The sequence below is a fragment of the Camelus ferus genome, chromosome 16 (genome assembly GCF_009834535.1).
Source record: "Camelus ferus isolate YT-003-E chromosome 16, BCGSAC_Cfer_1.0, whole genome shotgun sequence".
In the NCBI taxonomy this organism is placed as follows: Eukaryota; Metazoa; Chordata; class Mammalia; order Artiodactyla; family Camelidae; genus Camelus; species Camelus ferus.
In genome coordinates, this window is record NC_045711.1 from 41,866,737 (window position 1) to 41,938,825 (window position 72,089).

A 72,089-nucleotide genomic window follows, 5' to 3' on the forward strand; every position below is an offset into this window, starting at 1 on the left:
GGTTGTCAGGGTTAGAAGGGGTGGTGGGGAGGGGGTGATTATAAAGGAAAAGAAGAAGGGAGTGTTTGGGTTTGTTCTGTATCCTGATTGTGCAGTTACACAAATCTATATATGTGTTAAAATTCTTAGATCTACACAAAAGGGAAAGAAGAATCCATTTCACTGTATGACGACTTAAAAAATAAAAATGTTTAAATGTAATATGGTAGATATACTGCATCTTACCTAAAACCCCCAGTGGGGTTTACAGTGGCACCCCATAATCAAACAGGAATATTTTGTCAACAAAATATATGAACAATCACACTAAATGGGATAAGTTAAGGCTATAAATAGGCAGTGTGCTCAGGGGTCTTGTGGACCTGTCTCTTGGTTCAGCAGTGTTTGGACGGAACAGACCCAGGGATGCCCCTTGCTCCAGCCTCCAACCGCCGTTCAGCTTTTTTCCAGTCACAACCTTCAGAACCAGCCACTCTGCTACCCCTGGCCTCCAGGGCCAGCCAACACCATTTTTTGAGCTTAGCTCCTTATTAGTGATCAACCGTGAGCCCCGAGATTCATCAGTATTATTCCACCAAGGTGGAGATTGCCCTCACCCACCTGGTCACCGTACACCTGCAAGCCTCTAACACCTACCTCTCTCTGGGCTTCTATGTCCACTGCGGGGACTATGTGGCTCTGGAGGGTGTGGGTCACTTTTTCCACAAATTGGCCGAGGAGAAGCACGAAGACACCCAGCATCTCTTGAAAATGCAAAATCAGCCCTCTTCCTGGACGTGCAGAAGCTATCTCCAGATGAGTGGAGTGAAATCCAGGACGCTATGGAGGCTGCCTTGCTCCTGGAAAAGAACCAGAACCAGGTCCCTTTGGATCTGCGAGTCCTGGACTCTGCCCTTGTAGACCACCCCCACTGCTGCGACTTCCTGGAAAGCCACTCCTGGATGAGGAGGTGAAAGTCATCAAGAAGATGGGCGACCACCTGACTAACCTCCACAGGCTGGCTGGTCCCCAGGCTGGGCCAGGCCAGTATCTCTTCTAAAGGCTCACCCTCCAACATGACTAGGAGTTTCTGAGACCCAGCGGCCTTTGAGAAGCCCCTCTGGCATCAGGGCTTCTGCCTGAAGCCTCTCTGCAGCCACTGGGCAGCTTTTTAACCACCCTGGAGCCCGCTCCCAAGCCTTGGACCAAATGGAAACAATAAAGCTTGTTGCAGCAAAAAAAAAAAACAAAAACAAAACAAACAAACAAACAAAAGACTATAAATAACCTCAAATTAGTTCACATCAGGTTTTTTTTTTTAATATTGTGGTGAAATACACCTAACATAATATTTGTCATTGTAATCATTTTTAAGCCTACATTCAGTGGTGTGGAATATATTCACATTTTTGTACAACCATCACCATCATCCACCCACAGAACTATTTTTTTCATCTTGTAAAACTGAAATTCTGTACCCATTAAATAATAACTCCCCATTCTGCCCTCCTCCCAGCCCCTGGCAAACGCCATTATAATTTCTGTCTTTATGATTTTGACTGCCCTAATATACCTCATATAAGTGGAATCATGTAGTATCTTTTTGACTGGCTTAGTTCATGTAGCATAATGTCTTCAAGTTTCATCTATGTTGCAGTGTACTGCAGGATTTCCTTCTTTCTAAAGGCTGAATAATATTCCATTTTATGGCTATACCACATTTTGCTTAACCACTCATCTGTCCATGGATATTTGGCTTGCTTACATGTTTTAGCTATTGTGAATAATTCTCCTATGAACTTGAGGTACAAATATCTCTTCAAGACCCTGCTTTCAGTTCCAAATCAGGCTTTGTCATGAAGTGAGTTTAAACCAAATTTGTTGAAGGTGAGGTGGGAACTTTTGGTTTTCAGAGTTATTTTGATTTTGGAATTGTGGATAAGGATGGTAGACTTGTACAAATTTATATTCCCACTAGAAATGTATGAGTTCTCATTTCCCCTTATCTTCACTAACATGGTGTTATCATGCTTTTTAATTTTTGCCAATCTGATGGGCATGAAATGGGGTCTCATTATTTTTATCTGAATTCCCATGATTACTAGTGAGGTCGAGCATTTTTCATTTGTTTATAGCTATTCTGGTTTCCTCTTCTGTGAATTTCATGTTTCTCTTAAATTCTTCTTCTTTTACTAATTTATAGGAATTCTTTATGTATTCTGGCTGCAAACAAGTTGCAAAGAATTGGAATATCTTGCCTTTTCATTGTTATAGCACCTTTTGTCATAAAGAAGTTTAAAATCCTATGATCATTGAATGTATCAATATTCTCCATTATGATGTGAACACTTTTAGTCTTATTTAAGAAACTCTTCACCACTTCAAGTTCATGAATATATTCTTTTGTAGATTTTTTTTAAGTTTTAAAGTTTGGCTTCTTATATTTCATTTTAAAAAATATATGGAATCTATCTCTGCATATGGTGTGAGGAAGGGATCTAAAATTTTATATTCTGCATACATTAGCCAGTCCTCTGCTATAATGATCATTTGGTCTCTTCTTCTCCCACTGATTTATAGTAATGCCAACCCTGTCATCGTCCTCATCAATATGTGATCCATCTCTGGGTCCTCTATTCAGTCCCGAGGTCTCCTTGTCTATCTTTGCTAATAGTAAATCTTTAAATCTGGTAGGACAAACCCCTCCCTCCTTATTCTTCTTCAATAGGGTCTTAATTGTTCTTGGCCCTTTACTTTGTAATATACATTAAAGGGAAACTCCTCTGTTTTCATAGGAAGAAAAAAAAACAGTTCTAAGAAACGATTCTAAGAAACTTGATTGCCTGGTTTCTTAGCCTACAGCAAGTTAAAAGCTTCAACTTAGAAGAGGAGATGCAGAGAGGAAAGTATGTTGATAACTAAGTCTGACAAAGACAGAAAAGTCCAAATAACTCTCAGAAATGTATATGGGAATATAAGAGAGTAGCAGAGCGGAGCCACTCACTCCCAGAATCTTGGAGGCGTGACTATGCATTTTAGAAACAGAAGGCAGCTGGGCTTCACCTAGTCATTTAGGAACCACCTTCACCCTGTGGCTTCCAGGATGCCCTAGCTGTGGCCGGGCTGCAGTCCCTTCCAGTTGGAGAGAGCATGACCCTATGGTCCCGTCCTGCTGCACAGGACTGGGAGACACAGACCTTTGCTGGGGCACCAGGTCACAGAGGGCCTGTAGGCCACTGTAGAACTTGGCTTATACTCTGAGACAGGGAGCCTTTAGAGGGTCTTGATACCAGCAGTGACTTGGCCTGATTTGTAAAAGATCCCTTCGTCTGCCGTGATGAGAATGCTTGGGGGAAGGGTAGTAAGGGAGGAGAGCAAAAGCAGGAAACTCTGTTTGGATGACCTGCTTTCCTGGCTCCCTCCTGCCCTCAGGCAGAGCTGACCTCTTCCTCCTTTGTTCCCTGTGCTTCCATGACATCTCATAGTTTAAGCGCTTGTTGTTTGCTTGTCTGTCTTCATCCAGGTTGATGTATCCACAACACCTGGCTCAGAACAAGAGCTTGGCAACAGATGGGGCAAGCATGTTAAATTCAACTGACATAACAGGTAGAACCTGGTATGTTGGTTTAGGGTTCTTCGACTACAAGCAACAGAAACCAACTCTGTCTTAAGGAAAAGAAAACTTGTGAGATCCTCAGAACCCACAGGAAGGCTGGAGAACTAGACTTGGAAGAAGCATGGGAAACAGAAGTTCCTTACCCATTAGGTTATGCTGCTGGGATGCACATGCCAACTATCCCTCCCAACATTGTTTCTGAGTCCCAGGAAAGGGTCTCACTGGAAGGACTTGGGTCATGTCTCCAGGCTTTGGTTACACTTGGGCAGAGAGAGGAAGAATTGCAGCTGAGAAAACCTCCAGACACCCTGTTGGTTTCCATGAGGGGAGGGCAAGGTTCCCTGATTCATTGTCTCAGCAAAGCTATGCTCGTGGGGGGCAGGTCATGGGAAAGGAAACCAGCGAGCTGTTAGGGGAAATGAATGCGGAGTGGCAAAAAGCCAGCAAGCATCCACTACAATTTCCCAGGGCTAGAAAAGCACAGAGGCAAGAATCGTGACCTGTGACCTATGACCTACGACCTGTGGGCTGTGAAGGAGATGCATCTTCCTCACCTTTGCATCCCTGGTGCTTAGCTCAGCACCTCGTACTTAGTAGGTACTGACCTAATGTTTATCTGGTGAGTGAACAGATGATATGACCAGTTACAGAAGCCCAAAGGCTATTAGTGTTTCTTAAAACACCAATTTTATGAATAAAAGGGGATGAGATAGCAGCAGCCTCGATAAAGAGATCTGCCAAAAAGGAAAAAAAAAAATCTGTCTCAAGGGACAAATTGTAGCCCTGTTCCTTCTGGCCCTTCCCATGGGCCCCGTCAATCTAGCTCTGAGCAGGATTAACATTCATTTAAAGCAATTGGCCCCATGCAGTCCTGGCTGATTGTGTTGGATGCTGTGGAGAAACTGGGCAGCAGGGGGTGGACCAGCCTCCAAATCCTCTCAGAAGCTCATGGATCTGGCCTTGATATGGTGTCCAGGCATGGGGTCCAGCAGCCTCAAAGGAAGAGCCAAGCGGGAAGTTTTGATTCTGGGGGCCACTAAGTTGATGTCTTCCAAGGAAATCCACCAAGAAGTGACCCCATCCAGGTCTGGGGGGTTGGCTGCAGAGCCAGCCTGGGGGCCCACACAGACCAGAGGGCTCCTGGACCTGGGACATTGCAGAAGTGCCCCAGGTGCCCCTCAGGAGTGAGGGGGAGGAGGAGGCTGCATATGGAGCCCTCAGCCCAGGTGACTTCAACCAGAGCAGAAACACTTTCAGATTCCCGGGGAAGTTCTGTTTGAATAGAGTCTGTTTGTGTAGCAACGACAACAAAGTTTGGGACTGAGTTCACCGAACCCTTGCACCCCTTTTCATGAAGTGGTTTGTGTATGCACGTGGGAAGGACACATTAGGTACGTGACCTCATTAAGCCCTAGTTTCCTCCTCCATAAAATGATAACAGAAGACATGGTGAGATTGCATGGGATACATCCGTTCCGGGCTGGATGTGAGTTTGACAACCTCACTGATGTTCTGTCTTCTCCCTGTATATTCCTGTTTCCTTTCCCACATTCAGGCAGTTTTGCAGGTTGTAGTATAGCAGAGAGGAAGAAGCAGGGCAGCAGAAATAACAAAAACATCTTCTTTAAGAACCTAAATCTTAGGTGAACCGAGCTGGTTTGTAGAGGCGATAAAAGGGGGAAAGAGGATTCACGCAAATGTTCTGGACACCTTGGCCAGAAGCAGTGTGGAGAGGGGTCCCCCGCAACCCAGTGCAGAACCAGGAGCCCCTGGCCTGGAGAAGAATGACAGAGCGGGAGCCTGAAGGGAGTGGTCTGGGGATGCCTTTGGGCTCTGACTGTGACTGTGACTGTGAAGAAGTCACAGGAAATCGTCGGACCTGAAGGATGGGGACCTGCGGATGCACAAGGACAGCCTAAGTGACACAGGGATTGTTTCACCAAAACGCCACCCTACCGCGCATTACTGCAAGACCTTAGATCTAGGTCATAACTCCTGGAAGAAGTTCCCCATCAGCCTGATGGATAAGGGACTCAGAAATGAGGCCGGGTTACAGAAAACAAAGAAAGTTCTGTCTCGCCCTCCTGAGGCGCCTGGGCGTGGAGAGAAGACTCAACCCTCCGCTGCCCAGGGCCCAGAAGACAGGCCGCGCATGCTCCCTCCATCCCTCCTGCTGCCCTCCGCCGCGCATGCTCCGCAGTCCCCGGGCCGCTCTCTTCCGAGCCACTGCGCTTAGTGCTGCCCCCTCCCCAGGCCCCATCTGTTCTGCGGTTACTGCCCAGCTTCGGCTTCCTCTGGAGGGTGGAGCCACGTTTTCTGACCTGTATAAAACATTGTGGGCTGTTTACTTCTTCCTCTGGGTTACTAAGATTCTTACAGGAGCTGAGGAGAGGGCAGTGAGAAAGGGGGCTGGCTGATCCTTCGAGGCTCCCCGTGCCCCTCAACCCAGCCCTACACAGGGAGACACGGCCAGATCCCAAGACTTGGCAAGGCCGCCAGGGACATTTGCAAAGTGACAAAAAGGGAGGAGAGGCCTCAAAGGAAAACAACTTTCACACATCAAAATGCCTGGAAACGTTTTCTAGGCTCATTTTTCTTATCTGGGGTGATTTTCAAGGCCAACAGCGCCTGGGGCCTAAGGCTCCAGGAGGTGATGACTCAAGTGGCCCAGGAGATAATGCAGATGCTTCCTCTCTGCAGCCAGCGTGTGTGTCCATCCCAGGACAGGACGCTCCCTAGATCTTTAGAGCCAGTAGGGCATTTAGCCATCCCCTAAATCCAACCACCTATTTTCGGTAATGTGGAAACAAAGGCCTTAGGGACACGACTCTCCTGAGGTCACACCATTCCACAGATAAAGGATAAAGTGGCTTGGGGCCCTGAACTGGTCTCACCTGCACCCGGGCACCGTCTCCTTCTGCTTGTTGTGGGTCTCACTATGCCACAGCCACCGGATGAAGATGGGGCCATTGGCATGCCCGGCGCTGGTCCTCACCTGGGGCCAACCCCGTGCTTTGTAGTTTACATAAATGATGTCGTCCTATGTACCCCTCACAGTCATCTTCCAAAAGAGGCATTTTCATCCACATTTCAAATGAGGAAACTGAAGCAGGTGTGTTTTATTTCCCGCAGCCTGTGCTCATTCTATTTATATACTCATGATTGACACTTGGAGCACATGCTACATGCCAGGCACTTTCTAGACACCACATATGTCATCTTGTCCTCATCGTGGCAAGTACTATGACTATCCCTATGTTACAAATGAGGTCCCTAAGGCCCAGGGTGTAAGTGAGTTGCTCAGGGTAAGAAACAACCAACCAACCAAAGGGAGGACTCAGAAATCCAACATGCAGGGAGGAAGGAGAAGGGAGGAAAGCCACTGAAGTCTGCATTCATAAGCAAGTGACCACTGTGGGCAAATGGGGTTACCTACTGCACAGAACACATGTCAGGATTCAGCAGAGGGGTGAGGAGATGCTCCTCGTTGGTTAAGGATCACACCTCGGGTACTGGACACCCCTAGGTACTTCTGAGCTGCCCCTGTGTGGGCTTCATATCCAAGGAATGTCCTGAAGCAGAGATACAAGAAGCTATTACCTGCAGGTGACTCCTGGTGGGCCAGGAACAGCATCTGCTACCGTGAATTAGGTCCAATACATCAGTGCTCAACAAATGCTCATTCTCTTCTCTACTGTCTATGGGGACTCTTGTTTTGTTTGTTTGTTTGTTTTTTGGTTAACAAGACGTTCCTGGAAATCAATAAAATCAATTTCATTAAGTGTATGTCAAAATCTGATTTGCTTTTATAACACCATGAAATGTTCATATTAAAAAATTCACCGGTTACAAAACTTGTTTTGTCAGATCATTACTACCCAATCATGACTTCCTAAGAATCAGTCTCTATGACTGTTCATAGCAGCACTATTCACAACAGCCAAAAGGTGGAAACAACCCAAAGGTCCATCAATGGAGGAATCGATAACCAAGTTGTGGTCCATTCCTTTTTATTCAGTAATAAAAAGGAATGAAGTACTGATATATGCTACACACAGATGAACCTCAAAAACATTATGCTAAGAGAAGGAAACCAAACAGAAAGGTCACATCATGTACGATTCCATTTACATAAAATATCCAGAATAGTTAAATCCACTGAGACAGAAAGCTGATTCATGGTTGCCAGGCTGTGGGTAGAGAGGAATGGACAATGACCGCTTAATGGATACAGGGTCTCCTTCGGGGACGATGAAAATGTTTTGAAACTAAATAAAGGTGATGGTTGCATAACACTGTGAATATGCTAAATGCCAATGAATTGTTCACTTAAATGACTAATTTAATGTTATGTGAATTTCACTTCAATTAAAAAAAAAAAAAAAGAGGTGGCCGCCTTACCTGCCGGGAGCTTAGTCCTCCCACCACTGCCGCTCTCCCTCTCCCCTGTTCCTGTCGGTCTCCTCTCCATAGTTAAAGGCTACTTCCTCCTGCCTTAGCCACCTCGACATGGAAACTCTCTGCATACTCGCTCTTTCTCCCTCTGCCTGAACTATGCCTGACTCCCTTACTGGGGTCGGGTAGCCGACATGACGCGACAGAAAGAAGCTTTTGGCGACCCCATCCCGGACAACCGGGTCGCACTTCCGCCTCCCGGGCTCCGGAAGGTAGCGCGCATGCGCTCCCTGAGACTCCGGCGTTGTTGACTTCCCCTCCCACTGTGCCCTGCGAGCCGAAGCGAATCATGGATCACGCTTACACTGAGTTACGAGGCAGTAATAGTTCTGGATCAGTGGATGGTCTTGATGTTCGAAGATGAATTCCTATAAAACTCATCTCCAAACAAGGAAACAAAGCCAAAGCTTCACCTCGAACTCCAAGGACTATAAACAGAATGCCAGCAAAGGGTCCACCTGGTGATGAAGAAGGATTTGATTATAATGAAGAAGAACGGTATGATTGTAAAGGGGGTGAAGTATTTGGAAATCAGCGACTTCCCGGACACTTTTTTGGGGGGACTTTCAAATAAACATTTTAGGTGAGAGGATGATACACCAGTTCATTTCTGTGACAAATGTGGATTGTCTATTAAAATCTATGGGCAAATAATTCCATGCAAACTTGTGTGTTTGCTATGACTGTGCTATTTTACATGGAAAAAAAGGGAGATAAGATGTGTCCAGGCTGTAGTGATCCCATACAACGAACTGAGCAGTGAGAGAACACGATTCTCTCTTCTTGTGTAGCATTGTGCAAGGGTGCAAGAGAAAGTATTTGTCTCAGAGAGACTTACAGGCTCATATCAACCACTGCCATATGAGAGCTGGAAAACCTGTTCCCTGTGCTTCACTAGAGAATGTTCATCATCCTATTGCCCCACCACCAGCTGAAATCCAGGATCGGTTTATACTGCCACCAGACAAGCCACATTCCACCAAAACAGCACATCATGATGCCACCACCTCCTTTGTAAAACATGCCACTCGAGCACTATAATCAGCCACACGAGGATATATGTGCTTCTCTAGCAGAATTGGCCATGGCTCCACCTCCACCTCCTTCAGTCAGTCAGGAAACCTTTGGTATTTCAACAAGAAAACACAGAAATTTAATAACTGTCCCTATTCAGGATGACTAAGATTCACCACCTCCTACCCCAGCACCTGCTCACCATCATCCTGATTATCAGGGTCAACCAGTGGTATCTCACCCTCACCGTATTATGCCTTCATGGCAAAGTTATGCACCCCCCGCCCCCGCACCTCCTCTACCATCAATAAACCATCCCATACCACATCCTCCCCAGGCTGCAGGTATTCCTCACTTGGTTTGTAACCAAGCTCCACCTCCACCAATGACCCCTGCTCTACCACTAAAAACCCCTCTCCCTGGACATATTATTGCCCAGATGCCACCTTATATGAATCATCCTTCTCCTGGACCTCCCCCATCTCAACATGGTGGTCCACCCATAACTGTACCCACTCCTCACCAGTATAATCCAACTCTCTACCCCAGTTCACTGAAGATTAAGGAACTATGAGACCTCCATTTACACAACCAGTGGGAATGAGCTCTGGTATATGGCCTGCACCAAGAGGGCCACCTCTTCCTCCATGAATGCAGGGTCTGCATTATCAAAGCCCACTTTCTGGACCACATCATCCAGATCAGACAAGATACAGACTGTATTACCAATGACAGTTGTATTTTGAACTGAAGATATGATGAGGAAACAAAACTTGTATATAGTCAATCTTTTAATTAAGCTTTGATTGTTTGGGGAAGGAAAAGTACCTGTTCCTGAGGTGGCTGTAAAACACTTAGGGTCTTGTCTCCTAAAATGATTTTAAATCTTGACTTTAGGATTGATTTCAAGTACTGTGCTATAGTGCAGATAAGTAGTTCAGTTGAGCTCAGCTGTATTTTAACACCTTTGTTCCCCTAGTGTGGTAAATTGACCCAGAGGATCGTTTACAAAACATTTGAAAAAAAAAGTTTTTCATGGTTCCACTTTCAAAATTACTGCTTCTGTTAAACCTAATGTTTAGTTTTTCTTGTGATACATTTTGTAACCTGTGTAAAAGGATTAAATTTCAATATGGCTATAAAAATGCTATTTTTACGTGAATTTAAGTGCAGCAACACACTGTTTTTTAAACCATATGTTTTACCACCAGTCTCCCACAGTTACAATAAAATCCTAAAAGTAAAAAACAAATCATGGTGAAAAAAAAAATCATGGTCACATTATCCATCAGGAGTAGAGAGAAGTGATAAAGGCAAGTCTCAGATGCAATGCACAGGAAATAGGTCAGCTACCACCCTGACCCAGGTAGTCCTGCCAAAAGGGGTTCCCCAGCACCAAAGAACTGCAAATTAATTGAGAACAATGAAGTGTGAAGGAAAAGCCGGGCTGGGCTAACAAGATAACTCACAAATCTAAGTATCGGAATACTGATCTGAGTTCTGCTGGACTAACTTGTAAATCTAAGTTAATTAGTGTTGGTTTGCTGTTCATGTTTTTTTGCTAGCCAGCTGGATTTTCAAAGAGATATATCTGGCTTTGGAATGTTGGTTTGCTGCCTCCCTGCCTCCACTTTTGTGATAATGATGCTGCTAAAGCTGTTCCATGCGTATTGGCCGAATACCCCAAGCTTGTACTTAACCCTATAAAACCTCATGCACACATCTTGGAGGTGCTCAGAACTTCAGAGCAGAAGCCTCTCTGAGCCCGCCGGCGTAATACACCTGAGTACTCTAACCCTCCGAGTGGTGCTTGTTTCTTGGCTGGCCTGTCGTTTCTGTAACAGAAGTATTTTTTGTCTTTCAAATTGGAACCTGTTTTTACAAATAATACTCAACCCTGGTATGAGTATACTGAAAAGGCATTCTCATATTCTTCTGGTGGAATATAAATTAGTCTAGCCATTCTGGAGGAAGGTTTGGCATTTTGTACTACAAGAATTTAAAATGTTCATGTCCTTCTAAATGAAATATTTCCCATCCAGTTTTCATGTGCAGATGTTTCACTCAAGACTGCATTTTTAGCTGGACCTTAAAGAATGTGAATTGAAAATATGTCCTAAATCCATGATTGGTGGCCTAATACATTATTTTTAAAAAGAAGAAGAAGTTTATGCTCTTTGACACAGTGTATAAGGTCGGGGTCCTGGTCAGAAATAGGCCCAAGCATTTAGTCCCTAATCCAGGTGGTATTTCAAACCAGTAAGGAAATACTCTACTAAAGGAGAAAGGCTGAATGATAGTATTTGGGAAATTCGCTAACTACTTGGAAAAAAGAAAAAATTAGCTTAGATCTTTACATCACACCTTATATCAAAAATAATTCCAGGATTTAAAATCTAACGGAGGAGGAGGAGAAGGAAAAAGAGGATGGTGGGGTGGGGAAGAAAAGAAAAAAAATAGAGATCTAGAAGAAAATTGGGGAAATCTTTGATTCTAGGATGGAAACAGTTCTATACGCAGAAAGCAAAGGGGGAACGACTAAAGCAAAACATCAAAAGGTCAGACCACACGAAAAACGTAAAATGTATGTATCCAAAATCACCAAAACCAAAATCGAGGTAAATTCGAAGCTTAGAAAAATATTTGCAGCACATATGACGGACTGGATGTGTTCCAGAGCTTCTAAACATCAATACGGGGAAAATAAGGGAAAAGAGAAAAACGGACAAGCGATATGAATAGGCCCCTCACAAAAGGGGAAGAGCAGATGTTCGCCTCTATTTTTAAAACGCAGCAGACACGTGGTCTCGGGGATGCGGAAAGCAGGAACCCGAGCCAGGCTTCCACCAGAAAAGGCGTGCCCCTCTTCGCAGCCGTGGAGCAGTGAGAGGCCTCCCCAGGACCGCGGTCCCGGTGCCCGAATTTGCCCTTCTCCTGGGCGGGTTGGACGAACAATCCCATCCTTTGTTGAGGCTTCACCCAAGGAGGCCGACCACGCACGCCCTCTGGGAGGTGGCGATCCATAGACAAGGCCTCTGGGGCGCCGCGGCCACCGGGGGGCGGTGCTGCCCAAGAGACCCGCCAGCCTCGGGCCAGCGCGGGGACCACAAAGGCCCCTTTCTCCTCCTCCCGGAGATGAGTCACAGCAGTCAGAGCCAAGGCCAAAGTCAGAGACGCCGCTGGCGATCCCCGGCGACGGCTGAGAACGGGAGCGGGGCCGCAGGGCGGCGCCTGGGAGTCACCCTGGACGCCTGCTTGGGCCGCATCTGCGGCTCCTCCGGCTGGGCCGGCTCGTGGGGAGACCGGATCAGGCCAGTGGCCTGTTTTGCAGCAGTGGCCCGTGGCAGGATGCGAGTGCGAAGGGCATCTGGATTTCTTTCCTGGCTCACTCACGTGACAGGTATCTGAGGAGTCACTGAGTGCCAGGCGGTCAGGACACGTCTGACAGGCAGTGTCTAGGAACCTCTAAAGCCCTGACCACAGGAGTTCAGAATGTGTGAGCTCAGGTCCCTGGTGGCTGGGCTTGCCTGGGCAGCCCTGAGAACCACTGGTCTCCCTGGGGCATCTCAAGTTCAGCTGCCCAACTTGGGACACCTCATCCTAGCACTGGATTGCCCTGGGATCCAACTCTCTGACCCCTCCCCCAGCCATCCCCACCCACATCCCACATCCTACTCACTGCGGCCTGGGGCCTGTACTGGTATCCCGGGTCGCAGAGGCCACCAGCCTCCCATGCCCATTCAAGCCCATCCAGTCTTCTCTCAGCTTCTGAATTGGTCCTGGGATGTCTGTGGACTGCATTTCTTTGTCTCTCCAAAATTCTCACTTTTTGCTGATAAAGAGGACACTTTTGTCACCTGGTCCAAAGGTGTGAGTGGCACGGTCTCAGAGAAGCTAGAAGCAGCCTGTACAGCCCAGGTTTGTTGGGCTGGAGGTGGCCGGAGAGACCCAGGAAGACGGGACTCCAGAGAAGGAGGGAGCAGCGTCAGGGAAGGAAGCAGTGGGCCTGAGTGACATGAAGATGTCAGGAGCCAGTAGGGAGGTCAGTGAGAGGGTCGGATGGAGGAGGGGCTGAGTTCAAAAGAAACTAGCTCTCCTCTCCTAGTCTCTTTCCTTCCTCTCCCCCTCCCCCACCTCCAGGCCGGCTCTGACTCTGAACCCACATCGGGGTGGCCACGGAGCCAGGCTGCTGCAAGGCCTCTCTTTGCTGTTTTGCTAACATGGTGTCACCTTATCCACCTCCCATCCCACTTCCCAGAGGCCCCAGAGCATCAGAGGTGGCTCTGCCTGTGTTGTATTGGTGGACACACTGAAGCTCAGAAGGGCTAACTTCCGAGAAACACAGCAGAGTGGCAGAGGGACAACTCACAAGTCCCCACCAAAGAGCATGTGGCCAGAATAAAGAGGGAAGCAGGTGCCCTTCCTGGGATAACTTGGTTACAGATTTGAGAGCATCAATTTGTCTTTAGGATTTTTTTTTAACTGAAGTACAGTCATTTTACAATGTGGTGTGAATTTCTGGTGTACAGCATAATGTTTCAGTCATACATGCACATACATATATTCCTTTTCATATTCTTTTTCATTATAGGTTACCAAGATATTGAATATAGTTCCCTGTGCTATACAAAAGAAACTTGTTGTGTGTCTTTAGCATTTGTTTAATTTTTTAAAATATTTGTGTAAAAGGTCCAAACAAGATTGAAATGAACAAAATAGAATTGGAACTGAAAGTTCAGTTCTCTCCCCACTCTCACTGTTAACAGCTCAGTATAAATCCTTCCAAGGTTTTTCAACTATACTGTTAGCATTCTATTCTAGAACTTGCTCTATTCTCTTCCTTCAGTTGTATTTCCTTGTGAAGGCCCCTAACACCCACATATGGTTAACCCGGTCCTTTCAGATGGACAGTTAGGGAGTTTCCTGGTTTTACCTTTACAGTACACATCCAGCGTTCACTGTGGGAACATCCCTGGGGAATAATTTTTTTCTCAAAGTGGAACTGTGACAGCAAAGGAAATGCACTCTTCTGCTACTCCCTTTAAAGGCTTGTGATGGCAAAGGGCTGACAGGTGCAGGGCGGGCTTCAGCGGCCAATGCATGGAGCAGTTCCAGATGTCAGCCTCCCATTATCCCTGCCTCGCCCCCTGCTTCCCCGCCCCCCTGGCCTGCCCCTCACCTCCCCCAGCCAGAAAGCAGCCCGGTCTAAAGCTTCTGCCTTTGTGCCCAGCCCCTGGGGTCCTGCTGGCTCATCTGACCCCCAAAACATTCCTTATTTGCCATCAAACACCTCCACCACCCTCTGGCCATCAGAACTGACACTTGTCCCACCCTGGGGGACCACCAGGGAGCCAGGGACTCACAAAGCCTCTCTTTGGCAGCCTCACAGCCCTGCTGACTGGCTTTGGAAACATACTTCCCTTTACCTCCTTTTATAGGCAGAGACAAAGGTAGAGAAACAGTTTGCCTCCAAATGCACATCAGGCCATCTCCACTGCCACAGGGCTCAGCTGGGAGTGTGTCTGCTGATGCTCTAAATGCAGGGTGCCAAGTCCACTCGACTGGTTTCCAGTGAGTGGTAGGGGTCAGTCAAGCCCCTTAGCTCTGGGCCAGGCACAGGGTGGGGGGGTGAGAAGAGAAATAGAGGACAGGAACTGGGTCCTCTTTCTCCTCAGCACCGTGCACACAGGGCTTCTTACAGTTGAAACCCTGTCACAGCCCAAGCTGGCTTTAAAGAGCTTGTCTTCCTCCTGCCCATCCCCTCCCAACAAAAATGAGTACGGGTGATTCTTCTTCCTCAGAATGACTGCACCACGAGCATTAGTAACCAGCATCTTCTATCTGTGGGGGGAGTGTTCAGACCAGTTCACAGAGCATCCTCACAGAACCTTCTGTGGTCCCTTGAGCCACGCACTATGTGTCCCTGTCTACCCTCAGAAACTAAACGGAAAACTGTCCCTGCCCTTTGGTCCAGCCTCATGGTCTGCTCTTGAAGACAGAAGCATAAACAATCACAATACAATGAGACAGATGCCAGAAGAGGTGTGGGTACAAAGAGGGAGGTTGGTGACACTAAATGATGACGGGGAACATTTACCGTCAGTGAAATGTTTTGGGGGGAATGGGACGTTTGTCCATCCACCTTCTTTCCTTTTTCACTTGCACATTTTTATTCGAGATTGTATGTTCTCTACCTGTACCTCTGGCTTTTGAAATTCCATTGCCTCAAGGAAACACTTTTCTAATAGACAAAGGAGAGATAGTAGCTTTCACAGTCGAAGCACAAAAACTCCATGACCCTAGCTGACCTGACAAGCCTGCCTGGGTCCTCTGTCCTCTCCACAGCCTAATATTTCATCCATGTTTCGCCAGATTTTCCCTTCACTCAAGACCTGGGTTGGGGATGTAAAACACAAGAAGGAGGCAGCTGCCTGTTGAGCAAGCTGGGTACCAAATGTTCCTTTGATAAGATCATACCCAGAGCTGGGGAGGCTGCAGTGAAGTCATCACACCCACACACACGCTGCTGCTGCAATTAAATGGACTCGACACTTTTGCAAAGCAAGCTGGCAGCATGCAAAGAGAGGCAAAGTAAAACTTTTGATCCATCAGTCCATCTTTGGGGTTATCAAAGCTTTGCTTCTCCGGGAGCTATTTTAACAGGAGAAAAGAGGGAGTAACCTTAAATGTCCCATTAGACTGAAAGCTCCCTCGATACAGGGACTTCTTCCCATGCTGAAGCTCACAGCTGGTCCTCCGAAGTCGTCAAAGGGCCAGCGGCACAGCAGTTAGAGGTGCAGCTCCGAGAGCCTGCCTGCCCAAGTCCCAGCTCTGCCATGTACTAGCTGTGCTGCCTCGAGAAAGTTGTGACCCTCTCCATGCCTCAGTTTCCTCTTCTGTAAAATAACGATGATGATGAGAGTTGGACCATTCCCACAAGATTATTGTAAGAATTAAGAAAGGTAAAATATAGGAAGTGTAAGTGAGAGTAAATATTAGCTATTATTAGTATCACTGGATAAACCATTCTGAAATATCCTGTGGTGATAATAAACAATAACGAATTCTATGAAGCAAAGCGGAAAAAATCTTAATGATGTCATTGGCTTCCCTCTGTCCTCCTTGACCTCTCTGGTACCTTCTTCTATGGCTGTCACAAAGCTGACAAACAGAACCACTGCTGGGCTTTTGTGTTTCAGATCCCCTAAAATGCCGAGAAGCTGTTTCACACCTCTACACCTTTACAGCCCCCTTCACCCAGTCTGGTGAATGCCGACCCATCCTCCAAACTTAGCGCTGCATCTAAAGCCTTCCTTCCTCGATACAGCTTAGCTCCCCCTCTCTGAATGGTAACAGTTGGATGGAGAGAAATGAAAAGGCTACTGGCCCTGTCTGTCTTGGTCTGGACTCCAGCCAGGCACACAAATACAGACAGTCTCCAACTTATATGGTTCCGCTTAAGAGTTTTTCACTTTACAATGGGGTGAAAGCGATATGCATTTAGTAGAAACTGTACTTCGAATTTTGAATTTTGACCTTTTCCCAGGCTAGCAATACAAGGTCTGATGCTCTCCTTTGATGCTGGGCAGGGCAGCCACAGCTCCTGGTCAGCCATGTGATCAAAAAGATCAATAACTGATATGTTTACAACCATTCTGGACCCAGACAACCATTTTGTTTGTTACTTTTAGTACAGTTTTCAATAAATTACATGAGATATTTAACATTTTATTATAAAACAGGCTGTGTTCGATGATTTTGCCCAACTGTAGGCTGATGTGTTTTGAGAACATTTAAGGTGGGCTAGATTCAGCCATGATGTCAGTGGTTTAGGTGTATTAAATGCATTTTCTTTAGAATGTTTTCAATTTACAATGCATTTATCAGGAGGGTAGTGGATTGGAAGATCTGTACCATCAAAGCCTTTCTGGTCCCTTGATCTCTCTCATCCATTCTTTAGCCATTGACTGGCTGCTGTCTCTGCCCTTGGGCAGGCACCACTGCCATCTAAGGACTGAGCCTGGAGAGGTGTGCACAGCAGGAGGGGGCCAGAGTGTTCTTTGAACTGAAGACGAGCCAGTTAGGGCGGCCATGGTAAGGACAACAGCACAGTTCCCCCTCCCCTCCACCCCCCACCTCGTGCAGTCTCCCTGCATCCTCCCTGCTTTCTGGTCCCCCCATAGCCCCTCCTTTTGAAGGTCCCATTTGCTACAGGGGACTGCTGGGGCCGTGGTTCCAATAACAGGAGTGAAAGGAAACAGCCCCTCACTTTCCCAGTCTGGGCTCTGCTGACTTCACTTTGTCTTGATCGTGTTGACTGACTTCAGCAAAATTAAGGGGTTTGAACCAGATTCACGGTTTTCAACTGGGAACATACTTCTGTGTGGCCCTGGGGTGCCTGCCCTGGCAGTTTGGCTGTAGACTCTGCCGTCAATCAACTCTCTGTTTCTTCCCATGATAAACCCAGCAAATAAGGCCTTGAATAGTGATCCTGCATGTGGCCCATTATAGCCATTATGAGGTGGGACTTTTTTTGTTTTTTGTTTCCATAGCTGTTTAGTTTGGCAGGTTTGTTTTAGCCTGCTTTCTAGCCTTGGATGCTTTGAGGGCAAGAATTGGGTCTAGGTCTCCCCAGCACCAGCAGGGTCTTCTGGCATATGGCAAATGCTCAGAACACTCTGAGTGAGTGAATGCACAAAGGAAGGAAGGAATGAGTACATGGATGACAGGTGTGAGGACAGAAGGAGGCACGGGATGCCGAGGTCAGGGTAGGACAGCCACTACCTGAGAAGGGGGTTTTGTGCTCTGATCAGTCACAACCAAGGCCAGCTAAACAGCCTCCTTGACAGTCTCTGCCCACAGCCCAAGTACTAGTTCCAGCAAAACCCTGGGCCAGTGGAAGGAGGCTCCTCCCCAGGCTCCAGGGCATGCGTCTCAGGGGCAGGAAGCCAAGCTCCACTTCCCTGCCTCCAGTCCCATCCCTCCCGGATCATCTGACCATTCACATGAGGCCCAGTGTGGGGTGTGGCTGCTTTTAAGGCCTTTGGCATTTCTCTCAGGGCAAAAGAAGGAAAGAAAAAAAAAAAAAACACTTAAAACAATGGCTCAACATACTTAAAAAAAAAAATTCTCTGATTTGCCTGAGGGAAGGGGCTAACCCTAAACAACCAAGGCCCCCCCTCCCCCTGCTGTGGACAAGTGCTGTGTCAAGATAATCATAATTTTAACCTCGGGCCAGGGCCCATGCTGAATGCTTTTGGGGCTTGCTCTGATTTAATCCTGATAACCCTGGGCCTCAGGTACTATAATGATGTCTAATTTCACCAGTGAGGATGAGGAGGTTCAGAGACATTAAAGGACTTGCCCAAGGTCACACAACTAAGTAGTAGTTAAAGCAAAGATTTTAAACCAAGTATTTCCTGACTCTGAAGCTTATAACTCTATAACCAGACTGCCTTGGTCTCATCTGGGGATGTGTCCCTGTCCTCTCAGTAATTATTTAGAGCCTAGAAAACGGGCCATTGTGACCACCACTTTCCACAGAAGAGTCCCAAATGGACACCTCCCACCCATGATACCCTCCCTCCAACCCCCCTAACACGTACCTCCCCTCCTCTCTTTTTACAAAATGAGAAACCAAGTGTAGGCCCTTCCACACTGTTTCTGGGAGGGAAGAGGAACATCATGCAGTTTTTGTCATCTTTGTATTTGTCCATATAGCTTGACATTAGTTAGTTGACCCCTCTGTGCCTCAGTTTCTCCACTTAGAAAACACGGGCAAGAACAGTTGCTTCATCAGGTTGTTGTGAGGATTAAATTATACAGGTTAAGCACTTAGGACAGTGCCTGTATCATAGTAAATGTTTATAAATGTTCACTATTTTGCGATTTTAGTAGATTTTTGTCGGCTGGATTTCATTGTCATGCTGTTTTTTCAGGAAGGGCTCACAGATACCTTCACTTGCCTTGTCATGTTTATGCAGGAAAAACGGATGCAGGGCATGAGAAGGGCTGTGCCCTAGGTCTCGGTGGAGCCCCTGGGACGTGCCCCACCAAGTGTGGGTCCTTGGCTTCACTCAGGAAAGAATTCAAGAGCGAGCCACAGTTGAGTAAAGGTAGATTTATTTAGAGAGATACCTACTATATAGAATGTAGGCTGTTTCAGAAGGCGAGAGAAAGGCCACGAGGTGTGGGGGTTGGGTGCTCAGTAAAGGTAGACTTATTTAGAGACATACATACTGCATAGAATGAAGGTTGTTTCAGAAGGCAAGAGAAAGATGTGGGAATTGGGTGCTCGGGTGAACGTAAAAGTAGGTACAAACTCCATAGATAGAGTACGGGCCGTCTCTGAAGAGGAGGGAGCCAGAGAGGCGGCCACGAGGCGTGGTATTGCCAGTTTTTATGGGCATGGTAGCTTCACATGACTACAAGTGGGAGGACTATTCCAACTAACCTGTGTAAGGGGCTGGGATTCCCAGGAATTGGGCCACCGCCCACTCTTTGATCTTTTGTGGTTACCCTTGGGACTGTCATGGTGCCTGTGGGCATGTTATTTACCACGCTAATATATTACAATGAGCGTATAATGAAGCTCAAGGTCTACTAGAAGTCAAATCTCCCACCATCTTAATCCTCAAGGCCAACTGGGAGTTGAATCTTCTACCATTTTGGTGTCAATTGCTGTCATTCCTTGAATGGCTGTGCTCTGCCCCCTCCCCTCTTGTCTCAGTGTCTCACACTTCATTTACCACCTGTTTCTGGTGTCTTCTGACATTATCTGTTCCATCCCACTGACCTTTTACTTGTATGTAAATTCCACTGACTTTTATTTCATTAAATCCTAGATGCCGCTGATTATAATCTGTACCATTAGTGTGGACCACTCAAGAAAAAAATTTAAAGACACAATGAATTCTAAAATACATCCCTATGAAAAAATTAAAATAAAATGCATCCCTATGGAAAGGAATGTATGTATGTATATATACGACTGAAACGTGGTACAGCAGAAATTGACACGTTATAAACTGCCTATATTTCCACCTTTAAAAAATGGAAAAAATAAAATAAAATAAAATAAAATACATCCCAATTTCAGATGTTCAAATGTGGAGGGATAAAAGCATAGCTTTCAATCTATGAATACGGTAAGAATGATCTGCTCCTTTATTCCTGACGTGGCCCTCTCTGGCTGTGAATTGTCCCTGCTCCTTCAATGGCATCTGTATCAGTTGACCTGGGTAGCTCTTCCATCTGGCCCAGGGCCACCCTGGAGGCTGGTATTCGTGCTAGGTCAGCTCCAGGCAAGCAAGTCTAACTCTGTCCACACAGCTGCTGTCCACACAGGGGCTCAGGCTTCTCCTGGATTTGGCAGTTTGTAACGACCTGATGTGCATCTTTGAAGCCAGCAGCTTCAAGGTCAGCTGACTTTCTCACCTCCAGTGACTGCTTTGCTGCTTCCTGCTTGGGTCTGAGTTGCACTGTCCCCACATGCAATAAAAATTATTTGTTTGAGAGAAGTTCCTAAGAAGAGCATTGTGGGGGGTAAAACCAAACCAACATGCAGTGTACTTTCCCCAAGCAGTAGGCAAAGGACAGGGCTCAAGAGTCATTTTCTTGTCTGCATGGGTTTCAATCACCAAATTATATTTGGAGTCATTCCTTCTAGTGTTTTCCATGATCCAGGGAAAGGAGGAGTGTGTTGGGAATGGTTAAGCTTGATCTCAGAGCTAACCCCAAGGGATTGGCAGACACAGGTAGGGACTAACTTAGGAGCCTGAGGTTGACTGAGTGAGCGCTTTCCCTAAAGTCTTGGGCCCATTCATGGCCATTTTGGAGAGAAACAGGGCTCTGGAGAAAAAGTCACTGGACTTTTAAGTCCCAAATGTCATTTCTTAGCTGTTATGACACTGGGGAGTGAGTTGGTCTCTCTGAACCTCCACAGCTACGAAACGGGGGTAATAATACTTCTGAGTTGTTGGGAAGCACCAGGAATAGCAATGAGCACACAGCCACTGCTCAACAAATGGTAGTAACACATGCCGGATGCCTGCCATGTACTCAACACTCTGCACACAACAAAGAGAAGCTAAACACCACTCATGGAGGGGAGGCACTATGACAGCTTTATTTTTTTAATATCAGAGATTCAGAAGTTGTAGCCTGTTAAGCAGTCAAGCCAGCGATCACCCAAGTCTTTCTTGAGATGCAGCCTCAGCCAGCACTTCTGTGAAGTCCTCTGGGCAGCAGGCCCTGGAGGGAGAAACTAGGCCAACCTGCTCTATGATCATCCTCCTGATCTGAGGCTAAATGGGGCCAAGCCTATGAAGGCTGGGTCTTCGCCAGGTGTTGATAGCGTGACCCAGTCTGAGGGAACTGCTTTCTCTGCCAGGCACAAGCAGGATGTGCTGGCGCTGGGCCTCTCATCTAAACTCCCCAATCCAGGGGCACTTCCACGCCTGCTGACCGGGGTCCAGTCTCTCCATCCCATGGGCCAACAACCTGCCACTGTGACCCAAATGCCAACCAAGGCAGAGCCCTGTGGGAGAAAGCTGAGCAACCCCTCCACCCCACAACATGTGAGGCATCTGTCTTCTAAATGGGGCACCAAGAGGAGCAACCAGCAACCAGGCATGTTTCAAAGGCCAAGCAAATGTTATGGAAGACTGATGAAATTCAAGAAAGGGGCAAGACTACTTTGGGCTGGGGCAGCTTCTCTGTGACACCAAAAAGAGGCCATCTAGGTCATAAACTAATGTATCTACAAGATTTGGGTAAGTCATGCAACTGAAACAGGCTCGTGTCATAAAATAGGGGGTGGTGGGGACAACTTTGGGTATCTGCAGACCCTGCAATACAGTTGGCCCACAGTTCCTGTTGTTTTCTAAGCTCAACAGGTATCACTGAAGAGAGAAACCTATGTAATTCCTGCCAAATCATCTAGGGATCTGAGGGGTGGGGAGGCGGTTGAGGAAGACATAGAAATGACTATCTGTGCACTCACCTAGGGCAAATGTCCATCTTTATGGTTTCCATTTTATACTGGCTTTACTTTACAGCATCAGCTTTCTCGGGTATTTTCTTTTAGTAACTTTTTTCCCAAAAAAGTTGACTTTTTTTTTTCTTGTGGGGGTGGGGGGTAATTAGGTTTATTTATTTTTTTAATTGGAGGTAATAGGGATTGAACCCAGGACCTCGTGCATGCTAAGCAGGCGCTCTACCACTGAGTTACACCCTCCCCCCTTCTCAGGTATCTTTTAATATTCATCATCTTTATTTTTTTCCTGTAAGAACATTTTATTACTAATCAATAATTGGGAAACTTTTACAGAAAACAACTTATTGGAGACACCACTTTATCTGTCTTCACTTCAAGTCATTCATCTCTTATTTCCTGACCCACACTAGATAATTTCTATATCCACACTTTATTTTTGGAGAACAATTCTTAAAGAGCCATTAGTGCTTCAGCCTCATTTAAAACAAAACAACAAAGATCACCATCATCACTGTATTAGATTTTCCTAAACAAAGTCTAGTGTTTACTGAGACCAAAAGGGCAAATTCTCTGTGGTATTACAGGTGGAGAAAAGTTCCTAGTTTTCTGTAAGATCTCTAAGAGAAACCACAAGAATAATCATAGTTGCAGTCTTTAAAGGGGGAAATGATGCTGGAGTTCATCAAAACTGAATTAGCTCATTTTTCCTGCCCCAATCCTAGCCTCATTCAATCTTTTTTTCCGCCCCTGGATTCTTCAACTGCTGAAATAAACCTATAAAAATGCCATATCACAACCTCACGAGGCTACCCAAACACTTGTAATACAAATAGGTCACTTTATACCTGGTTCTGACCAGACGTTTTGCTTTTGGCTAAAGGCAAACTTTACAGAGGAAAGAGCAGGTAGAAATGGCTAAACTAATCTTCACTCCTTCCAAACATCCTACTGTAAACTTAAGCCGTGGTTATGATGACCATTGCTCCTGGTTGAACTTCATTGTTCACTACCAACAGCTCACTTTTAAGGGGAAAGGATTTTACAACAAAAACCAGTATACGCCAACTGATGCTTTACTTAAGATTTTGAAACCAACATACAACAGTACACTCATAAATCACTCTACTGTAGAAATTGTTTGTTTTATAATCTATACATTCTACAGTTAAAATGCATCATCTTAGGCCAGAACCTTGTCAAAATTACTTGGACAAGATGTTTGTCACCACAAACCTTCACTCTGATTAATCTGGAGCTTGGACTGGAGGCTGGATTCACTGTCTCTATGGTTTCTGGCTTGTGAGACAATGTTTTACTTCTTGTACTTTGTATTTTCTTGCCCTGCTACCGGCTGGCCAACAGCCAAGGCCTCTGCACCCATCAGACGCTACCTCAACCCATAAGCATGCTACAGTTGTGGTCCGGCCTTTTTTGGTCTTGCTGCCCCGAAGGCAGTGCAAACCAGTTGAATCCAACTTTACCTCAGTCACAAGTGGGCAGGGAATTTCAAGGATCATAAATTTAAGATTTGCCAACCTAAGGTCAAGTCACAGGTCTAAAAGACATTTGAAATCATCTAAAATTGTTAAAAGATGGCTTGGCTACTGAGAATGAGAGGTATTTTCTTATGTTCACATGTACCCCTAGGGAGTCCTAAAATAGGAAGTGAAATCTGAGCATAAAGGATCTCCTGCCTGTTCTCCAAATGACGTGACATGAAAGAAGCAGTATCATTTCAAAATCATGTAGCTAGCATTTGACCCACATTAGGATCCCAACCATGTCTTCCCTACCTTCCTTTGGTCAATCAGTCTAAAGCATGATCATGCTGCTTATTCCTTCTTCCTGCTAAATAAATGGAACATTTAAGTATGTTTCTACTTGACTTATATTCTGCAGTCTTCCTTTCACCTTGCACTATGGTTTTTCATGGGGAGACAGCAAGCAATTCTGGCCTTCTCAGAGAATGTATCTTTCAAAGACAAAATCTTAACTGGACATGTTGGTTGAAGAGTAAATAATTTAATGGTATGAAGGGTATTATCTTATTATTTCAAAATTATAAAGCAGATATGTAACAAGGTAAAATGAAAAAAATAGTAACAGGTTTAAAGATAAATGATGTTTTTGTGATTCTGTTTGTAAAATACAGGTGATTCTCAAGAAGTAACTTGGGCAGATTTTCCACTGAGTTTTAAATTTATTGTCTGGACACTCTGAAAAGAGCCAACTCTCAGAACTTCCAAATAAATTTCTCAGAGGAGACAAGCCTTCAAGACGCACCTGGCTTATAGAAGTTTTGCTTATTTTGCCTCCTCAGTAGGCCCACACCACATTTGTTTCCTAACAGTTACTTTAACCAGAAAGGTTTACTATAAGCCCATTCCTCCAAAAGATCATAATTTTCTTTTGTTCAGTTGTTATTCTCCTTTCCTATGCTTTTTTTTTAACAACAGCTTTATTTCCCCAGAGGGGTGCACCGTTCCTGAAAGCACTGCAATACCAGGCTGACGCGTGCCGTGGACGGAGCAAGCGCCTATTCCAACTCCCTGCTCCAAAAACCCATTTAATATATTGTCCTCGGATAGAGGACGTATCAGATATTAAACTGGTAAGAACAGATACTACACTTGTTCTTAGCCAAAAGGCTGAGAAGCGATCCTACGCTTTTAAAGTGGGCATTTCTGTTAACAGTTCTCCCAGAACAAACCAATGTAAGTGGCTGCATTCATGAAGCATTCACTCTAAAGCAGTGCCTTTTACTTGTGCTATTTCATTACCCTTCTTTATAAATTTGCTTTTGGTGTTCCATCAATCTTACATTGGAGATAGACCAAAAAACATGAAACCTTCCGACATGAAACATTTGCGATACTGTTTTTTTAAGCCTTTAATTAAAAAACTCAACAAAAATATATAATCAAGCATTTTACATAATGCATACATTCTTAATATCTGCAGGTAAGATAAATAACAGAAGGTAAAAGCAGATATACCATATTGCTTCTCTTTGGCAAGTCACCAATATTATCCCCTGCAGAAATATAGAGTATGTGTAAAAAATGAGCCAAAAAAAAAAAAAAAAAAAAAAGCCGATGGTCTTAAAATAATTGTCCCTTAGTACAAACAACAAAATATTTAGCAATAATACAGTAGATGGATTTTTCAAATTGACTACAATTCATAACACTTTATACCACAGAGGTTAAAGTAGCAAGCTGCTTTCCAAAATTAAGGCTTGCAGCAGTAGTTAGGGGGAAAACTTTTTTCTAGTTATATCCTGGTTGTTTTTTATTTAATAATGTCACATTCAAATTCTACCTCTCAGATCCCACTCCTAAGGAAAACAAAATTTCCTTCCCTAGACAAAAACTGTGTTTTACCGGTAGGTCAGTTGTCTGACCACCCCTCACCCCTAAACCAAACACACATTTTGTATGAGGCAATTCATCTTTCTTAAGTTAGTATTTACCACCTAACTCAGTGTCCCAGAATTAAAAAGGTCCTTCCACTTTATAGCAAAGATACAGTATCATGGCTCTACTGAAGCAATATATACATGTTGGAACTAATCATTAGAAAAGCAAAAGGGTCCATTCAACACATAGCAGCTTATATCTAAATATATACATGTATGTATATGTTTTCACAGTTAAATTTTAGAAAAAAATTTACATTTGATATGTTCAGAAGTATTTCTCCTACAGTCTATAAATAATATTTTAAAAGCTCAACTAATGCAGTAGAAGGATGTATCAAATTAAATAAATCTCCTAAACCTTGAAGTCAGTAAAGCTTGAGGTTTTTGTAAAGGTGTGTTGTCAGTCCCTACTACTAGCAAAGGCAGTGTCCTCTAAGTGCGGTAGGAGAGAAACTCTAAAACTTTGGAAGGAATCGGCAGCTCCTGGACTTCTCTGGTGGGCATCACTCTCCGGATTGACATGCGACATAAATGTTGAAGGCTAGGGACTTGCCTTGGAGTGGCCCAAAAATACACACTTCCATCATGTGTCCTAAACAGAAACAAAAAACACAAGCCGAGTCACCCAAATCCATGGATTTCAACATCCACACAGTTCAAACAACTATCACAAAGACTCTGCCGTGGAGCCACAAACTGCACATTAAAACCTAATAAGGAGACCTACCCAATGATCTCCTCTTTGACAAAGTAACAGTACTGTAAAGAGCCCTTCTGGACGGTTTACTGACAATAAAATACTGGCTGCTTTGACTAAAAGTCACCTTAAATTGCCTCTTAAAAGAAAACAGAAAATTCATTTACCCAGCAGCTAAAACACTGCCATCAGTAGAAAAGGCACAGCAAAGACCATTGCTCAAAGGTGCAACTTGCACTGGATAATCCTCATCAATTCTCCAGAACCTCACCATTCTGGAAAAGAAATAAATTTTCCAGTAAATATCTAATAGGAAATTTAAATTAAAAGCCAACTTTTAAAATTCAGAAAGAAATACCACTTCGTGCTGAGTCACAAAACACACACACACACACACACACACACACACCACTGCAGCAATTACTGTAACTTGCTTTTATAAAAGATTTTCTAGTCTATACCAACTGGGTAATTTGGATCAACTCACACTTAAGAAACTACAAGGCATAGCTGCCTTCACTTCCCAATGTTCAGATCTATAATGCTCACAACCAGCTTTCTCCTTACTTTCTTACACTTAAAAATCAGTTATCTGATCTGTTTTGACTCCTTGCCAGATGTTTATAAATCCTTTCCACTTACATATAGTATGTCAAAGTACAGCAGAGAACTTATATTCAGAGCCTATCTGAGCAAAGGAGAACAATGATTGCTGGCAAATAAAGAACTCTCCTCATGTTTGCTAACACTGTGTAAAGAGCTGCCTTCTGAACTGATGTGACCAAATTGCTTACTGTGATCCATGCACACTGTATGATTAAAAGTATGAGAAAAAGGAATGGCTACAGCTAATTTCTGCTTCTCACCAATAAGTAGCATCTCTCTTATGTAACATTTCATCTTAAAGTCTCAATTTCAGTGGATACAAATGACCATTTTTAGCATTATTGAAAATGTCCTTCCGCTTGAACCTTTGTATTACTGAAAAAAAATCTGTCATCTGAGCTGAAAGCTAACTAAAAAATCTACCCAGTTTGCCTAAACTAGTTAACAAACAAAGAACACAGGGAAAGGCATGCATTATCTTCTTTAGTTTACATAAATACTGTTCAGGCCACAATTCTTTAAGACACACCAACATCTCTCAAGGTCTTGTCTAGACAGAGAGACATTAAAACCCAAACTACAGAAAGGCCTTTTCCCCCCAGCCTTAAGAATGTCTTTATTAAGTGGAAGAATAAAAGGAAATCTTTAAAAGACAGTAATAAATAGGTCAAGCTGTAATTCACGCACTTACTTATCATCAGCAAGGCTTGCAACATGCAGTCCATCATGACTAAAGGATACAGATCGTACCCATCGGTCATTTGCTCCTCCAGCAAATATTGGAGTGGGCGGGGGAAACAGGTGCCTGAGGTCAAAGACATGTGGAAATCAGTCACTTCAAGAAACAAAACTACCCAGGTATAAAGTACATCAGTCTTTGAATAACGTTTAAAGTGGCCTTAATGAATGCAACTGAGAAGAAGACTGAGTAGAGCTGATCTACTCAAGTTAAATGAAGTCATTTAACCTAATTACTAACCTCCTTTTCACAAAGTGGGTGATGACACTAAGATTAAGTCCAACTTCACTTTTTAACTATGCTTCCCTAACATGAAACCTAAATATAATGACCACTTCTATAGGGTCATGTACTGTCATTAAATAGCAGTAACATGATCTCTATCAAGAGGGTGATTTATAGAAATTATATGCATTATTCAAGGGGCTAAATAATACCAAAATTTTAAATGATCATAGACTGTAATTTTAGATTTCACATTTCACATGTAATTTTAGATTTCAATTTTAGATTTCTAATCATTCCTGTAACTTCTTAAAAGCTATGCTGATGATAGAGATGAATTATAGACTACAATAATTCATGCTGTACCCACCCAAATTCCATCAGAATGTCTCCAGTGTGTGGATCCCAGATATATACTCGAGTATCATAAGATGCAGTAGCCAGTAATGCTCCATCAGGAGAAAAGTCACAAGCTACAACATCATGGTGATGTCCTTCAAGTTTCTGAATCATGGTATATTTATCCATATTCCAAAGAAAAACCTGCAAAAAAAGGCAAATGTTATAGCTTCATTCAGACACACAGAGGACAAAATGGCACATCTTAAACTATAACTGCTAAATTTAATTATAATATTAAATTAAACATTATAAATTATGAGTAATTAAAAGAATATGCTCAGTGTCATAGTCAGATTAAAATCAGTCTTTAAGTTAATTAAAGTAGACATGCAAATTCTATTTCAAATGTTTCTGTTAAATGTTAATTTAAAAAAAAGCCTAAACACAAAAGGCAATGCAATTTAACCACAAAGTTATATTGAAATTCATTTATTGCAAAAACTAATTAACTATATAATATACAGAAATAAATAGGGTTAAGTACTACAAACCCTTCTTTTTTTTTTTTTCCAGAAACTACCAAATTTTTAAAAAATATACAGACAGAAAATGTAAGGTTAACAAATTGTTACTCCATTGGCATCTCCCTTTGAGATAATCACTTGTTTACAATAGGCTTGGGTCACCAACGTGAGCCTAGGAAGAGAAACAGATACTGCAAGCAAAGAGAATTTTCACAGCCAAATGAAATTTCTTTGGCAAACAAGGATGTTAAACCATATTACAAAATGAAAATGCTCATTTATGAAAATAATACAATTAACAACATTTCTGTGAACCAAGATTTGCCAATCTTACTTCTCCCAATCCGACCACAATCATTAGTCATTTTAAGTATAAAACATTTAAATTACTTTAGTACATGTTCACACATATTTTTAGATTCTAAAGATCAGTACTTAAGACTGTGCAGAATAGCTCTAAACAGGATTCTAACGTTTACTTCAGTCTGTTATTTTAAATGTCCTAATAAGACAATCTCTCCTCCTCTTGGAGTAAAGCAATCCTTTTGCTACTTTTTTTCTGCACAGACACAATATATTATTTCCAAAGAAAAATAAATACAAATTTTAAATAGGATCAAAGGCTTAAAGGTATCTCTAGTATCTCAAAGAATTCCAAAAAATAGCACAGAGAAACCATTCTAAAGTCAATTTGTATTACATTAAATTGGTTTCACATGTCAAGACTCCCAATTCCACCAGACTGGAAGACCAATTTACTCAGTGGAGTCAGTTGGTTTCACTGTAGGGGAAATTATTTTTAAAAAGAAAAAAAAGAAAGAAAGAAAAGCAGAAAGTGGACGTCGACCAGCACCTGTGTACGTACAGTACACCTTGCAGCCGAATGCAAGGTTACTTCATCCTATGGTAAAGGTCGCCCCCAGCCCGGTAGCCAGAGATGCCACTCTTTCTGCCCAGCTAACACCATTGTGCGCCTGTGTGCGAGTGGTGCCAGCATAACCTCAATCACACCAATATTGCTGCCACCACCTGTGACAGGGAAAGCAAGAAGCATATGGAAAACACACAGCCTAAAATAGCAATGTCAACATCTAGCTTTGCTCTTCTTATGAATTTTAAAGAACTAAACTGAATATTTTTTTCTAAACTGCCAACATTCGCAACTATCATTTTAACATACTTCTTGGCTAAATAAAATGCATTTTAACCAGCCTCCCACCCACCCCTCCATTAATTCAAAGTGTATTGTGATCATCACATGTATCTGGACTTCAACCATTTTCATAAATACTTGGAGCTAATAAGATCTCTTTAACTATACTAACTCAGAGCTGGTAGACAACAGAAGGAGAGGTCATCTAAGTATAACCCTCTTAAGAGTCACTTAATACTTAATCTGTCTACAGGTATGCTACGCAAGACAGATCATATCAAATTTCATCTATTAATTCACTGCAGGTCATACATGACTGCTATTTTTACTCCTCTTAGATTTTTAAGTTACTTTTTTTCAGTTAAATGTCCAGGACCAGCTGGGACTCAAAACTTTTTAAACAGCAAACTGGACAAAAAAAAATAGAACAACAGAGAAGAAAATTAGCAAGGGAATATCTTAACATTTGGACCAGAACTCTTCTATAGCACATAAACTTTCCTAGATCTTAAAAAAAATAAATATGACAAACCCCTTATTTTATGAACATCATCTCTAACTAAAAGCAATCCAATTTCTCACTTCACAATCAATAACTATATTTACTTAATTTCCCTCATGCAAATTCTCCCCCATCATGAAATAAAACATTTAAGATATTCAAGACACCGAGCACATACTTAATAGGTTACTTAGATTTTAAATGATTACGCATACATTATTATAATCCAATTCACAATAAATGTACAAGAACTTTGACACATACTGCTTTACTGGCTCCCACTGAACACAGCATAGAAGAGTCAGGAGAGAAGGCACAGCTGTACACCCAGTTCTGATGGCCCCTCAATACTTTCATCATGTTTCCTGGAAAAGAAAATACTTGTCTTAACCCTAGAACCCACTTCAAATGAGTAGCATTTCAGAACTGGCAGAATCATAGAATAATAAACTTCTGCAGAGGCAACGATTTATCTACAGAGGTTGGCAATATACAAGTTACTTATTTTTGTTCCTTAGTTTTTACTGAAGCAAGCATGCCCACTGTTGTGCTACAACAGAGCTGAGTAACTACTGCAGAGATAGCATGGTCTACAAGGCTAAAATATTCACCACCTGGCCCTTTAAGAAAAAGTCAGCTGACTTTTACAGATGATAGATTATCTAATTCTTATTCTACAAATGCAGGAACTGGAATACCACTAGGCTGAGACCTCATGGACATCTTCAGAATGCCTTTTCATCCTTTTTCCCTTTTGGTAACTTACACTTCACTCCAAGGCCCCTGTGCATTATACCCAAAGCATACAACTGTGCCTAAGTATACTTCAACTCTTAATTTTACAAACACTTACTGAATATCTACTAAATGCCTAGCACTGAAGATATGGTTGTGAATAAGACAAAGTCCTTACTCTTGGAGCTTACATTTTACGGAGTCTACCTTCTTAAAACATGTGCACACAACTGAAAATACGTTCAGAGAGCAAGCACCATTTGATATGCAAATGAAAATAAAAATTTACTGATTGAGCTGTTTTAACTGTTGGGATTCCTTCACCCCTCAATAGCTGAGCAATCAGACAACTGACAAAACACGGAGGTACCTCATGGTTTGGTAACAGTATTAGCATATTATTTTATCAGGCAATGGTTACTACCCATAAGCTGGAACAAGTCTCCAAATCTGAGGAGTTTTTCCTACTATAGTCAATTTAAGCTATATTTCCCCAAACAAGCCTGCCAACCTCCAGCCTGAGGCTGGTAGAGCACTAGCAGATCCTAATTAAATATAAGGTTTTACTTAAACATGTAAACACTTTCATTAGAGGATAAGAAGGGAAGAGATGTTCATCTCAGTCCTCTCAAACAAGGTAGTCTCCAAAACTTTCTAAGAGCATCACAATTATGAATGTTTCAGAAAAAACTAAGTACTTGACACTGACTTACCTTTCACTATATTGGAGGGCAAATCTCCTATTTTTTATAAGATAATTTCTTACTTAACCTCTCCAACTTATTATGATTAGCATTTAAATATAGATTCTGGTATATAAATCATGTTTTAATTTACATTGTATTAATTACTAAGTTATATATTTCGTTATGTCAAGATCTACTTAAATTTTCACTAAGCAAATGAAGTTAATAAATCTCCCTAATATAGAATAAATAAATCAGCACAGACAAGCTCAGATAAAACCCTGTAAATGATCCAGTTTGTCCTCTAACAGTCGATACAGATCTGTGTGGTTAGTTTCTGAATAATGTCAGATTGTTTACTTAGAGTAACTGCTGGCTCCTACTCTGGGTCACATTTGTGGTTTTGTTTGCTTTACACAGGGAAAGGGACCAAAGGACTAAAACATGGAAACTTTGATCACATGCCACTTTTAATGTCAAATGCCCCAGGTGATCACAGTACCTCTCAGTAGTAACATCAAGAAACTCTTTCACAGCCTGGGAAAAGAAAAAAGGCATACCATCATCTTTCAGGTCCCACACTCTCAGAGTTTTGTCTCTTGAAGCTGATACCAGGATCAAGCTCCCATCTGGAGCAAAAGTTAAATCTCTGACCAGTTCAGTATGATCCACCAAGTTAAGGAGGAGTTTTCCTAAATGCAATGAAAGGGGGTTAAAAGAAAAGACAATAATTTTTATCAGCTTCCATTTAAAAAAAATAAGGTTCTTCACCATTTAAAAAAAAAAAATAGAAATACGAGTACCTCCTCAGTTTACCAAGTATAAAATGACTTATTTATTAGTGCTTTTATTATTATCTTTAAAGATTCACTATTTACGTTGTTTTAAAATGGATTATTTCCAAAATAGCAGAGCCTAAATTTATTGGAAAAATTAAAAGGGAATTCTTGAAATGTGGACAAACTTTTGGATCAAGTCAATTTAATATCAAGAAAATCTACATCACTGTAAAATTTTTGTATAGTATGATTTTAAAATTTAAATCAAATTTTCCTTTCCTTTTCTTTGGCCTAGATTATGAACAGACTGTCAAATTCCCCCCAAAATACATGTTATCTGACAACAGCCTAAATTTTCAAACATAATCTTAATGAAAAAATGTACTTTATCCACTTATTATAAATTTTGTTTTTCTACGAAAATCTATGTGCTTATCTTAAATTTTTTTTGAAAAATTCAAATTTTCTGACTCATTATCCCCAATGTTAGTATCACTTGTATTTTAATGTTACATATTGTTTTAATGCTCATTTTTTAAAAACCCTTTAAATTTCTGAGTACATACTATCAGCCAGAGACAATTTTAGAACACATTTACTTTTTATTGACCAAAGAATTTTAACTTCTCAACCTATCTGGTTAAACTTTAGATAAAATGTCACTAAACCTTACAGAGGTTAGATAATGATTGCTGAAAACCAGATTTACCTTGAAAGCTAAGCTATCAATCACTGAAAAGGAAAACACCTTACAATATGAGTCATAAACTAAACAAATTACTGGTTTATAAGTGATAATTAACTAAGCATTCCTAAGACATGCCCTTCTTGCTGTAATAGTCCTCGAAGAATGATCAGGCAATGTGAACTCTATTTTCCTAAATAAAACTATGAGCTGAAGATGCTATTCAGGCCAATCATAAAAATACATTCACAGCATCAATTCTTGCTTTTCATTAAGTTAAAATCCTCAAATCACGTATTCTAGCACCTGTGATTGATGCTTGCATCATAGAATAATCAGGTTTGCTTTTTTTTTTTTTTAACATTTTTTATTGAGTTATAGTCATTTTGTAAGGTTTGCTTTTAAAACTATGACTCTGTACCTGTATATACATCCCATATTTTGATACGCCCATTGTTTAACCCGGTGGCAAGAAGTAGCTGATCTTGTCCAAATTTGAATCGATGCCATTCTATATTTACACAGCGACTCTGTTTTTCTGGAACGGAAGATCCAAAAGCAAGACTCCAAACTATATCGCCACAGTCTATAATATGTTCACGAGGCTTATTTTTCTGACCACCATCACTGTTTTGTCTTGACAATCTTAAACTGCTTGAGTTGGTGATATTCTTGGTGCCATGCAAGAGACTGAGTGGGAAATAAAAGGTCAGATTGAAATCTAGTTACTATTTACTCTGGACTCCTATGGATAATAAACAATGATAAATGTTTGTTAAAATATCTTGAATATCATTATAGTGATATAATGAATAACAGAATCCTTATAGGAAGGGAAAAGTTGCTATTAGCTATGTGGGAGTGACCTTTTTTAAAAAATTTATTTTTATTGAAGCATAGTTGATCCACAATGTTCTGTTCATTTCAGGTGTACAGTGACCCAGCCACACATATACACATATATACTCTCCTTCAGATTCCCCTCTGTCACAGGTCACCACAAGATACTGAACACAGTATTGTATTTTATATACAGTAGTGTGTATCTGCTAATCCCAAACTCCTAATTTATCCCTTCCCCCCACCCCTTTCCCCTTTGGTAACCATACTTTGTTGTCTATGTCTGTGAGTCTATTTCTGGTTTGTAAGCAAGTTTATGTCTCATTTTTTTTTTTTAACTTCAGAAAAATTTTGGTTTGATCCAGGGATTTATTATTTAGACTAAAAGAAATCCTCAGTAGCTGAGAAAGAGAATATAAATTCAACAATAAAGCAATTTATAATTCATTCATTTCAAAATTTCAAACAAATACATTTGTTCCAATATATCCTAATTGATATAGGTAGCCTGTATCAACTAGGACTCCTTTAATTAACCAAAAAGAAGTAAAAACAAGCAAAAAACAAAAACCAAAACCCAAAGAACACAAGATATTGTGACGATGACATCAGAAAACTCTCTTACACCCCATAATAATCACTAGTTTCCCACATTTTGTAGACCTAAAGGAGCATGTAATAAGGACATTAATGAATAATACCATGAAGGTGGACTAGACACAAAAAGCAGGGAAAGATTAAATTTATTAGATGATAAATTTTAGAAAAACTTTCAACATATATCTAAACTCAATTAAACCCAAGCAGAAGGACTGTTAAGTAAATAAAAAATAATTACATGATCTATGTACCACTGTTACTGAACAAAATGTTGTGAAATCCAAAAAGTATCCCGTAACAAAAGTCACCTGACCTGGCACAACACAATGCATACACTACCAAGGTACAATTAATCTGCCTTTTTATATATGGAAAAGGAGAAACTTAAAAGACATCCAAGTATCTGAGAAAGTAGTCTATAATGTATAAGGCCAGATAATTCTTACCACAAACCTTCCAATAAATATATTTAGCTTATGACTAAAACATATTTACAACAGTCTATAAAAGAAAAAACTTAAATATCAAAATCTTTTTATTATTCTACACAAAGAAAAAGTAAATTCTATGAACAGATAGACAGAAAATTTAAAAAAAAAAAAGAGTCTTACAAGTTCTTAAGGCACTGGGACCACGGAACAAGCTTTACTGTACGATGTCCTTGTGACCAAGCAAAGTACGAACCATCTGGAGCAAAAGCAACAGTCCAATTTTCACGACCACATTTCTTGTCGAAAGGAGCTGCTGGAGCTAAAAGTTCACCTATAGTACGTGATCTCACTAAAAGGAAAAATTAAAAATGTAAGATACCATATATAACCAAGAATACCTCAGTACCTCCTCCAAAGATAAATAAGTAAATGAACACAATTACCTGCCCCTCCCCCCTCAAAAACCCCTAAATTTAAAAAAAAAAAGTCTTTGGGGGAGGGTACAGTGCTCACTAGTAGAATGAGAGTGCTTAGCATACACGAGGTCTTGGGTTCGATCCCCAGTATAGCCATTAAAAAAGTAAATAAACTAACCCCCACCAAAAGAATTTAAAAAAAAAAAAAAGAATCTGAGACTGCATTCATATTACTTTGGAATCCCCTCAACTCCACCCAGTTTCTCCTTTATCTATACAGACAAGGTATAATGAGTTCTGCATTCTACCCTTTGAGGGAAGATATATGGTGTGAAGACCCCTTATTAGTGATAATAACTATCTTTAAGCAAAAGTTTTTTAAAGAAAGTTTCAATTAAAAACTTGGTCAAACAACAATAATCCATGATCGATCAGGGCTAGCAGTTACTAAATTCCTTCCTGCCTTTTGCAATGCCTTATGTTTTCGTCAAATGACTACTATTTAAAATGCAAGAGACTAAGAAGTTGGTCTGCAAGAAAAGTCTTCCAAAAATTTTGTAGCTTTCAAAAACCATAGAGTACTACATCATTATTCAATTGAAGTACTATAAAATAGTCTAGTCAAACACCAATATTCTTATCTTTCTTATGCCCAGATCACAAAAATCGTAAAAACCCCGTAACTTAAAGGTTTAGTCCAACCTTCCCAACCAGTGCTCTAAAATGCATTATATTTGTGACTCTTGAAGACTAGTGGGCCTCAAGCATCTTCCCAATGGGTCACAAACTGACGAAGATGAAGTAATTCTTTTTATTTTTAAGCAAATTTCATACATTTTAAATTTAGTTAAGTGATTAAATCTAACATTTCATAACAAAACCTGGTATATTGAGGTGTACAGAGAATTCTTCTCCTGCATTTAACAAGCAGCATCATCAGGCTCCTACTGTACATGTGCGCAGGCAAATGCAGCTGGCACTTCCTCAGTTCTGGGAAAGGGTCTTCTTTTATCAGTCTATCAGCACTGCTGTCTTATGTCTGTCTTGATTACAAATTTTTCTAGTCTTCCTTTTTAGTTGTAAGTCACTTTCAGTTTAGTTTCTTTATTACCTAGTTTGTGGTCAGTTCTGTGGCCAACTCTACAGTGTATTTTTATGTTTTTGGCTTAAACTTTCCAACAACTAAACTTCAACATATCCTACATATTGCAGTTCAAATGAGAACCACTTATACTCCTATTCCCAGAGCAAACATATATATATATATATAAACCCCCAAAATGTACTTATTCAGTGATACTTTCAGTCTCGTGTGCTGTTAGTGTAGCACCTGACATGTGACAGAATTGAGAAAATACTTATTGAATGAATATGAAAACACATGTAGGAGGAAAAGTATAGCTCAAGTGGTAGAATGCATGCTTAGCATGCATGAGGTCCTAGGTTCAATCCCCAGTACCTCCTCTAAAAAATAAATAATTAAACCTAATCAACCCCCCCAAAATAAAAAAATTTTTTAAAAATGTATAAGCTCCCATTCTTGACTGATTTAAATATTTCCTCGCCCAATTCTTTGATTAACAAATGAGCTATGGTTTAAAAGTAAAACAAAGCAAAACTGAAATGTTTTTTCTGTGATATTCATAAATATGAAAAATAGGTTCATAATCTATTTTGGCACAGCTGAGATTATCAGAGTTTTTCCTTCTGATGACTCAAAATCTTCCCCCTTGCCTGTCTACCCATTCAGTCCTGAGTCTGATCTAAGAGAATAAGCCTAATCCTGCTCTCACATGGCATTCATTTATTGAAGATAGCCATGACATGAGCGACTAAATCTTTTCACCAGGATAAAATCTGGTGAATTCTCAATCATTCCTTAGATTATGTGGTTCTACCTTCACCTTCACCGTACTTTTCTGGACAAACTCCAGTTAGTACTGACCCTCGTAAAAGGGGCACCTAGAACTAAACAAGACACTTCAAAAGTGTGGTTTAATCAAAGCAGTAGAACCCTCTACCTCCCCCTGCCTTACTTGTACTAATACAGCTTAAAGTGACATTAACTTTACTGGCAGTAACATGACATTAAAAGTTCACAAACCGGTGACCCTCTTACTCCTGTAGAATGATTTTTTAAATATGCAAATGATTTCTGAAAGGGCTTGCTGCTCCATGTTTCCTTACATTCCTCCAAGCCCAGTCTTATATGGTCATTTCACTAAGGTACTTTTATGTGCCTGGCCCCTGAATTCGCAAGCTCTGCCTACCTTTTTTTTTTTTTTTTTTTTAAGACATGGGTTTCTGTTTCACCACATCTATTTTTAAAAATCCACAAATTTTAGGAGGAAAAAAAGAAACAAAGTTCACAAATAAGGAAAGTAAGTCTTAAATTCAATTGAAAAATGCAAACATTATCTCAAAAAGAGAAAGCCCCTGGTTAAACTAGATGAGTATACTATGTTAACTTCTATCTCAAAAAAGGACTGGCCCTTGCATTCAACTTCTAAAACACCTGGTAAATTAAACAAGAATTCATTTCTCCTTTAGTAAGCATAACTAAGACTAACTTTCCTACAGAAGACTCATTTTTTCATATGTATTTCAGGATCACTTTGTATTTTTCTTCTTTTACCTTGGCCACAATCACAAAACTCCTCTTGTGTAAAGGGTGGTAATAAATTAACTTAAAAAAAAAAAAAACTGGTTCAGATAACAAAGACCATGAAATAATAAGGCAGTTTATTCTTTTTTAAGCTAATTTATTCTTGAATATACATATATTTTTAAGAAATAGGGTCACCCTAAAAAATTTGACAAATAAATAAATACAAGTATTGCATTAATAATTACCTTGTGTTTCTTTGCTTGTTAACAGGCATAGTAAAGGATCCTCACATTTTAATCAAATGATTTACACACTCACTTAAATACTGGTACAATATCATAAACTAGCACAAGGCTTATAACAAACAAAAAATTTTAATTAAATCTTTATACTACTTGCAACTGCTTACTGTTAGTGTCCTAAGAAATGCATGATTTAATGACCTTGTATAAGGGAAAAGCTGCCTGCCATGGGAACTTGGCCATAAGACAAAGAACTACATTATTAATATCCAGACAGTAGTAACACATCATCTGAGTCACTGCTCAACCAAACCAGATTTAGCTCCTTCTTCATATTCTTCCCTGCAATTTCGTAACTGGGAAGGGAGGATCTGTGGCAGTGCCTTGTGAAAAAGGGCAGTAGCTCTAGGCAGTAACTCCCAGTCACAGACTTCTTTAATCACTCATGGAATCTTGCCTCCTCTTTCAGTCAGTACTTGAGAAACCAAACAGCTATTATTAATACCTAAGAAAAAAGGGAAGTCCTTACTGATAGATACAAAGCTAAAGAGATATTAGTGTTTAACTGTGTATCCAAATAATATCTTTAAAAAAGAAACAAAGAAACAAAAACCTGGGGTTTTTAAAAAGCTTACAAAAGGCCAAAGTTCTTTTAGATATTTGGCAAGTAACTAGTGACTTTATACCATATCCAGGAAATAACACTGGAATCTAAATATGCAAAAAAAAAAAAAAATTAAAGGCTACTTGGGGGATGGCTCTACCTTATGCAGGTATGCTAAGCTCTATCCATCCCTTAGAAGGGGCCTGGAAAGTTTTCAAAATGGTTCATAAAGATGAAGTAAAATACAGATCAATGAAAGGTAGATCACTCATCTGTGATATTACTGAGAAGGAAAAAAAAATCCACTGGGCTGAAAATAAGAACTTTTGAGTTTTATGCTCCACAGTTAAATAAAACCATGGTTAAAGTCCCCATCCTAATGTGCCATTTAACAGAATTCTAACAAAAGTCCAGAATTCTATGATAGCTGTCTCTAAATATAAAAATTCACCCACATACTGGATAGAGGGCCTTTTGGCTACTTCAGCCTCTTACTTTCTCTAGAAATACCTGTTTCAAGTGTATTTAACAAAGGGACACATTTGGCTGAAGAACAAGGAAATGCAAAGGCTCTCTGCTCAGTAGCTACCTCCAATTTTCATCTAATTAATACAGTAAGTTCAGTGCTGGGCTTTGGGGAGGAGTGGGGAGATGCTAAACCGGTTTTTTAAAAATAAAAACTGTATATATGTAAATAAAGTGTATAGCATGATTTGATAAGTTCAATGTTTTACTAAGCATATCAACGAATGCGCAGCAACTCCAACTCCCCCAAAAGCTGTTTCAGTTATTTTACTTTGAGAGAGGATTTAAATAACGTGAGGTGCTTTCAACTGAGCCACTGAGTAGGTCCTGAAGCAGGTCCTTCAACATCTATCTATTGGCCTGTCTTCAGCGTGGCAGGGCTGGCCACTAAACCAGTTTCTAGACAGCCTTTCAGCTTCAGCTTCAGCTTTTCTTCGGTCACTCCACCCAGCTACCCTGCTCCTCCCTGCTCCTAAAGTGTAGTAAAGATAACTTGAGTCTCCGCCCCAGAGCCGCTGCCTTTAACGCCGTACCATTTTTTTTTTTTAATCTTGCTTTTTCCAGGCTGATGGCACCTCTTCGGCTGCATTTCTCCTTTGACTGGTTGGTATACAACAAAACTCATCCTTTCATTACAGCTCAGAACACACAAATTTACTTTTCCCGATCGTAAACTTTAAGAGTCCTAGAGACTTGCCCAGCCCTCCGCTGGCCACTCGACACCTCAGCCCCTGAACCAAGAGAATCCCAAGAGAATGGCCCAGCGCGGATCTCCGAAGAGGGAACTCGAGTCCCCAGGGGTGCGTGTCCATCCTCGGCCACACGATCACTGGAGCCCTCGCCACTAGGCGCACAGGTTCTCTTTGCCCCTAAGATCCGCGCACTGCCTCCCTCCGTGCCAGGCGTACAGTAGGAACCCCATCTACGCTGATCCCATTTACCCGTTGGCGACACCCACCCGCGGAGCCGCTTCCTTCCTCTTCGCTCCCGGGCTTAGCCCCGGCTCACTGTTCTCCCCTCAGACTCAGAGACGCTCTTCCCCTCGAGCCTCCCCGGGGAAGTCCGTGCCTCACCGCAGACCCCGCGCGCTCACCAGCACCCCTCACCCACCGTCCCATTCCTCACCGATCTCTTTCTCGTTGACCCTCGGGGGAAAGCTGGCCATCTATGGGGCACCGTCTGATTCCGGGGGTGCGATGCGGACGCAACGACCGAGAAGGGAACGGCGAGCACCGAGGGGCGTGACGCGGGCTGGGTCCCTCCCGATCCCGGGGACGGAGGGGAGGGGCGGGGCGGTCGCGGCGGCTTCTGCCGACTGCCCCGGGAAAGCTCCGAGAGGCCTCGGGCCAAACTACGGAGCCAAACACAGACAATGGACTCTGTTCCTTGCTTCACGCCTACGGACCAAGACAGTTCCCTCCACGCTGCAGAAGGCAAACGAGACACTAGAGACAAAATGGCGGGCCGCGCCGTTGATATCAGGGCCGAGGGGCGGGGCATCGTGACGTCACGGACGTCACGCTCGATACCCCGCCTCCCGACGCTCGGGACGTGACGGGCTCAGCTCGCGCCCCGCCCTCCCGCCGGGGGCGAGCGGGCGTTGTCCTGGGGACTCGACCCGCCATAGCAGGAAGAGCGCGGGGGCGGAGGAGGAGGGGCGCAGCCCCAGCGCAGCCCAGCCCTGGCCGAAACGCTGGGTTGGAACCTACTGACTGTGCATTGAACTCCGTCTCGTTTTCCCGACCGGGGCCCAGGCATGGTGTTTATAAGTTGAAGCAGCCTTTGAAAAGGCAAGCGGAGAATTGTACAATACACATTAGCCCACAGCAAAGAGTGCATGGGATTTAAACTGACTGAACTAAAAAGAACAAAAAAGACATTTCAGATTTGAACTCGATGTTGCCACCTCCCCACACTCCGTGCTGGGGAACTGGAGGATTCGCTGATGAAAACAATGAGGTAACAATGGACATTGCTATGCACCACACGTCCGGCCGCTGTAGTTTTGACGTGAGCCAGCCGGTTTTTGGAAGGGCCGAGGTGATCCGGCGTGAGGAACAGGGAGACCCGGGCATGATGGCGTACGGCCCGGCCCCACCATGAGACCACCCGGGGCTGCTTTTGTCCTGCCTGGCGGTCAGCAGTGTCCCGGCCCCTAGCCAAGGCGGACCCCACCGTATCTGCTCAGAAGCAGCCCTTCCTGCACCCAACCGAGGTCTAGGCCTCTGGGAGGCAGCTAGCTCTTCACACAGCAGGGCTGATAAACGTGTCAGGGTCTGCCAGAAGCCAAGTTGGTTCTTAACTGATAACATATTTGCATTTTAATGGGCTCTTCTGTGGACTCTAAGCCTTATTCCGAGGGAGGACATCTAAGACTGGGAATTTCAAATATGCAGCAGATACTGATGGGAGAGGAATTGCATAGCCAAACTCCTTTGAGAGCTCTCAAATGACAAGTACGGCATGGCTGCTTCATCTTTGCCTGAGTGATAATTCTTCCGATAGTGAAATGTTTCATAGCAGGTACAAGAAATCATCCCCCTCCCTTTTTTAAATCGTTTTGTTACCTTAAGTCAACATAGTTATTGATGGCTTATTCTGTGCCATCCACTGGGGCTAGTTGTTGAATATTTAGGGTAAAACAAAAGAATTTTGATTGCAGTCTTGGAGCTCAAATACCAACATTTCTATTAGTCTGTGTTGATTCTTATAACCAGCCGCTGTTACCTCTGTTTACGTGTACTATGCGGTACAGATTCACGGAAAATACCAGTACTTGAGGGTGAATTATTTTGGTGGCTTTTTCAATTGTTTAATTCCATTGTAGTTTATTACTGCTAGCCAGCAGACTTCCTGACCGTTTTCTCAATTGGCAAAATATGACAATGGAATGAAAAATATTTTATATTTGTGTGCTCTTTAGTGATCATATCTAATATTTATTGGGTCCATGCTACGATGGGCACTGTGCCATATAAGTGCTTTTGTGGATGAACTCGTTTAATACCCACAGCAGTATGAGTTGTGTGTTAATCATTCATGTTTTAGAGACAGTAACTTGACAATAGTCACAGAGCTCCTAAGTGACAAAGTTCTAGGTTTGCACCCAAACTTGTCTGACTGCTCTCCCCTACTTCCGTGCTGCCTTGTCTCCCATAAAAGAACCCTAGCTTGAGAAGCAGATATATACCTGGCATTTCATACCTATCTTTGCTATTTTAATGTCAAATTTGAATGGCTATCTTATCCCCTGCCTGTCCCATAAAGTTGAGATTTTCCGCAACTTTTTTTCTCCTTCCATGCTCTCCCTGGGTGATAACCTCTCTTTGGAGTTTAACCGCCAGCTCTACATGAAGACTCTGAAATCCAGACCTAACTTCTCTCTTGTGCTTCAAAGTTACATATTCAAATATTTACAGTAAAGCTTGACGTGTCAAAACTGAAAACATCCTTCTCTCTCCCAAAGCTGCTCCATCTTTTACATTCTGTATCCTAGTGAACAGGTCCATACAGTTACCTAAGCCAGAGGCTGGAGTGTATTTAGACTCTGCCCACTCACCCTCAACCCCAGGTGGAATCAATCAGTCCACAAGGCCAGCTAGTATTTTTTCTTAAATTGTTCTGGAGTCTGTCCTCTCTGTTCCAGCTCAGCTGCCACTGTGTTAGTTTAAGAGCTTGTCATATCATCTCTCTTAATCCTTTGTAACCCCACACTCTACGAAACCGCCATCAATACCGTGATGTATTTCCTTCTAGTCTTTTAAAAATTTACTAGCTGCGTGTCCTTGGGCAAATTCGTTAGCCTCCCTGTACTTCAGTCTTCTTGTCTATAATAATAATAGTGATAATATCTACTTAATAGTTTTGAGAATCAAGTGAGTTAATATAAGAAAAGCATTTAGAACAGGGTCTGACAACAGTGTCAGATATTAAGTGTAAGATGTAAGTGTTAGATACTATTGTGCACAGTAATCCCAGCTAACTGCAAAACTGAAAGATCAAAGTCTCATAAACAATAAGGGATTGGCAAAGAGCCATAAAAATAACATCAAGTATATGTATAATCAAAATCATAAGTTCTGGAAGGAATTCACTTCCAAAACAAAACTGACCCAACCCCAAAAAACTCATTCTCCTGAATCTCTTTCTTGACTTACTCAGAAAACATTGTTGCTTATATACTAGGACTGACTTAGTCATAATTTTTTATGTGAATATCATTTCTTTTGAAATTTTTGAACCATTTACTATCTTCAATTATGAATTTTAAAAAAATTTATATCTTTTATTCCATTTTCTCACATCTCAGAAAAATGTTACATTAACAGTCTGGCATTTTTCATGTAGTTGTATCTCATAAGGACGTGTTTTTCTACACTATTTTCTTTTTTGTGAGGGGAAGTAATTAGGTTACTACACTGTTTTCTTATATTAACAGGGAAGTACATAAGCATAGGGGAAGCAAAAATTACTACATTTTTTGTTCAAGGAGAGGAAATATAACCATTTTATGTGAAAATAATTAGAATTTGAGAGTAGACTACAATATAAAATGTGTCTTGCCTTTTTTATTTCTTATTTTAAAATAATATTTTCCTATATATTTTAAAGAAGCTTTTCACTACATCATTGTAGGTAATTTTACCTTCATTTGAAGGTGAGTTTTCTTCCTGTCCTCCTTCAGAATACATAATACTTAATAGTGCAGAAAGGTGGGTTTCTCCTGTAATTAACTCTTCATGACTTATGTGGACACTGTAGGTGTAATTCCCTGTTGTCATGAATGTATCCAGTTCAGAATTGTGACCTGTTCTGGGAGAATCCATATTCACCAAAAATTAGAGCAATTCAAGTAGCTTGCTGTTAAGCTCAGCATGCACAAAGGTCTCTGAAGTTACAGACAAACCTCTAAGTAAGCTTTAAATTGGGAAGAATTCTTGCAGGATCTTATTTCCGAATGTTAATCTTAGTGAGAGTAGGAAGTAAATGTCCCCAGGGGATGGGAATAGTTTAGGGGTAGAATGCATACTTAACTTGAATTGAGGTCCTGGATTCAATCCCCAGTACCTCCATTAAAAGAAAGAAAGGGAGGGAGGGACGGAGGGAGGAAGGAAGGAAGGACAATCAAACATGACTCTTTTTTTTTTTTTTAAAGCTCTAATAATTGTACAATAGGAGTTTGAAGCCTACCACCACCACCAGAAAAACAAAACAAAACAAACCAACCAACCAACATCCAAAATGCTAAATATTTTACTGTTTCCTAGTGTGGTTAAATCTCAAAGGTGAAAAAGACTACCATAGTCCTCTGACTCTATTGACGGAGACCAAACAAACAAAGAACAGCCTGCATTATTTAAGCAATAGGAGAGTTGTTTGTGTGCCTGTTTGTTTTGCTTTTTGGACCTTCTTGCTGTGGTGTTGCTACAGCTCTCCCAGGCTAAGCCTAAGGACTCATCCAAAGCTATTCAGTGCATGGGTGCTCGGGCAGGACTTTCAAATCTTGGAGCTTGTAAAGTTCAGTCTGGGATTCTGGATTGAAGAGTGTGGAATATGCTCAGAATATAGCTGGACAAGCATAATTTATACACATAAAAGTGTGCATTAAAAAACAGTAATACAGGGGGGAGGCTGTAGCTCAGGGGTAGAAACGTGTGCCTAGCATGCGTGAGGTTCTGGGTTCAATCCTTAGTACCGCCATTAAAAAAAATAAATAAGTAAACCTAACTACCTACCCCCCTAAACAAAAAATTTAAAAAAAAAGTTAAACAGTAATAGATACTTCCATAATTGTGGAACATACAGGAAAAATAATAGGGCCCAGAGGAAAATACTGGAGGCAACCCCTTTTGCCCTTGCTGAGATGAAAAGTCTCAAAATGCTCCTCACTTTTACCCTCCTGGCTTATTTTTCACTTTTTTTCCTCATTTCACATTTTTTGGTGGGGATGTTTGACATCGTGGTATGAGCAGAATGTTAATATCAGGTTTTCAAAGATGTATAATTTGATCTTAGTTTACAACTACACCCAAAATGGCTCAAAGTGTGGGAAATGGTGCAGCCAATCTAGATGTTTCTACATCTGTGTTTGAACCAGAATGCTACTGGCAGCTTATAGGAAATTACCGTATTATATCTAAAAGGGTGAGTCAGGAACACCCCCCTACAACCCCCCTCATCCCAGGCATTGGTCTCCAGTGTTGTGTAAGATTCCAGCTCCATCCCCTCTTCTCCTTATCCCCAGACTCTGGGCTGTGTCCTTTAGCTCAGTCCTGGACCTTCAGGAGAAATCTGTACAAAATGGAATATTCCATGCTGTGTTGGAGATTTTCCTCTCATCAATCATTTTTCTCTTCCTCTCAGAGAGCTTGGCATTTTCCCTTTTTTGAATGTTTCTGCCTGTGACCATTCTGTAGAGCTTATGAGGGGGAAGAAAATTCTCTTTCACTGACTGCATGAAACGCAGGGTTGCTCTTGCTTGTCCTTCCCTCTCTTTGTTGTTTAGGAAATGCTTCCTGAGTCTTCCTATCTCCAGTTGCCTGACTTTGGGGGCAACTTTTTAAGTCAGCTGTTTCCCTCTCCCTTCTGTAGAAGGTGCCGGCATTGGATAGAATTTCAGTTTTTTCCCAGGGACCCCAGAGAGTCATGCGTACAGCTCTCAGACTGTCTCCACTATCAGCTCTCAGACTGTCTCCACTATCTCCACTCGGGCTGCTGGCCCCTGCCTGCCGGTCTCACCCTGCTGGAATGGATTTGAATGCAAGATCTTCTAGCTGATGCCTTCCCTTGCTAATATATGTGTCATTATTTCTTTTAGGCTGAGGAATTTCTGACCGATTTCTAGCCCTCCTCCACATCACTTCTTTTTAAGTTATTTTTCTATCTTCTGTATTGTTTTACTTTCTGAATTTTTTTTTTCCTTTCTCTGAAATGAATACTCTTGGTATAATGAAAATGTTTCATTTTCTCTACTTGGCTGTAGGTTCCTTAAGGACCATGACCTTTCTTTATCTTGGAATCATTTTTGGGACTGTGCGTGTAATTGGTACTCAATAAAATGCTTGTTGAATGGAATTGAATTACATCTTTCATCTAACTTGCTACTAGGGTGTTTGATGGTAATTTAGAAAACAAGCATTCCTACTACTGTTTTTACAAAAATCAGCAGAAATCAAATTAGAAAGTTTCCTAACAGGAGAGTTCAAAGATTGAGGCAATTGTGCTTGAAGCCAATCAAAAAACTTATTGTGTGACTATGCTTATTAGTTTTACCTGGAAAAATAAGTGTATTGAAGACAGAGCGTCTCCAGTGTATAGTTAGGCTTCTTTGAGACTAGCATTGAAACTACTTTCTCAGAGGCATAGAATCATTTTCAGACTTATAGCTGGAAGGGACCTTAGAGATTGTATAGTGTAATTTGCTGGTGATGAGACTAATGTTCGATTTTACAGATGACTTTCTCACATTCATACAACTAGTTAGTAAAAGGATGAGGCACAGTTCTGCTCACGAGAAGCCTGGCCCTTTTCCTATTGCACTGTAGTCCTTTTAGCATGATGTACTAATACTTGTAATACATGCCATCTCCCTTCAAAGTGTCATTGGTTAATAGAAGACAGAAGCCACGTCTTTTTCATCTTGCCATTTATGGAAGATCAAAGGAATAATGCTTGGCAAACATGGCTGCCAAGCAAAACTAGTAGGTGCCCAATGAACTCTCTTTGAATTAATTGAGTTCTTACCTGATGAAGTGTGATTTTTCTAGGCCTCATGTTCATGAGAAGCCACTGTTTATTTATTCCTTACATATTTATTGACTATCTCCTATACTAAGCAAGTACCATGCTATTATGAAAATGAGAGTTAAAATCAAGATCTTTCAGTTTTGAGTCTATATTAAAATTACTGTGGGATGTTAACTATCTCAGAAAGGAAATGAAGTGAATTCAGAGGTGATCTGTTTCCTTTTTACAGACTTATTCGCATTTCATAGAATTTTAGTGCTAAATGGGAATTTAAGGTTACATAAGATCAGATTTTCAGTAAATGGCAAAGTTGAAGACCAGAATGAATGTCGTCTCCCTTTAAATTCAGTGTTCTTTCCATTAGAATGAATTTCTTCCTTTCTTTTACATTTTTGGAACAGCATTTGCATTGGTTAAATTTGTTAGTGTTAATAAAATGGAGATTCCTATTTCTTTTGGATTAGATATCAAATGCCTAAAGGAGGGTATGGAGAGAATGTAGATTAAGATGACAAAACAATCGATTCTTAACCAAAGAACAGAAAATGTCCTAGTCACCTGCTTCAAATGATAGGATATTAGAGCCAGAAGTTCCTTTGAGACCACCTGAACAAGCCTTGTTAGTCTCCAGATGAAGATGCTGAGGTTCAGAGAAGTTAAAATGATTTCATCAAAGTCACACAGTAAGTTACTACCAGAAGTAGGACTAGAACCCAGGTACCCAGACTCCCTATCCATGAGGCCAGTGTTTCCTAAACTTTAGTCATTTGCAAACTACGTTTTCAGTTTGTCCAAATTCATATATCCTCTGTATTAGCTAGCATTTATTGTTTTTATTTGAATCAAGTTATTTTTTAAATTAAAAATTTTAATATGTAATGTATTATAAAACTTTAATTAGCTTTTAAGGAGAAGAAAATTTTACCATTATCATAAGTGGAAAATCAATGTTGTTTGCTATAATTAGAAGACAAAATTTGGAAATATTTCTAAATTCCACTTAATTACTCCTCTTGCTGAGGGTATGACTCCTGAGGTTTACTCTTTTTCCCCCCCACAAGGGGAGGTAATTATGTTTATTTATTTAATAATTTTTTTAAATGGACGTACACATTAAAAATCAAACCCAGGACCTCGTCCATGCTAAGCATGCATTCTATCACTTGAGCTATACCCTCGCCCCTTACTCTCTTTTTAAAGAGAGAAACTAGCAAGTGTTAGAGACCTGAAATGAGAATTACTTCTTGATGTAATCAAAGATCATTGAAAAGGGAATAACTTTCTCTCTTGTATTTTTAGTCATTTAAATGGCAGCCAATTCCCACCTAAAATCCCTAAAATTGTTTTGTGTACCACCAGCAGTTCGTACCCCACATTTTGGGAAATGCTGCCTTGACCAATAATAGCATATATTGAAAACACCTTTTGACCCTGCACTTTCATCCTTGGGTAACACTGTATTTTATAAACATTGATTGACTCTTATCTAACCTGTGTCTTAAGGGGTAGATTGTTATTTCTTCATCCCACAGAGGAATGAACTGTGTTCCAGAGAGGTCTGGAGAATTATTCCAGCACAGTGATCAGTATGACTCAGCCAGGGGCAAATAAGCTGGGAGCTTAAATTCCTGATAAGGATTTGGCCACCTTCCTCCCCTTGATGTGATCTGGGAATCTAGGAGTTTTGCAATCCTTGGGTTTGCTCCAGCAGTCAAGCAAAGGACTAAGAAGGGTGGGGCAAGGGCCAACAACCTTCATTAAACCCCTCTGGCCCTTGCCAGGTTGGCTCCTATAATCCTCCCAGCAAACATATCCCACTTCACAGACAGGGAAACAGTTTCAAAGAAGCTAAGTAACTTTGGCAAACTCACACACTTATAGTAAGAGGCAGAGCCAGGATTTGAACTTCTCTTCCTGACTTCTTAAGTTTCTATGCTTCATTGATACCATGAATTTAGACATTTGAAGATGTCTAAGACCTGGTTCTAGGCTGTTTGCTACCAGATTGAAATATAATACAGATCAAAAGATCCTGAACCACTATCATCTCTACCCCTTTGCCCATCATGGGCTTCCTTAGTTTTCTTATCCCCTCACACAGGGGCACAGGTGGAGTCACTTGGTGGGCCTCTTGCTGTCTCTGTCTTCCCTGTGTAAATACCATTTGGTCCTTATCTTTATTTTGCCTCATACTGTTACCTTATTAAAGCAATGGCAAAATTTGAGAAATTGATTTAAAAAATGGAAATTTCCGGGGGGGGGGGTATAGCTCAAGTGGTAGAGTGCATGCTTAGCATGCACAGGGTCCTGGGTTCAATCCCCAGTACCACTTCAAACAAACAAACAAACAAACCAAACTTAATTACTGCCCCCACCAAAACAAACAAAAACCTAAAAGGAAAAAGAAAAAGAAAATTCCCAATTAATACTGTTAAGAATCAACATAAACGTGACCAATTTTTTTCACATGTGGAAATAATCCACCCTAAGAGCTAATTTATACATCGTGTGACTTGGCTTTCCCCTAAATCACATCAGGAAAGCCTTTGGTGAGGGACTGTGAGGATGCTGAGGGAGGGGGACCTGCTTGGGTGGAAGGCATTAATGGGGAGATTGAAAGGGCCTAAAATGATGTGTGTTGGGGTGGGATCTTAATAACCAGGAGTTCAGAGGGACTTGACATGAGGACCAGAGTTTGGGGGGATAGAGAGGGGGATGGTGGGAAGTGGGGGGAACAGAAGATGATGAGGGAGGAAGGACAGAGACAGTTTTCTCTTTCCTTCAGCTCCTTAGCCTGGTTGCTCTGCCTGGAGAAGCCCCTGTATATATCCCAGCGTCTTTATGCATTCCTTAACCTACAGTGCCCTCAGCCAAGTAGAAAATATAGACTTAGTGCTCCTCTTTGCTCCCTTTGGGCAGCAGCTCCTCCAGCAGCCTGATGCCTTGGAGAATATCATCTTTTCACATTTCAGCAGGTCATTCATAAACACTTCCTCCTTTACCCTCCATGGACACCTCACCCCGCCCTACAGTTCTCACACTGCCTAAGCCATATCCAGGGCCCACTGTATCATATATTTTAATACATAGTTCTGCAAAGCATCTAGGGAATACCTTCAAACAGGGCAAATAAACATTCTGTTTTTCAATTTTATTTATTAAAATATAGCCAGAAGTTAATGGACCCATATCACACGAGGAGCCAGCCAGTGACACCTCCCTCTTACTTCTCAGTGGCTTGTCTGATGCCATCACTGATTTTGGATAATTCATCTACCATTCATTTCATCCCCAGCACTGCCTATTACATGCATGCATGCATGCACGCGTGCACACACACAGACACACACACACACACACAAATTCTTACCATTTTCTTCTTCTTTTTTTTTTTTTTTTTGGTCAATAAGTGTAAGGATTGTGGGTAGTAAATAGCATTTAAGAAGCTGGGATCCCTCTCTGATATCAATGTCTTAAAATATCATTAAACTAGTTATTATCCTGCCACTGGAGAGATCCCAATTTTATTGATACGCAGTTTGAAAGCACAAAGAAATTATTTTCAGAGTCATAGAGCAAGGAACAGTGAAAGTTCTTGAGTCTGTGACTAAGCCAACAGACAAAACCTCACATTGTTTGCCAAGCTGTTGACTTGCTTGCTTGGAAAAAGTGATTTCAAACCAAAAGTGTTTCAAACGTCTCTAAAAGGGAATTAAAACTCAAGGTAGGTGAGGAAAGACTTAAGAGAGTATGGAGCCTGATGAAGGAGCTTGTCTTCAAGCCCAGACAATTTCCATCCCAGGAAAGACTCTGCAAATGTGACCTTGAAGCCAGGATAGAAACTCTCTGATGAGAAGTCAGGAAGAACAGACATTAACTGAATTTGTAACTAGTGGAGGAATTGTACCCAAAAGGGTTGATAACAGAAAGAAACCAACCTAGAGAAAGCTCTCTAGGAGGGATCCGTTGGGGAATTAGGAATCAGGAGGATGGCAATCATCCATCAGAAGGAACCATAGTCTGGAAAGTACATCATTTGGATCTAGAGAGGTGGCGGAGAGTTCAGTGGAAAAATTCCAGAACTTGAAGTCTGGAATTTGAATCTCTCTTCCGGACAATTCACATGACTTAGAATATACAGCCTTCTGTCCCAGTCTTGGAAATGCTTGCTGAATAAAAGAGAAAGTATGTGCGAAATGCTTTATGTCTTTAGAAGGAAAAACTGTGTATAAAGGCAGAATAGTGATATAATACTTTTCATTCAGCTCTCAGGCTTCAGTGGATTCATTAGAAATCGATGTAGCTAGAATGAACCAAATGATTTGAGGATTATACCAGGAACGATGGAGGAACGGAATTTCTAAAATGGATGTGAGAGGAGGATACAGCTCAAGTGCTAGAGCACATGCTTAGCATGCATGAGGTCCTGGGTTCAATCCCTGGTACCTCCTCTAAAAATAAATAAATGAATAAATAAAAACCCAATTATCACCACCCCACCCCCCCAATAAATTAAATAAAATAGATGTAAGTGAATCAGTAAGGTAATACCTAATTATTTTATTGCCTTGAAATAGGACTAGTAAAGCTGCTGAATATTCCATTTGTTTTTCTTCTGCCAAGATGAAACTATTTTCCCAGAACTTTCGCTTAGGTCTTTCTTGTTGTTTTCCTCCCAACCCTATTTTCTCTTTTTAAAAAGCTCTCATCTGTTTACATCTTTGGGGGGCATTGATAAAGGATTAACTACCTAACTTCTCACCAATGCCTTGACTTAAATTAGTCCTGATATCCCTAAATTATGTTTCTGTTTATGAATTTGGGTGGAAAATAATAAATTCTAAGGGAAAGGTCAAATTGGGGATGTAGAAGAATTGGCAAGATGTTGAACACTAAGGGCTTGAGTCACAAAAGGGAAATGAATGAGGCTAAAATATAATCAAGCTAGGTGAGGAATCTAAGTTTTTGCTTAAGCGAAAATTACTGTTTATGGCCATTATTATACCAGTCCCAGAACTCATGGCTCCTCAAATCCATGAAACAGAGCTCTGACAGGACCAGCTTCAATGTGTTATCTTGTTTCAAAAATTTCTTAGGTTTTCATTCATTCAGTTCACTAGATACAGATAAGAAAAGGCAGAGAGCTGGGGAGGAGAGAGACTTGAGAATATGTTGCCAAGATTTTCTTTTTGTAGCAAATGACTCTTAAAGAAGGAAGAGCTCATTCTCTTATCCCTTTACATCTTACTGTTTCATATTCCTCCCCAAACTTGACCTTCCTTTCAACTTGTATTGGAACCTCTCCAGAACTAAATTCTATTGTTCAACTCAAATGACAAGCTTTCCTATCCTTTCTTCTTGCCTGCTCTGTTACAAATAAGTGACAAGGACTGGGCTTTTTATGAAAACTTTCATGTAACCAATGTTTATTTTTATCAAAATATTCCATGTAACTAGTTAGGGAGTCAAATGATACTTTTTAAAACAAAGGCTTCTACTAAAAGCAACATTTCCCCGATGCCCTCAGTTCCACTCCATCATCACTTCCTGCCACCAGAGGCAACTACTCAACTGGTTAGATTGATCTCATCTGATGTTTCCCTCCATATTTCTAAGAAGAATGTGCATATTACCTATTTTTATTTTTGTCACAGAGGAATTTTTATAAGTTAGGCAATTGTGAAAAGCTTAAAGGTGTAAGCAAGCTGTTTATTTGATCAAGTTTATTGTTCTTCAAGATTCAGGCATTGAATTTAATTTGGTCAGTCTTCAAAGTACAAAATGTACATAACCAACCTACAATACACTATTCGGAATGGTAAAGCTTTTGGAAGTGCAAGCCCAAAGAAGATAACCCAACTATAAAGTCAATATAATACAATCATCCAGGATTCAGTCATAGAATCAGAACCCACTAGGAGCTCTGTGTGTGCTATGTATATATCATATATATCATATCTAATCTTACACAAGTCTGGAACCTATTTAAGCAGACTTTCTAAAGCTGTTATCATCGAACCTAATCCCAAAGCTTGAAGACTTCACGGAAGGCAGCCTGGAGGGGAAGATAGATGTAAAGCAGGGAAAAGCAAGTACAACCTGGAACCTATACTCATGAGCTAAAATCCTACAAGGACAGACTGAAACCATATCAGTTCTCACTGCCTCTGCCTTGATGGTATAGGTATTCTGTGGGAGATATCCAGTCCCCTTCATTATATATCTAGCCCAGGAATTGGAAAAGCTGAGAATGATTCAGGGGAAGGTGGGGCAGTTGTAGGTCCAGCTGCTGTCCCATGCCAACAAAGTAAGCCAGCAGATAAGCAACAGTGGGAGCTACAAAGTGGTTGCTTCCTCACTTCCCAACCCCAAATCTATGTAAGAATGTCTCTTGGGGTTCATGCTGGCCAGAAACACATAGGGAGGGAATCTGGGAAATGAAGCTCAGCCTACCCAAGTTGACACTTTGCATTACAAAGCCACACAGCCCACCCTTCCTGAACTTGGTATCTGTCTGTCTGTCTGTCTCCTATCTATCTATCTATCTATCTATCTATCTATCTATCTATCTATCTATCTTTTTATAAATAAACAGACCAGGATTCAAGTACCCAGCCTGCCCCTTACCAAGAGAACAATAGAAGAGTCATCTAACAATCCTGGGACCATGTGCGCTTCGGGAAAAATTATTTGTAAAAGGGAAAAAAGAAGCACAGTGGTGTTTAATCCTTGGAAACTGCCTAGAAGTCCATCATCAGGGATATTTGCTCAACTCCTTTTTCCTACATCCCAAATTAAAATAATGGCTGGATAAACTGAGGTTTCTGAAATTGTGTCCCCTAAGTTTTTAATAAAATGCAGCAGAGCTAGGCTTTTACTTCAGAGTAATCTGTATTTATATTTTTACCTCTTGGCATTTAGGTAAATTTTGGGTTTACTTTTTTCTTTGTTCTTTTTTCTTTCTTTCTTTCTTTTTTAAGTAGGTAGGCTTAAGTTTCTCTCTCATCACCACAGTGGTATCTAAGAATTGCTGTTTACGTTGTTTAACAAGCAAGAACAATGCATGCTGTTCAGTAGAGGGTTGGTGAAGCTGGACACATATTAAATTCTGAGTATTAAGGAAAGTCTTGTTTTTTTATGTCCCAAAATTATATGCATACATTCATATCTATGTACTTTTAATGGCTTTTAGACATCCTGTCATGTTATATAGCTTGACCATTTCCACCTTATTGGACATTAGGTTATCTCCTAGTTTTATAAACTTTTTTGGATTATTTATCTTGGGTTGTACTCTCATAAGAGGTACTTGCTCAAAATAAAATAATTTTTATGGTTTCTGTATGTATTTATAAGTAGATTGCTTTTTAGAAACATTTTGTGAATCACACATAACTATCAGCAATGTATGGTTATAGCTGTTTGCCCATAGATGTGTTAACATTGACTTTATATCATTAAGATTTTGAAGAGTAAAGAATGTTACTAATTGTTTACAGGGAAAAAAAAGAAAGAAAGAAAGAAAAAGGAAAGTGGTGTGATCAAGCCAAAGAAGTTAATGTTTTTAGATGAACAAATTGTTTCCATTTAGTATAACTCTCTCTTTTTTTGTTTCAGGGAAAGTCATATAAAAGGAAGGACTATACCTAAATTTTAAATTTTAATTATAAATTAAGTATAGGTCTCCCTTTTTTCTCCTAAGCTATCCATAGATGAAGTTTATCATTCTTTCCACTGTATGACATGGCATATAAGCAATGGACCTAAAAAATACAAACAAAAACAAAACCCACTGTATCTGTTTCTCCCCAGCCCTCTCCACCTCAGCAGAAGTTAGAAAACAAGAGACAGTCATAAAAATCTCCGCTAGAGAAAAACTCATCAAAATTAAAATTATGTCTTTGTAAAAATGAACTTAGTAGGAGTTGATCATATCAAACACAAACAACAAGCAAAGACGTAAACTGTATAAAGGAAATCAGTCTAACTTATAAAATGGTATTCTCCTAGTCCAATACTTGGTATAAAAATTGGAAAACTTAAAGAATTACAGTAATTCTGTCAGAAAGGCAGAAGTAAGATATTTAAACTTCTGGGAGTTTTTTAAATAATTTTTAAAATTTTCTGCTGTGGAAAAACAGGAATTATCAAACCCCCTTCACAGACCTCTTTTCCCTGGATCCTAAGATATGCCCCCATTTTTCTTGCCTTCTGAATTTTTGGGGGGTTCTGGCAGAGCTCATCCACCTGACTCAATTTTTCAGTGCGTTCGTCTTTCCATGTTGTGGGTATTGTGTCAATCACTCTGTGCCTGTGAGATCTTCTGCTTCTGCAGACCCCACATCTCTGAAGACCATTTCTACTTTTTACAATGAATTCCACAGGGCATTCATCTTTGTTTGGTTGGGGGGTGGGGTGGAGATTCCCCCCACTATTTCTTCACTATATAGGTTTTCTAGATTGAGCAAGATCGTCCATAATACCAACGTCTTCATTTATCCATTTCCTATACACCTTGTGGAGTATGAGAACCATGAACTGCAAAGACTTCTATAGTCTCAGATTTAATGAGCTCGCCTTCCAAAGGCACTGTTTGTGCCCCCATTTGTTACGTTGAAAGTCACTGAAAGTTAGACATCTTTCTGTGGTTTTTTTTCAGTTTGCAATGCCTGAAAGAGTGTTTATGAATAAAAAAGCTGAATTTAATAGGCAAATTAGTTGTATTATTTTTTCCATTTTTTAAATTGAAGTATAGTCAGTTTACAGTGTGTCAATTTCTGGTGTACAGCATGTTTTAGTCATACATATACACACATATATTCCTTTTCATATTCTTTTTCATTATAGTCTACTACAAGATATTGAATATAGTTCCCTGTGCTATACAGGAGAAACTTGTTGGTTGTCTATTTTATATATAGTAGTGTGTATCCACAAATCTCGAACTCTCAGTTTATCCCTTCCCACCCCCTTCCCCCCCGATAACCAAAAGTTTATTTTCTATGTCTGTGAGTCTTTTTCTAAAAGTTTTGTAAATAAGTTCATTTGTGTCTTTTTTTTTTTTTTTTTTTAGATTCCACATATAAGTGACATCATATAGTATTTTTCTTTCTCTTTCTGGCTTATTTCACTTAGAATGATCATCTCCAGATCCATCCATGTTGCTGCAAATGACATTATTTTTTTCTTTGTTATGGCTGAGTAGTATTCCTTTGTATAAATATATGACATCTTTTTTATACAGTCATCTGTGAGTGGACATTTAGGTTGTTTCCATGTCTTGACTATTGTAAATAGTGCTGCTATGAACATTGGGGTGCATGTATCTTTTTGAATTAGTTTCCTCTAGATATATGCCCAGGAATGGGATTGCTGGATTATAGGGTAAGTCTATTTTTAGTTTTTTAAGGAAACTCCATACTGTCCTCCATAGTGGCTGCATCAAATTACATGCCCACCAACAGTGTAGGAGGGTTCCCTTTTCTCCACACCCTTTCCAGCATTTAACATTTGTGGACTTTTTAATGATGACCATTCTGACTGGTTGAGGTGACACCTCATTGTAGTTTTGATTTACATTTCTCTGATAATTAATGATATTGAGCATAGTTGTATTATTAAGTAGCAAAGGTAGTTATAATTTCACTGTGAACTGGAAAATATATTACCAATAAAATTTCTGAATATTCCACAAATATTAATATATGATCTTACACATATTCTACAGAAGCTTACTTAGCATGTCTCTCCATGACATGCAGGCTCTCCAAGGTCAGAGCAGTTCGCAGGTGAGGCCTCAGTAGAAAGTTGCCAAAGTCGCCTTTGGGTTTAACACCCAGAGCTGGACTCCTAGGCTAGCAGGCCTGCTATGCTTTCTTTAGGCAGTAAGAGACAAAATGATAGTGTATTTATTTGGGGATAGGAGGAGGGAGGAAGAGTTGGGAAGCACTCAGGGAAAACCTACAAATTCTACCAGAGCCAGAATTATCCCTACTTGGAAAAAAAAAAAAAAAAAGACAAAAAAATTAGCAAAAACTTTCTCCATGTTTTTATATTCGTTCATTGTGCTCAGGAAAACCAACTTGGTTTACAGGTCTTATCCAGGATACAATGACTCAGCAAAAAAATTTTTTTCATTTGTGGTATTACTCAGTTGCTTTGGCATAAGCAGTGACTTACACACCAGCCACATTTCACCAAGATACAAGCGATTTCTTTCTCTGCTCTGAAGCTTTGGACTTACTGAGCTGATTTTTCTTTTCAAATGCTAGATATGCTTCTCAAGGAGAGCATGCTGTGTAATTATGTGTAAATATTTACACTGGCACCTTTATAATGTGATGCTGTGTTGGTGAAGGCTTGGAAAACCAAGATGACACCATCATTATTCTCACTCACTAGGGTTCCCTTGTTGTGGTGAACAAAAGTTTCAATGTGTAGAGTAAGGAGTAGCCACAAAGGTGAGCAAATTTTGACCTCAATTTCAAGTAAATTACCTGGTCTTAGGTAGTTGCAGGAAGAGACCCTTTTTTTCTCCTCCATTATTGCATTATTTTCCAAGCATCTGAGTCCTCAAGCCAAGAGACTTCTGGCTAGAGATTGCCTCTGTTGCCACTGTCTTCCCAGTAAACACTGGTGGGAGCTGGGAACAAAGTTTAATGAGAGCTTTCTTGTATGTTCTCTGCTGCCCTGGCATAGCATTAAATGGGTGTGGATGGTCTTTCAACGACACCCTGCAGTGAGGCAAAAAGTAACCCTGAGCTAATCCCTTACCCTCATCTACTGCCTCAAAAAGTTACTAAAGAATATAAGTAAAGAAATAAAGAAGGATAAAGTTACTAACAGGAGTCACAACACCCTCTCTCCTGCAAATTTGACAACCCAACCTCCTCAGCCAACAGCAACGTTGGTTGTATTATTTTTCAGAGTTGTCTGTGTTAGACCAATGGGTCTAGAGATATCAGGTGATCCTTCTGTAGTTATGTCTGAATTAGGAAATAAGTATTCTTTGTCCATTTTGTGGTCCTAGTGAACCCTCAAGCTGTAGCATCAAGGGTTAAAGCCAGATAGATCTGAAAGCAATGCCTCTAAAAGCTGTCCTTCAGGAAGTGGCCCCAGCTCAGCTACATTTTGTGGGACAGCTTTTCCATGATCTCAGTGAGAGTATCAAAAATCTTAGTGCAACTCGATCTCTTCTGGGTGCAACTGGCCCTTTCCTTGCTTTGTGGTTTGACCTTCAGCAGAATTTCAGAAGACTGATGGTAGAGCAGAGAAGAACCGGAGGGCCAAGGCAAAGGTGGATTCCTGTTGCAGAAAGCTGACTAGCAGTTTCCAGTCCATTATATGCATCAACATCTGAAACTCCCTGACAACCAGCCAGGGATGTGTGGGAGCAGCTGCTAAGTCAACCGGGAATCCCTCAGCAGAGAGGCTTTTGAAGGGGCAGGAATCACGTATCAAAATACTTAAACTGGAAAACTCTGCCATGCATGGAGACTCAGGGCTCTCATTAAGGCCACAATGGCCAAGGGTGGTATAATTTGACCCAAACCTCTAACTAGACAGAAGAACAACAGGAAAACTGTCCGAAATATGCTGATTCCTTGTTAGTGCGTGCTCAGGGTGGTGACTTTACTCACATGTCTGGCACCTGGGCTGGGATGGCTGGAACAGCTAGGGGTGGAGCAGCACTGCTGTCTCTTTCTATGTGCCTCGCTTGGGGCTTCCTCACAACATAGCTGTTGCAGGGGAGTTGGATTTCTTACATGGTGGCTGACTTGCCCCGAGCAAGCATTTCAAAAGGCCTGGGTGGAAATGCGAAGCTTCTTATGACCTGTTCTTAAAAGTCCCAGAACTTCACTTCTGCCAAATTCTAGTGTTCAAGAAGTCATGATGACCAGCCCGATTTAATGGGAGGGGACTTCAGTGATGCCCCCTGTGGGGAGAGGAGCACATGAATTAGGAGTTGTTGTGTGGCCGTCTTTGAAAAACACATACATCTGTATCTCAGGATTCCGCATTTTCTAACAACTTTCTAGTACTGGTAATTCTAGTGCACTGTATTTCTGTAGGAAAACCCCTAAGTTTTGCTGTTGGTAGTTCTATTTGGGCAAAGTGGAAATTTATTAAGCTTTTCAACCAACCAAATTTATGCATTTGAGTTTTAACCATATTTAAGTGTTACTATGATTTCAAAGAAGTGATTAATTCTGAAGTAGTGTGCTTTGATTGAGTTGACTTAAAAAAACTATTTGGATTTTAAGTGTGATATAGACATTATAGTAATAAGTTGTTGGTGTCCCACTGACTATTTCTATTCTTTTTTTTTTTTTTAATTGAAGTACAGTCAATTACAATATGTCAATTTCTGGTGTAGAGCATAATGTTCCAGTCACACATATATATACATATATTTGTTTTCATATTCTATTCTTGAGGATAAATTCAGTGAATGTCAAAACTTAAAAAAGAAATGAGGACAAGTACAGATAAAGCAGAACCCAAAAAATCCTCTAAGACTAAATAGAGACAACTTCACTGAAACTTAAGAAGAATCAGTGAGTTCATCCTCCATTGTTAAACTGGGAGGAACCTAAGTCATTATAGCCAGTCTTCTTCACATCATCTTTTGGGATCCAGTCATCAGAATGGGACTTACATCTAGAAATAAGCTCAGTCACCAGCACAGAACCAAGGCCAGGAGCAGGAGTGGACAGATCGGGAGGAGGGAGAAGATTCAGATATAAACACAAATAGAGAAAGTTCCATCTAATTAGACATTAAGGGGTCCCCGACAGCAATAATGCCATGAAGGCCCAAGATTCTGGGTGGAGGTGGGGGTGTTCTGATTCCCCAGAGAGAGTAAACATGCAAAAGCCAAGGACACAGTTATCTGAAACAAAACGGGATTAATACCAGTTAAATACCAGCTATGTTCTCTTCTGCCTAACGTTCTGACTGCTCCTGGGAGCAGAGGCAGAGGCGAGGTGGAGATCAGCTGGGTAGATGTGGGGGTCCTAGCAAGCCTGCTCAAGGGGAGGAACTAAGCTTATTGGGTCAGAAGTGAACACACTGACTCTCAGAGCCGAGTGTCTCAGAATTGCCTAATTGGGTTGTGAAAAGTCACTCTCTGGACTCCACCCCCACAGACTCTGGGTCAGCACGTCGGGGGTGCAGCTCAGGAATCTGCGTTCCTACAACCACCCCAAGTGATTCTGATGGCCCGCATTCTGAGACTGATGGGAAGCCCATTCCTTTCCACTTGACCGCAGGCTCAAGGATCACAAGGACAACTGGGTTAAGGTTTTAGCCCACAAATAGAATGGGGAGAATTCGAGAGGACTTAAGAGGGCCTTTAGCATAACTGAGCTTAGTGAATAATCAGTCAGAAATGAGCCTGTTTCACAAGTTTTGATTTTAAACAACTGGAGCAGAGCTGTAACTGCCACATCAGAGGTTTGAAATGTAGCTGGGAACATTTCGCATCATTTAAAAATGTCAAGCATTTGAGAAGTTTCCCAGCCTGATTTTTAAAGCTGCACATTTGAAAATTAAAATACTCTTTTTTTCTTAAAGTAAAAATAACCCTTGTTGATGGTAGAAAATTAAAAATTTAGATAAGCAAAAATAATATTTTTGAAGACTCGTAATCCCACCACCCAGAGATAACCACAGTTAACCCCTTTGTATGTATCTTTCCAGCCTCTGCCTAGATAAATACACTCATATATGGGCTTGTTTTTCTCCCCTTTGTTTTGATAAATGGGATGGTACTGTATTTTCCCTGGTAGTGATGGTTGTTTTTAAAGCTTTTGTTTTAGAATCAGGCTGTAAGGGCACTCTCTATCCATCCTAGATAATGTGGTCTTCCATTTCTACTTCCCTCTGAATCTTGGCTTCATTCTTCTCTACTGATTGGCTGTTACTTTGTGACCCAAACTAGGTGTTCTACAAATTACTGGTAGATGCAACAACATGCAGAAATCTCACAGGAGTAGCACCAAATGATAGAAGCCAGACACGGAGGAAGACATGCTATATTATTCTATTTATACAAAATTCTAGAAAAGGTTTAACTCATCTAGAGTGGCAGGAAATAAAGGAGTGTTTGCCTACATACAGGGTGAAGGAGTTGACTACAAAGGGGTATGAGGGAATTCTAAGGGGGGGGGAGTAATTAAAATATTCTAATTTTAGAATTAGATGGTAGTTTCATGGGTGCGTACATTTGTCAAAACTCATTGAACTTAAGCTGGATGTGTTTTATTGCATGTAAATTATGCCTCAAGAAAGTTGATTTGCCCTGCACTAATTTATTGTCCAAAATTTTGAGAGGAATTCTTACTGGCTCAGTTTGTGTCAGATAGCCACTCTGAGTCCTATCAACCAAGGCTGGAGCCACTCTAGGAGACACAGACTGGGGTAGATTCCCAATTCACAACAAGCCTCCCTTCTCCAGAAATCGCCCCAAGACTCAGGAGTGGACCCTAGTGGTCCACAAATGCTCTGAGGAGCTCCAGGTATTTGAGAAAGTCCACGTGGATGGAGTGAAACCGGCAAGGACACCTGAAGCAGGTGATGTCTGATGGGGAGGGGCCAGACCATATGGGGCTTCTAGACCAGGGTGAGGGGTTTGATTTGCACTAAGGATGACGGGAAGGCATTGGGATATGAAGAGGAGGTTTCTATTTGTGAAAGTTCTGCCGGCTGTAATGCTGAACATGGATGTAGGAGAGCAAAACAGTGGCAGCAGGGAGACCGTGTAAGAGATCACAGTAGTGAGTCCTGTTGGAGACAAGGAGACAAGTGAGAATTTGGGTTATGCATAACATCAGGAGTTGAACAAAATTAAAAAAACTGGTGTTGGGTGAGAGTTTAAATGTGTAGACTATGGGGAGGGTAGAGCTCAGTAGTAGAGCATATGCTTAGCATGCACGAGATCATGGGTTCAATCCCCAGTACCTCTGTTAAATAAAAAATAATAAGTAAATAAATAAACCTAATTACCTTTCCCCCAACCCTCCCCCCAGAAAGTGTAGACTATGAACAAAGCAAGGTCACATGACATAAGAGCCAACTAAAAACAAAAGGTAGATCGCTCCATAGGCTTGAGGGGACCGGGTCATATGGCTGCCCTCAGTGCCCAGGGGCCCACTTGAGGCTCTGCTGCTGAAGTGGGAGAACCCCTCCTCCACTTTTGGTCACATTTCAATGTCACCTGGACATCAAAACATGAGGCTTGTGCCCTGATGTTTCAACTTCTTAGGGACTACAGCTCTTTTAGCATCTTTAGAAGCCCCTCTGTCCTGAGCACTCAGATCAACACTTCCCTTCTGAGAGCCCCTTCCCCTGGCTCGGGCAAACATTCACACTCCTTCTGGAACCAACTCTTATACAAGTGGAGCCCCAGGACCGACTCCTGTAGAGCCCCTACTTGTACTACCCCACTCCCAGGGCCACACATACCTAAACAGCCCAGTGACGGACATGGCTGGGTTCAAGCCAAGACGGCTGCAGCAGTGGTATTTTAAATCTCCCTAGTTAATCTCCCCTAACACATCAAAATATTAGGACCTTATTAGCAAAACTGACTTGGATAATCTAAGCTTGAAATAAATACTTAACCAGCAATACCCCTAATCTGAGCTTTCTGTTGGGCTTTTGAACATTTTCCTCCAATTTTGAAAAACAGACAAGCTAAGTAACGACAAACAAGTCATGCTGTTATAGTCTCTAGGCTACATACGAGCACTAGACTGAGTGCCGAGACTCCCAGATGTCAGTCCTCAGAGGTTGTGTCTCTCTTCCCACCCAAGTTCACTGTACTCAACGTTTTCCAATTTCTCAGCCAGCACTAATAGAAGGATTATAATTCAATAGTTTTAGATTATTTAGGTTTAGGTTATTAGGAATTAATTCACCTACTCTTCTAGTCAAGGGTCTGTTGGTTGCTAGAACCAAAGACTTATACCTTTGAAAAAACTAATCCTGGGTTAGAGGAAGAGCAAGGATCAAGTCTGCCCTCTCCTCTTCTCTTTCTCAACACCACTCGCTTGTGTGTGTGTGTGTGTGTGTGTGTGTGTGTGTGTGTGTGTGTTCTGCGTCTCCTCCATTCCTCTCTCACTCTCTTTTCTCGCCAGCTTCCTCTGCTTAGTCAGTGTCTCCACTGCCTCATATCTTAGACATGCATGTGGCCCACTAGGGCCCCCCAACCTACGTTCTTTATAACTTGCCAGAACTCCTACCTCCACCTCTTTAACCATCCTAAACTCCCCAGAGAAGAATCTGATGGGCCAGCTCCTATATTCAAGCCAGGACACAAGTCAGGTCACTGACCAGACCATGAATTAGCTGCCTTTGGACCTGAAGTCTATCTCTGATTACAGAGGTTAGAACCAGGGGGCTCAGGGTCACAAAGTTTATGATGTGATCACTCCAGTCCCACTGGATCTAGGGACAACAGTCCCCAACAAGAGGGAGTGGATGAGCTGATACCCTAAAATGTCTTTTAGTACATCCTTCCCACTCTGGGACCCAGGGGCCCAGTCATAACTATTTGGTTCCTATGCTGCTACCCCGGTGTCCTTGCTAGCAATGAAACCCAGGACAAAGTACTCCATGGGTGTCCCTCCCCTAGCATCCACCTGATCCTGAGTCACCATCCTCCTCCTCTTCCTCACCTTTATTCCTTCAATTGTCTTAGTCCAGAGTTAGAGAAGTGCTTCTCACCTGCTAATGGACATACTCATGAACTGGGGATTTTGTTAAAATGCATATTCTTATTGTCAGTCAGTCTGGGGTGGGACCTGAGATTTTGCATTTCTGACAAGCTTCCATGGAGCACCAAAACTTCTGCTCCGAGGACCTCACTTGGAGTAGCAAGGCATCTCCTTGTATAGAACTCAGCCTGTTTCCAGCTCTGTACGTCTAACTGGGTTTTGTCCTTTATTTGTGGTTTGGGAGGCCCCAGCCCTGGCACAGTAGGAGCATCACGCTGAACATGCAAATTATGTGGCAGCTGGAACCTGAGGTTCAAGAGACTTGAAATAAACTGTTCTTTAGATGTAAGGGGGTGGAGGAAATTATATTTCTTAGAATTCTAGAACTCCAAAAAGAGACCAGACCATGACCCTGGGGAAGCTCCAGTTAGAGTCACCCCTGACCTTTGTGTTCTTCAGCTGGTGCCCATTCTCAGGGAAGCCTGGGGAGAGTGATAAGGAAGGACAATGATAATTTAACAAGAGTGCCCTCAACATCGTGGTTCAAACAACTGCTGCAAAACTTACTGATGATTTTACGAAGGAAATCATGATGAAGATTATTATAAGACCGCCTAAACTTTTTTGTATGGACAGAATTGATTTCACTTATATTTTCATGTTTCAGTTGTAGCTTCAAATGTTTAAAATACACTTATTGGTATTATCAGGCATACCCTGTACCCCTAGTTCTCCAAATTGAGCAATAATACGGAGCAGAAATGACCAGAGCCCACAGTTCCAACATTTCTTAGCAAACTTACAAAAAGAAGCGAGAAATGTGTGCTATGGCTAATGATGTCAGAACAGATGGGAGCAGTCAGGAACTGACATGCAAAGGTTAAGCAACAGCATGGGAGAGGACTGTCCAGGGAAATACTAAGAAATCTTATTTAGAGTATCCCCAAGCTGACTCTGATGTCCATCTCCATGCGGAATTCTGGAATTCCTCTTGTGACTTAACCCAGGTGTGTAGTCATGTGGGTCACTCCATCATGGACTTTACATGATGACGGGCTTTGCGTGATGACTCTGAAGCAGAGCGGGACCCTGTAGGATCCTTCATTTCTTTGTAAGAAATAGATTTCATTCCGCCTCCTTGACCTTCCATGAGTTCCAAAGGGCAGGTTCAAATAGTTGCCAATCAGGGAAGGAAGAAGGTGCAGAGACCAGGGAGGAAGAGTCAGGAAACCTTGGGGCAGGGACCTGGTTCCTCAAAGAATATACATAACAATATTTTTGAGTCCTTCTGCAGGAATTAGGGCCCCCACTCAGGTGGAGGATGGCAACTTCAGGTTGAACACAAGATTCCTGGAGCACCGCCTTGTTACCTCAGCACCAGCCAATGGGAAGAAAGTCACACACCTTGCAGCCCTCACCCTAAGTTTTGCCTACAAAAACCTTTCCTCCCAGAACCATGAGGGAGTTGGGGTTTTTCAAGTGTGTGAGACACCCATCCTCCTTGCTTGGCCCTGCAATAAAACTTTATCTTCTCCAAACTCTGTTGTTTTGGTTTGTTTGGCCTCACTGTGCTTTTTTTTTCATTTTTCAGTTTTATTCGGTAGAATTGTTACAGTTTGACTGCACAAATACAATATATTGCCTGTAAATACATATACACAATATACTGCACATATTTTTAAAATTTACATATATGTACAGTTCATTATTTCTAAGAATGTTTAGAGCTTTAGCTTTTTAAACTTACATAGTTATCAAAGGAATAAGGCCAACCACAAAATAAGAATTAATTCAAAAAGATACATCTACCCTGCTATTAACAGTAACATTCTTTATAATTGCCAAGATATGGAAGCATCCTAAGTGCACATCAATAGATGAATGGATAAAGATGTTTCTTTTATTTCTTAAGTGGTCTGTTCTGTATTTGCCTTTGAAATCTTCTGTTACTTTGGTTTGGTGCATAAGTATTGTTTCGCAGTGACCTATGGTCTTATCTGACCAAGTGTTTTGAACATTTTTGACAAGCTTCCCAAATATCACGTTTTAATTAAAGATTTTCTGGAACTCCAGTTAACTTTGGGATGCCTCAGAGGGCCACTGGAACATCCAAAAGAGAGATTTTAAACTAATGAGTTTCAGTTGGTTTGTTAAATTACATGGGAAATAGTGTAAAATGAGTAATAAATCTTCTTAGGTTATGTTGTATGGGAAAATGTTATTAATATAGATATTCTAGAAATTATGTGATACTCCTAAAAATCTGATTATGTCCTGGTAAAATGCTGTCAGTTGTAATTCTAATTATTATCTTAAAATGTTGTATGCTACAACAGATAACAAAGTTTCATGTCAATTGCTTTGTAATCAGATTTTTAAGTGTGCCTTAAGTCTTTTGTCATTCATAGACAGTTATGGTTTTACTCTGATGCCTTTGAAAAATCTTCAGGAAGATTTATGAAAGGACTTTTTGACAAGAACAACTTTTTGACAACTTTTAAATCATACTCCTGAACTGGGTAAGAAATTTTAAAAGTCTAACGGAAACTCAGATTTCATAAAACTGTTAACAAAAAAAGGGATAGTTACATGGGACTGAGTAAACTGATGAATATGGTTATTATGTTCAGTTCTGTCTGAAATATTACTGGCTTTTCACCTGTGTTTTTCCCTAAAGCTACTCATGACTTAGACTAATTTGGTAAATTACATCTCTGTGGGTAGAATTGAGACATTTTTCTTTTCTCTCTGCCTGGTCCCTCCAGAAACTGGAGACTCTTGGGTTCTGAGCAGCCTTACCAGATGAATGGGAAAGACTGTCTCCTGGCATGTGCAGGAATCTTGATATTTGGGGGGCCTCTAGAAGAGAGAAAGCTACTGGGGCAATATCTGATAGTAGGCATTTGGCATGGATTTCCTGGCCTTGAGGGGCCTTTTGGGAGTTCAGTCTGAGAATTCCAGCACAGCCAGTTTGGAGGTGCCTATACAGTCAATTGACCAGACTTATTTTGTAAACAAATTAGTCTTGATTTGGTTGTGTTTGGAGATGAGGTTAGTTTTAGAGAGAAGTATTATGTTTCAGTAGATATTAAATTCTAGTTCCTTTAATTGATGTTTGTGTTTATGACAGTTATTGGGTTAGCCACACTTTGCCCAGATGTTCAGGAGGAAAAGAAAATTATCTAGTGGAGTTATCACAGAGTGTAACTATTCATAACGTATCCCTGCTTGCTTTAAGTCTGCTGCTAAAAGCACGTGTACAATACTTGTGACCATTGGATATAATCGATAAAATGCATAACCTACAAAATTACCCTACCTCTGAGCCTGTTCATGATATCTGATTAGTTTTCCCCCAACATGGATAACTAGGCAAATATAAAGGAGGCCTAGCAACACGATCTGGACCTGGGACAAGCAGCTAAAACACCCTGACACCAAGGGACAGATATTTTGATCATCAATGCTTTCTACTGAAATATTTGCAATCAGAAGGGGAAATGATGGGAAAATATGCACATATTGAAGTATGGGGAAGGCATTCTGTTACCTCAGTACCAAGGAAGGAATCAGAAAAAAGTCACACACCCTGCAGCCCTCACCCCAAGATTTGGCCTATAAAAACTTTTCCCCCATTACCATCAGGGAGTTTTTCGGTTCTTCAAGCGTGAAGCGCCCATCCTCCTTCCTTGGCCCTGCAGTAAACCTATCTCTGCTCCAAACTCCAATGTTTCAGTTTGTTTAGCCTCACTGTGCATCGGACACAGGAACTCTTGTTTGGTAACAAATCCATCGTGGACTTTTCCACTTGGCTTACCAAATAGAACCTCATGTTACCTAATCTGTCTACGAATGCCATCTACCAGTGTCACTCCATTTGAGTTTACTAGAAGAAGTTTTTCTTTTTTCTTTTTTTTTTTCCCCTGGACTTTAGTTACCAAACAGATGGAACTTTCCCAAGTTTGAAACACTAAGAGCCCAGGTCAGTGCATCCCAACTAAAAGGTGCCTGGTGTTTCTTCCTCTCCTTAGATTATTTTGCTTGTGAGAGTCTGGAGTTCCCAGGGGATCTAAGTGCTGGTGGGAACAAAAGCAAACAAGATGCCTTTACAAACATTCCCTGTTCTTTTGACCTTCGAGGGACCTGCTAGGAAATGGAAAGGCTTGCTCTGCTTCCTGAGAAAACTATAGCAAAAGGAATTTTCAGCTGGGTATTGTTTTTGGGAAGTGTTCAGATTTCTCTGAGCTGATTTTTCCCCCCTAACAGAACAGGAGTAAAGAAATCCAAAGATGATCTTAAAAATAGAGGCAGTGCTACCCTGTCTCCCCATGAGCTAAAGTGGTTAGGTTATGATAGTATATTTACTTAAGTAGGCCCTTTCTCTAGACAGGTTCAAAATTCTAAATGTTATGAGTATCTGATTTAAATTTAAAGAGCTTTCCTATAAATGAGGGGAAAGAAGAAAGAAGTTATTAGTACTTCTGAGTAAGATAGTGACTTAAGGGTAACATCTAATTCCGCATCCCTAAGGTAGTGACTTAAGGATAACACCTAATTCCACACCCCCAGTTCCCAAAAGAAAGGAAAAAAACAAAGTAAGAGAGCATCACTAATACAACTAGAAAAGGATATCATTGAAGAATTTCTCCTGGACTACAGCAGATAGACTGCATTGAAGGAAGAGCTCTAGGACACCTTGACCCTCCTTCCCCCACAGAAAGCGCAGTCCTGGAATAATTAATGGAGATCTGGATCCCACCAATTCTCCTAACTAGAAAGAACAGAAAATGAAAGATAAAACTTGGCCCTAGGTCATCAATCCACTTGCTCCTTCCTGGGTTAGTGGTCACAATAATAGGTTAGACTATACCTGAGATCTGGAGCCCCCAGGCTAGTCGCAAGGCCATCAAAGCAAGCTGGCCCAGGTACATCATCAGACATCTAGAATCACGGTTTCTGCCCATCAATTTAGAGCCCTGGAGCCTTGGAGCTCTTCCTTCTACCCTCAGGCTGAGGATCAAAGAGGCTTTCAAATAATAAAAGCCTCAAAGCTGCATCTGGGAGGGGACAGGAGAAGGGGGAGACAGTCATGGGATCCCAAGAAAATCATTGTACCCTGTTGCAGGGCCTTTTAGGATGTGTAGATAAATCTCTCAACTTTCAAAGGTTGAAAGGGAAGAAAAAAACATGGGACCCATGAAGACATCTTGTATCAGAAAGGAAAGGGGACATCACGCTCAAGAGGAAAACCGTGATGTTGTCTAAGGTGAACTGTAGTGCACTGAGGAGAAAAAGTTCATACTTGATGAGCTGAATATATAATTTCTCCCAGAGTAAAATGTTTTTAAGAACATAGCTTGCAGAGCATGACAGGCTTTGAAGAGTAAGCCTTCTAGACAGAGCCAAGATGGTCTGGTGAACAAAAAAGATCAAGAGATAAGAAAATGAACCAGAATTGGGAGGGGTTGGAGCAGATCAGAAGGGGCATGATGTGAGGAGAGCCTAAGAGAAGGGCTGGAAGTTCAACATCCTTGAGGGGAATGTAGGCCGTGAGCTGAGAAGCATGGGCTTCCTGACCCAGTAAGGAATGGGCATCTCTCTTAGCAACAGAAAACTCTAAACTAGTCTCCCTAGAACTGCGCTGTCCAGTATGGTAGCCACTAACCAGATGCATGGCTATTTACATTTAAATTAAATAAAAATAGAAATTCAGTGCCTCAGCCACACTAGCCACATTTCAAGGGCTGAATAGCCACATGTGCCTAGTGGCTTCCATATTGGACAGCTTAGATATAAAACATTTCCAGCATCACAGAAAATTCTACTGGGACAGCAGTGGTCTAGAAAATCCCTTAAGCTCTCCCACCCTATAGAAATTAAAACAAAGGAAGATAGTTCTTAGGGTAACTATGTTAGCCATGTGCAGAGATTGTAAACATTCCTCTTCCTGGCGGGATACAGGGAAATTCCTTTCCCTTAAACTTTTGCATTCAGTTGACTTTGGATGCTTAGGGATCTTTATCAGAATTCGTTTTAGGAAGGAAGACAGGAACTTTAAAAAAAAATTTCTAATGGACTAAGTCAGAGAGGATTATGTGCCAAGATTCTCTGCTACTTTCAATTTTTTCTTTTTTACTTGCAATTTTCAATCCTGTTTATTTGGAGATCCCAGGAATTGATTTGGTGGTTTTGCTTTCTGGGTCAACAGGGGTCACAGTATTTTCTCAGGCTCTCTGCTTACTAGTTACTTTTTCAGGGTGCCAAGAAGCTTGTTTCTTAGATAGATACTTGTTTCTTAGATTAGATACTGTGTTTAATCGATCAGCTTGACAAAGCTCAAAATGCTTAATAGCACATTTTATCCCTTATATGTTGATGTTGGAAGTAAATATAGATTGTTACAACCTCTAAAGGAGAGTGGTATGGTAATCTCTATCAAAATTACATCTGCCCTTTGACTCAGCAATTCCCCTTCACGAATTTATCCTACAAATATACCTCTGCAGCATAAAATGACATACGTGCCAGGTTATCCATTGCTGCAGTGTTTAGAAGCTTGGGAACAACCTAAATGTCCGTAAGTAGAGGCCCTGCTTAAATAAGTTATATCATCCATGTAACAGAATACGATGAAGCAATACAAAAGGATGGAAAACTCTTTATGTAGTAGTTGGGAAAGATTTCCAAGATGTATTGTTAGGTGAAAGAAACCTACCATTATCATTTGCATTTTTTTAAAAGGGTGGATGGAGTAGGGGAAGAATATGTATAATACTTACATGTGTAGAGGATATCTCCAGAAAGGGAGAGAAATGAGGAGCTCCTAGGGGGTGGGGGTGGGGAGGAGAGTTTAAATGTCTTGGGGTACCATTTGAGTATTGTACCATGTGGACCAATTGTCTATTAAAATACATATTTTAAAAAAGAGAAAATTAAATTTTCCAAAGGGCTCCCTCACCTTAAATCTTTTTTTCACAATTTTGTTAACCAATGAATATGAGTTTAGAATTAGAAAAATGGCTTCTGTGTCTGGTAACGTGGCAACCACGGACTTTCCACTGAGAATTGCTAATTATCACAGGTATTAAAAGTGTCATCTTGAATGTATCTGTGAGCTGCCAAGGAAGCAGGAAATCCTAAAACTAGGAGCAGAGAAGAGCACTGAAGGCAGCTTTGGCCCTGAGGGTTTGGCCCTGGTGAACTTGGTTGATTTTGTGGCCTAGGGACAATCTCAGACCTGCAAAATGTAAGGATTTTTAGTGGAGAGCCCCTCACAAATGTGAGGTCCCAAAGGTGCACACCCTTGGGGTGAAGATGAATTAAAAATGCCACCCGCACTTCCAACAGACTACAAGGAAAATAACCTGTCTTAAATCTTAGTGCTGAGAACAGTAGGGAACCCCTTCCCTAATCCCACTCCCAGGAAATCTTAAATCCAAGCCAGTTCTCACACAGGGTTGCAGCCTGCACTTAAAAAAACCTCAAGCTGATGATGTACAGTGGTCCTTGGCCGACAGTATTCTCCAATGCCTGACAGAAACAAGCACAGATCCTTTCTGAAAGAACACACCTCTACCTGTGGACTCAAACAATTTCTACAGATAAGTTAGAAGAAAATTGAGAAAATCAATAAACACAAAAAGAAACAAGGCATTGCAAATGGGAGCCCATGGAATATAAATGCAGAATCAGACTTGCAAAGACACCCAGTATTGACATTGTCAGAGGTAGGACATTCTAGAAATTAAAGAGGCCCTTAAAACTGTAAGTTGAGAGTGAGAGTTGTTGAAAAAGAAACAAACAGATCTCGTAGAAGGAAAATAGATTTACTTTATGCATATATCCACTCTAGTGGAAGAGTTTGTCCTGGTTAAAAAGCCTCTAAAGCATGTGAAGTGCCCACAAGAAACCTGTAAGTGGCAAGCATTGTTAGCGGCTTACACAACAGACTGAAGCTTTAATTGGGTATCAGGTGGTCCTAGCTTCAGGGGAGGCTGGCCTCCTCTCCAGCCCCAGGGGCTGAATCCTGATTGGTCAAACTCTAAGCCAATCACAGAGGTCTGGTCCCTTTGCCTGCAAGGGATAGGCAAGGATATGTGAAGCCATTCTAGGCATTAAGACGTCAGAGGAAGCCTGCTGGGGACTTGTGGGAAAATCTTTGCTCCTAAAAAGAGGTGAGTGGTGAGAAGCAGTCCTTTTCTCAC

General features: G+C 41.3%; 1 protein-coding gene, 1 long non-coding RNA gene, 1 other non-coding gene and 2 pseudogenes across 3 annotated transcripts; 2 read left to right on the forward strand and 3 right to left on the reverse strand.

The window, feature by feature from the left end:
- The first annotated feature begins 332 nt into the window (after positions 1–332).
- LOC116669302 lies at positions 333–1,063 on the forward strand (annotated as a pseudogene).
- A 7,276-nt stretch (positions 1,064–8,339) lies between these two features.
- On the forward strand, positions 8,340–10,140 carry LOC102517463 (annotated as a pseudogene).
- Positions 10,141–19,169: 9,029 nt separating this feature from the next.
- On the reverse strand, positions 19,170–19,341 carry LOC116656811. Its single transcript, XR_004311793.1, has 2 exons — positions 19,300–19,341; positions 19,170–19,201 (listed from the first exon to the last, which is right to left on the reverse strand). It is a non-coding gene; the product is annotated as an uncharacterized LOC116656811 (long non-coding RNA).
- A 5,189-nt stretch (positions 19,342–24,530) lies between these two features.
- On the reverse strand, positions 24,531–24,721 carry LOC116656924. Its single transcript, XR_004311929.1, has one exon. It is a non-coding gene; the product is annotated as a U2 spliceosomal RNA (small nuclear RNA).
- A 212-nt stretch (positions 24,722–24,933) lies between these two features.
- Positions 24,934–40,869, reverse strand: WSB1 (WD repeat and SOCS box containing 1). Its single transcript, XM_006184907.3, has 9 exons — positions 40,547–40,869; positions 35,207–35,375; positions 33,577–33,845; positions 32,252–32,383; positions 30,535–30,635; positions 28,120–28,292; positions 27,477–27,590; positions 26,347–26,454; positions 24,934–26,074 (listed from the first exon to the last, which is right to left on the reverse strand). Exons 1-9 carry the CDS (start codon positions 40,584–40,586, stop codon positions 25,915–25,917), a joined length of 1,266 nt encoding a protein of 421 aa, XP_006184969.1. The 5' UTR covers positions 40,587–40,869; the 3' UTR covers positions 24,934–25,914.
- Positions 40,870–72,089: the final 31,220 nt, after the last annotated feature.

Excerpts from the sequence above, each read along its gene's own strand:
- WSB1 (XM_006184907.3), bottom strand. The coding sequence starts at position 40,586 with ATGGCCAGCTTTCCCCCGAGGGTCAACGAGAAAGAGATCG. Across the intron at positions 30,636-32,251 it reads GTGGGACCTGAAAGATGATG|GAAACATGATGAAAGTATTG; the intron begins GTATGCCTTTTT and ends TTTCTTTTCCAG. Across the intron at positions 28,293-30,534 it reads CAGTGGGAGCCAGTAAAGCA|GTTTTTCTTTGGAATATGGA; the intron begins GTATGTGTCAAA and ends CTTTTTTTGCAG.